General features: G+C 32.9%; 1 protein-coding gene and 1 long non-coding RNA gene across 31 annotated transcripts; one reads left to right on the top strand and one right to left on the bottom strand.

Annotated features, from left to right (window-relative positions):
- Nucleotides 1-37,021: 37,021 nt before the first annotated feature.
- Nucleotides 37,022-39,480, bottom strand: LOC143235862 (uncharacterized). Its single transcript, XR_013019405.1, has 2 exons — nucleotides 39,385-39,480; nucleotides 37,022-37,174 (listed from the first exon to the last, which is right to left on the bottom strand). It is a non-coding gene; the product is annotated as an uncharacterized LOC143235862 (long non-coding RNA).
- Nucleotides 39,481-46,176: 6,696 nt separating this feature from the next.
- On the top strand, nucleotides 46,177-61,775 carry LOC143234250 (exocyst complex component 6-like). 30 transcript variants are annotated; one of them, XR_013018546.1, is made up of 5 exons: nucleotides 46,207-46,699; nucleotides 51,826-51,899; nucleotides 52,398-52,433; nucleotides 60,005-60,163; nucleotides 60,948-61,775. XR_013018546.1 is itself a non-coding variant. In XM_076471474.1 (4 exons), exons 2-4 carry the CDS (start codon nucleotides 51,876-51,878, stop codon nucleotides 61,065-61,067), a joined length of 180 nt encoding a protein of 59 aa, XP_076327589.1. In that variant the 5' UTR covers nucleotides 46,207-46,699; nucleotides 51,826-51,875; the 3' UTR covers nucleotides 61,068-61,775. The 30 variants fall into 30 exon arrangements, 7 of the variants coding, with proteins under 7 accessions (XP_076327589.1, XP_076327585.1, XP_076327591.1 ...); XR_013018559.1 differs by lacking the exon at nucleotides 60,005-60,163 and adding an exon at nucleotides 59,582-59,731 and having other exon boundaries at nucleotides 52,369-52,433; XR_013018545.1 differs by lacking the exon at nucleotides 60,948-61,775 and adding an exon at nucleotides 59,582-59,731 and having other exon boundaries at nucleotides 60,005-60,763.
- Nucleotides 61,776-72,089: the final 10,314 nt, after the last annotated feature.

Here is a 72,089-nt window from a genome sequence, read left to right as displayed (position 1 = left end):
ACTCTAAGTGAGAAATGACTTCAAGAAAGAACCCTAGACACAAAATGAACCTGGAAGGATCTGTCCTAAACTCCGAGTGAGAAATGCCTGGAATAAAGGCCCTACACACTGGATCAGAAGAAACTGGAACTGTCCTACACTCTGGGTGAGAAACGCCTAGAATAAAGAGCCCGACACAATGGAAGAGAATAAACTGCAAGGAAGTAACCTACACACTGAGTGAGAAATGATTACAAAAAAGAACCCTACATACTGCATGAGAAGAAACTGGAAAGAACTTTACTAATCTCCGAGTGAGAAATGCTTAGAATAAAAAGCCCTATACACTGGATGAGAAGAAACTTGAAGGAATTGTCCTACACTCTGAGTGAGAAATGCCTAGAATAAAGAGCCCTACACTCCGGATGAGAAGAAACTTGAAGGAAGTGCCCTACACTCTGAGTGAGTAATTACTACAAGTGAGAACCCTACACACTGGATGAGAAGAAACTGGAAGGATGTATTACGCTCGGAGTGAGAAATGACTACAAGAAGGAATCATACACATTGGATGAGAAGAAACTGGAAGCACGTTTTTTACACTCTGAGTGAGAAACGCCTAGAATAAAGAGCCCTACACTCTGGATCAGAAGAAACTGGAAGGGAGTGCTCTACACTCTGAGAGAGAAATGACTACAAGAAAGAGGACTACACACTGAATGGGAAGGAAGTGCTCTACACTCCGAGTGAGAAAAGACTACAAGAAAGAACTTTAAACACTGGGTGAGAAGATACTGGAAGGAGGTGTCCTACACTTCGAGTGAGAAATGACTACAAGAAAGAACACTACATATCGGATGAGAAGAAACAAGAAGGAAGTGTCCTATAGTCTGTGTGAGAAATGACTACAGGATAGAACCCTACACACTGGATAAGAAGAAACTGCAAGAAACTGTCCTAAACTCTGAGTGACAAATGCCTAGAATAAAGAGCCTTATACACTGAATGAGAAGAAACTGGATGGAACTGTCCTACACTCCGAGTGAGAAATGCCTAGAATAAAGAGCACTACACACTGGAGGAGAAGAAACATGAAGGAACTGTCCTACACTCCGAGTGAGAAATGCGTAGAATAAAAGAGGCCTACACACGGAGGAGAAGAAACATGAAGGAACTGTCCTACATACACTCTTGGTGAGAAATGCCTAGAATAAAGAGCCCTACACACTGGATGAGAAGAAACTGGAACTGTCCTACACTCCGAGTGAGAAATGCCGAGAATAAAGAGCCCTACACACTGGAGGAGACTAAACTGTAAAGAAATGTCCTACACTCCGAGTGAGAAATACCTAGAATAAAGAGCCCTACACACTGGATGAGAAGAAACATGAAGGAACTGTCCTACATACACTCTGAGTGAGAAATGACTAGAAGAAAGAACCCTACACACTGGATGAGAAGAAATTGATAGGAAGTGCCCTACACTCTGAGTGAGAAATGACAACAAGAAAGAACCCTACATACTGGATGATTAAGAAACTGGAAGGAAGAGTTGTACACTCTGAGTGATAAATGACTGCAGGAAAGAACTCTACACACTGGATGAGAAGAAATTGGAAGTGTCCTACACTGTGAGAGCGAAATTTCTACAAGAAAGAACCCTACACACTGGATGAGAAGAAACTGGAAAGAAGTGTTCTAAACTCCGAGTGAGAAATGCCTAGAATAAAGAGCCCTACACAATGGATGAGAAGAAACTGGAAGGAAGTGCCCTACATTCTGAGTGAGAAATAACTACAAGGAAGAACCCTTCACACTGGATGAGAAGAAACTGAAAGAAGTGTCCTAAACACCGAGTAAGAGATGACTACAAGAAAGAACCCTACACACTAGATGAGAAGAAACTGGAAGGAAGAGCCCTACACTCTGGATAATATCTAACTGGAAGGAATAGTCCTATTTTGAAATTCAAAATGGATGCCTTGAACATTAATGTAAAAGCTGGCAATACGGCGCTCTGCGCAAAGACGATCGGAGATTCCAGCTTTATTTACAATGGGTTTAACTTAGGGTATTGAAAGTAAAATAAACATAGAAAATTTATAAACCACAGTGTACATCCTTCTGACTTGCATACGAGAAACACGTAAATACCTAAACACCTTAGTGATCCACGATAGGTTAGTTACAAAATATATACAATTATCGAGATTGTTTTGTATTGCACAAACACATATCAGTCAATTAATAGCGACATCTATAATGTTATCCTTATCAGATTATACGAGTTTTCAAACGTTATTTATTTACATTTAATATTTACCACTAATATATTTCTGTGATGTGGAAAGTTTTATTTCATCGATTACTTGATAGTTCAACGAAAAATACAAATACCAAGCACTAGAAAGTCGTTTTGTTGAATCTGTCAGCACAGATTTCTGTTTGTATATGAATAAAAATTACATTTTACTCTTTTGTTGGCGTTTTTACAAACACCCGTAACTTAAGATGTGATGTTGATCACCAGCTGTTTGAAGAACAAAATACGGCCACTCAAAATGTAATGTTGACCTACATGTATTAGTAGAACAAATCAGAATCACTTGAGATATTACGTTTACTTTGACCTATAAAAATATATTTTTCATCTAGTACTGTCAGTGTTGACTGTACCTTGAAATTCTGGTCCAATAAACCAATTAAAGTTTTTGGAATGTTGCTCGTTCTCATAGTTTTATTAAACATCAAATATTGAATTTTACAATCAGGTTGTTGAAAGTGGATTAATTTGTATATTTATACAATTTACATTGAAACTGCATATATTTTACTTATGTATGTAGTGAGCTAGTCCTTAAGTGATTTTATAATATACATTGCTACTTTATGTTTATGATCATTCTGATTTCTGAAACACCTACCTACCACTTCTGTCACAGTAAAATTTAATATTATCAACACATTAAAATTATGTAGATATGAAAAATCATACATAAAATTTCAGAACAACGTATTACACAATGAATTTCTAAGTCAATTATCATAAACTCTTGCATTTCAAAGTTTCCAACATCAATTTAGTGTTTAATAAACAATACCATAATAAACGGAAAAGTGTTTAAACAAAGAATTACTGGTAACGAACAAGTTAAATAACAAATTACTTGAGTAATTTGTTTCCGACCGCTTAACGTTAAATATTAGTAATTTGAATTACATATATTTGAAACAACCCATTGAAACTCAAAATTAGAAGCACGTTTAGTGAGAACCAATCTGAAGTAATACATAACCTTTCTGATCATGGTTTAACCAACACTAAAAAAACGTCATTTCTCGCGTGATTTAAATTTCGCAATCTATCACTCCTGAGAGGCCTGACATGACCAGGTGGTTAAGGCGTTCGTCTCGTAATTTGAGGGTTGCGGGTTCGAATCCCCGTCCCACCGAACATGTTCGCCCTTTCAACTATGGGACGTTATAACGTGACGGTCAATCTCATTATTCGTTCATAAAAGAGTAGCCCAAGAGTTAGCGGTGGTTAGTGATGACTAACCGCCTTCCCTCTAGTCTTACACTGCTAAATTAGGGACGGCTAGCGCAGATAGCCCTCAAGTAGCGTTGTGCGAAATTCAGAACAAACACTTGAGAAAATAAAACATACTGATTTCTTTGCAACGTTTTAAAAAATTGCAAACTGGTGTTAAATAGTTACCAAGTTGGTCTGAAAAAAGGTACACCCTTGATAACGCAGTCATAGAAATATCACAAATAGCGTTATCTAGATTTCTTGTCTATGAATTTAAAAACCTAGTAGTAACCTCTCCAACGATGAACCTACTGCCTTGACTAATCTGAAACGTTCAAATGATGTAGTACTATCAAATACGCGAAAAAAATGTTGTTGACTTTGCCAACTAACAAGACCACCTTGACAAAGTCTATGATATCTTAAATGACTCCAGCAAGTTTAAAGTTTCATATAATTAAAGATCCCACCCAACAGACAGAAAAAAAAAAACTTTAAAGACTCCTATTAAAACTTAACACAGAGAACACATTTGTGATCAAGTATATAACCAGATTAAGCCCGTTGAATCACATAGTAGCATTGTGTATGGTCTGTCTAAACTACATCAAGTACGTGTACCAACCAGTCCCATTGAATCCAACATAGAAACACACACTTATAAACCAGCTTTTTTCAAAACAAATTGTTATTTATATTTAATGCTAATAACTTTACTGTTAAAAATCATTTTATTTAACTGACTTCGTCAAGTTCATGGCATTTGACTCATCTCTATACATGAAATACTGCTTAACAAATAAAGGTGATTGTATAGAACTTATCTGGGTCTAGTTTAACAGTTTTTTATACGAGTTGCGTACTTTCGACTAGCTTACCAAGACTAACGAGTCTGACACTACACCCAGTTGGTTACAAGATATCTAAATTTTATATGCCTTAAATGTGAGACGCTATTCCTTGTCTGTAATTTCCATAACTGTTTCCCTTTCAACAAGACTTGTGAAGCGGTCATTGTTGGAAGGATAGACTAGGGGTTCGTCATAGAGATTCCAAATTACTAACGTTTTAACTTGTACCAACAGCTAATCTAAGTCCTCAGTCAAAACCGTATACACAACCGTTTCCTATACACAAAAAACGTTCAGAAACTCGTCGTGTTTATATACAAATGTCAGTAAAACTACTTCAGCTTTCAGTCACGTCATCTCTAAAGGTGTCAGTGTAACTGAAGAGAAGCTGTTATTGGTGTTAGTTTCGTATTATTACATTATTTTGTAGTAAAGACTCACTTCAACGAAATTATATCGAAATGAAAATAAAGTAAACCATTTTCATGATAAAGCACACCAGTGATACAGTGTTAATTTGTTTGGTATAGTTTGAACTTAGCTCAAAGGTACGCGAGGGCTATCTGCGCTAGCGGTCCTAATTCAGCAGTAAAAAATTAAAGAAAAGACAGTTAATCGTTAATACCCACCGCCAACACTTGATCTACTCTTTTACTACCAGATAGTGGGATTGACTGTCACTTTATAATGACTCCATTGTTGAAAGATCCAGCATTTTTAGTGGTACGAGAATTCGAACCAACCACCTTCAGGTTGGTAGTCAAGCGCCCTACTCATCTGTTAATGACCAGCGATATAATGTTAGCGAAAGTTGTTGAAATTGTCAAATAACACATAGATATAACTGAAAGTAATGTCTATCATGTAAAACATTAAGTGATAATTATTAACTGCATATCAGTGTAAAAGTTGATAAAGAAACAAGTTTATTAGTGGTTCTGATGTATGTTGCTTTATTTCTTAATTCAACTAAGTATAAGGACTATCTTCGTCTTGAAAAGTCCTTCGTCTGAACAGATCTTCATAATCCATGTACGTGATTAGTTTTCATGACCCTCACATACTTTTCCATCGAGGGGAATCGAACGCCTGATTTTAGCATTGCAAATCCGTAGACTTACCGCTGTACCAATGATAACGTTTTGGTAGCATCAAACTACTATCGAAATACCAAATAATGTTGACATGTTGGTTATTTAAAGTTACTTTAATATAAAGTTCTGCACGCTGTTTATAATACTGAAAAATATATAATGTGATCGTATTAAATCATCACACATGAACAATTTCAATATTTCAGAAAATATAGGGATGTTTTCTTAATCAGTTTCTGTTAAATAATATAGTATTGAATGAATCAGGTAGAATCGAACATATTATAAAGATTTTAAAGCTTGTTTGTCAGAATCTTTTAAACAAGCCTATCCAACAAAAGCACAACTATACAAAGATATGATCAAATGTAAATTAGTTAGTACTTTATACTTTTAGTACATGGTTGTATTTAAATTAACAAATGTAAAATTATTCCTCATTTTGTTTTTAGATTGGTCAAGAACCAGTGTATGCCAACTGTTTATGTAATTCCACCTTTAGTTGTTGTTGTTTACAATGTTTCCATGCAGCATACTTAAAGTTTTGGTAAAATCTTATGGAAAATAACATAAAATTTCTATTTTGTTAAACCCACTTGTCAATTATCGTAATATTTTGGTACAACATGAGACACATTTATTCATCTTTACTGTTCCATCGTCTAAACTAAACTTAAAATAATAATAAATAAGTTTATAAAGACAACAGCAACTTAAGGCCAGCCCTTATCATTTGTATACTTGTCAAGCGTTTTGTTGAACTCATTTAAATTTACTACTTCCACATTGTCCAATGGCAACCCATTGAAAAGGCTAAACACCCTGTTAAGAAAATAAAACTGTCTTAGCTGAATATGACTCCTGCTCTACAAAATTTTGTTCTTGTGTTCCCTATTCTATTATTCTCTTTGAAATCTATTACATTGTTTTCTCTTTTTTATATACTAAACAGATTTCAGCCTCTCCTCATCTGACAATCTCTCCATTCTGGCACTATTCTAGTACCCTCCTGTGAACCCTATCCAACATTTCAATATCCTTTCTAAGGTAAGGAGCCCAAAACTGAACACAATACTCCAAATGTTGTTTAACCAGTGACCTGTACAAAGAAATAATATATTTAGACTTGTATTTAGTGTATTTATAGATACATCCTAAAATCCAATTTGCCTTACCACAAGCAACAGACACTGCATGGATGGCATTAGAAACTAATTGCTATAACACTAAAATTCCTTTCCTCCATAACACTCTTTAAAATTATTTTCACCCAAATTATACTTATAATTCAAATTATGATTACTCACATGCATTATCTTGCATTTATTACAATTAAAATCCGTTTGCCATATATTTGCCCAAATCACAAAATTACCTAAATATTTTTATAAATCAGCAGTATCCTTTTTACATCAAGCAACACCTGAGATCTTAATATCATTTACAAATTTAAATAATTTGTTGATTTAACTTTTATCCATGCCATTGATGTAAATCGAAATGACAAAAGGTCCAACGACTGAGCCCTAAGGTACCCAATTGTGACATTAATACTGAACTCCATTTGTAACAATCCTCTTCATTCTTCCATCCACTCTAATATCTAATTTGCTATCTTATCTGTCACATCTACACAGATACTTATACAAGCTTTTTACATAACAGCTTATCAAATGCTTTCTGAAAATTCAGATACACCAAATCTTACACCCTTACCCACATCTATATGAGCAGAAACATTTTCAAAGGATGTCACAAGATATGTAAAGCATGATTTTCCCTTAACAAAACCATCTTGATGATCCAGTAAATTTCTAAACTTTGTTAAATGACTTGCAAAGCATCTTTTAACCATTTCCAAGTCTGTTCCCACAACTGATTTATGACTAATGCAGTTATAATTATTGAGACAATTTTTGTCACCTCCTTTGAAAAGAGGAGTTATACAACTAACTAACAGTCTTGTAACTTTCCATTATTCAAGAATTGATAAAAAGTAGTGGTAAAAAGCTCAATCTTTCCAGTGTTTGATTTATTTCAAACCCTTTGGAAATATTTATCTGACCAAGTAGCTTTATAGTTCTTTAAACTTCCCAATTATTTTTATTAACTAGCTCAGAATCAATGCAGTCAACTTGTTATATCTCATTTACATTTATCAACTGTTCAAGTTGTGAAATAATGTTTAAATCTTCATAAGTCACAATTAAAGAAAAGTAAAATGTAATAACCAGTCATCTCATAATTATCAGATACCAGCCTTCTTTTATCATTCTTTGAGGGCCCTAACCTCATCCTAATATTTTGTTTACCCTAAATGTGTTTTGAGAATTCCTTACTGTTAATTTTTACATTTTCTGCCAACGTCTTTCTCATTCTCATGCATCCTTTTTGATGTCATAATTTTGTGTTTCACAATACCAGCCAATTTTAAATTTCTTAAATTCATATTACTTCTATCTAACTTTTATCCATTATACTCTTTGTGAGCCAATCTGGCATCTTTATTTAGAACTACCTCATAAAGAATATGCTTATCTTGAATATTTAAAATCTTATCATTAAAAATTTTCCACATCTGCTCAGTATCTCCAAATAACTCAGCTGCCCAATTCACAATAGATAATTCTTGTCACTCCCCTTCAAAATTACTTTTTGAAATTTGTCAGCAAAATATCATTGGTCATCATCTCCATATCTAGTAAAACATTCAACCTCATTGAACAACGATCACTTATACCCAGAGATTTCCCAATTTCCACCCTCTGAAACATTTTAACATATGATATTAACAATAAATATAATGTAGCATTTTTTATATAAGGTACCTTGAGACTAATTTGTGAAGAAAGCCATCTTGAACAGTTTTAAAAACCTATTTCCTTATTATATCAATACCAAATTTTTTACTCTAATTTATTATGCTTAGTTACAAAATTAATTTTATATGTTACCAATTTCTTTGTCAACCATTCAACTCTATCATGGAAAGAACGATTTTTTTTATTTTTTTTTGCAAGTATTTTGTAGAGGCTGAGAAAAACACTGGTAGCATTCTAAGCTTTCGATTGGTTAAAACTACGTTGATAAGTGAAGTTTGTGTCCATTAGTAAGTATTTTCGAGAATTGAATAGTTGAGCGGGGCAAATTTGGTTATTAAACCTTGCAAATAAAATATTTGTGTTTTGTCAACGGTCTTAGTCTTAATTATTGAAGAAGTGTATTTTTATGCTTTTTTTTTCTAAAATAATATTTAAATAATTAAATCTTTTCAAGAAATACATGTTTGTAATATAAAAAAAATTCTGTGGTGTTAAGCTAATATGTTTATAGTGCGCAAAATAAATTCTGACAACTATTTTTTTAATTACATGCCATCTAGTGATGGTAAATATGATGTGTGATTGAACACGATATGAAGTGAAAAATTTGTTCTTTTTGACTGCGAATTTTTGTGCTTATGTTCTTTAAATTATGAAAGCTATAACATACAAGTAAGAAGAAAACGAATAACCTATTTTGTGTTTTTGTTGAAAAAAACAACACATTTTGGAAAATTTCAAAAACCTGAACATTTTTAATGGAAAAAGGTTTAATGCCATTTATTGTCTGCAAACTATGGGCAAAAAAAAAACTGGTTTCTCGCAGTATGAGGCCTCACACAAAAACTAGTTTATTTTATATTTTCAGGCTTTGCTGAAGAAGAAAAGTGAATTTCGAGTCTTGCCAATTAAATGTTTATGTTTTGTGAACCATCTTCATCCTTATATGTTTTTTCTAAAATAATATTTCTTTAAATTATATTACATGAAATTATACATGTAGCATGCAACACAAGTGGTGTTAAATTTAGTAACTATTGTGTCTGAAATGTTTCTGAGAAGAGAAAATAAATTTTACTTTTGTAATTACCCATCATCTAGTGACTGTAACAGTGGGATATTTTTGATAAGGTGGTATAGAGTATGAATTTGTAATTTTCTGTTTTATCTTCATTAAATTTGTAAAAATGTAACATGCAAATATGCCCAAAACAAAGATCAATTTGGAGAACATGTTCAAAAAACTCGAGTATTAATTATTGATTTGAAACTTTTATTTCCAGAAGTAAGGTGTATGTATTGGTCTTATTACATAATGTATACTGAAACTACAATTTATGATCACTTAAAAAATAAGAAATCCTTAAGACACAAGTTTAGGTCATAGTAGTAACAAATACTTTATTTTTCTTTTCTTGATGTAACATGTAATTTGTAAGTTTAATAATGTTGGTAGTACTACTACTGGTAGTAAGTACAGCAAAGTAAAAAGTGAAAACCATTTTATTTATTATTATAATGTATAAATTATATGTGACATTCTTTACAGAACACAATGGTTCCCATAATTGTGGATCTCACTTAATGCTATATATATACATATACACACACACACAAATTTGACCAGTCTGTCACATGTTGGGTGTATGTTAAGTAACCCTGTAGAATGTATGTATGTACAAAATAGCCATTTGATAATAACAGTATTTCTTGTAGATGTTTTAAGTTTGACTGTCATATGTATTTTAAAAATTATTTTTTATCATAACATATAAAATGTAATTTAAAATTAAAAAAATTTGTGGCAACATTACTGTGATTTATTTTACTTTCTCGAACAAACAATAACAAATGTTTAATATGGGAAAGTGGGTGTTGTACAGACTAAATGTTTAGTCAAGCAGAGAGATAAAAGTTTCTGGTTTTTCAAACAAACATTACTATGAGATGCTGTATTTGAATTTTTACTTTTACCTGTCTGTGAATTTTTTAATATTGACACTTTTTGAAAGCAGAACACCAGATTAATACAAGAAAAATATCAGCTTGCAAAACATTTTATTCAACATGATTTTTACAAGTTACATACAGCAGAATACCTTTCCATATCATGCTTATCTTCTCTGTCAAAACCAAAAGTTGCTTCTGTATGTTGTCAATTATGAATTTATGAGCTATTTAATTTGAAATTATTAAAGACCTAATCCAAAACTATCCACTTTTGTTTTGAGAAGAGAAAATTGAAAAGAATAATTATACTGTTAACTTCAACAGGACATTTAGTAACATGATAATTCCAGAAAACATTATGACACAGTAATGTAGCTGAATGAAACTGTGTCATACTACATGAAAATTATTTAAATGGTTTACCAGTTCAAAAAATAGTTATTGCCAGCTTTTCTATTAATGTTCAGGGCATCCATTTTGAATTTCAAAATAGATGCCATTTTCAGCTGTTTCAGACAATTTGCAAGGTACAGTAAAACCTATAAGAAACTGCATAGGGTGGAAATGACTTTTTAGCCAGAAATATCAAATTTTACAGCATTATCTTAAGATTTCTCTTATAAAAGGCCCTCTTTTTGGCAGATACTGCATAACGCAGAAGGAAAACTATCTCACCTACCTCTTCTGTCAACAAGTAGGATTAGAACCTGAGTAAGGTGGAAAAAAGTTTTTGATTAAATATTAATTTTTTATTAAACTAATAATTTGTTTAAATATTAATAAATTCTCAGACATTTTGTTACATTCTGACTTTTAAGTGCAAAATTCCACTCTTTAACTAATTCTCACACAAAAAATTAAATTCCTATCTTCCCTAATTTAAAATTTACATAATACTCTCAACTTTAAAAAACATACTAAATATCCTCACTTTTTTAAAAGTTGTTTGTTATGACTATTCTTGTGAAATCTAAACTCTGATTGGAAAGATTGATGCAAATGATTCTGTGAACGCAGAAAGTTTTGTGAACGTTGACAAGAATGTTTTAACAGAAACTGATCAAACTGATTTAAAATCTATAATAGAATCTCAAGATGGTAACAATGTGAGAGATTCAGAAGATGAACAAAATGGAAAAGATAGTGAGGAAATAGAAATTCCTACTTCATCGGAAGTGTTAAGTTATATTAATACTATTAAATTGTATGCAAAAATGAAGTGGAAAATGAACTTCATGAAAAGGCCGTAGAATTGGCGTTCTCTTTTAACCGCATGAGAAAATCCATTAGAAAACTAAACAGTTGAAATTGGACATTTTCTTCAAATAAATTTGATTAAGATTTTGCGGACTTGTATATATATTTTAAACGTCTATTTTTGTTCTTATTTTTATAAATATAACATAAACAGTAGAATAACTTTATTCACCAACGTCTTACTTCCCTTGAGTCAAGCAAATATAACGTTCCGCTCAAAAATTATATATAATTAAGGAAATACACCATCACCGTCTAAGCCGATAGTCTAGTTGCTTTGCGTCATAAAACGCAAAACCAACCAACCAACCACCAATTTCTTAACTAAGTTCAAAAGAGTAATTTTACTTTTTATAACTTTTAACATCTTCTGAATTTTCCCACTGTTAGCCTTCACTTATCAGTTTTGGCCAGGTGGGTTAAGGCGTTCGACTCGTAATCTGAGGGTCGCGGGTTCGATTTCCGGTCGCACCAAACATGCTCGCCCTTTAAGCCGTGGCGTGGGGGCGTTATAATGTTACAGTCAATTCCACTATTCGTTGGTAAAAAGAGTAGCCCAAGAGTTGGCGGTGGGTGGTGATGACTAGCTGCCTTCCCTCTAGTCTTACACTGCAAAATGAGGGACGGTTAGTGCAGATAGCCCTCGAGTAGCTTTGTGCGAAATTCAAAACAAACAAACAAACACTTATCAGTTTTATATTTCTGTCATTCTCCTTCTATTTTGCTTACGTCATTTCATTACAACAATTGATTCACCAGTATTGTTACGATTACAACTACTTAAAACTGTAAAAAACAATAATAAAATGGAACTACAATATTATTGAAATTTTTACGTATAGTAACTAAGGGAACAAGATATTAAAATAAAAACCGAACTGTACGAAGGAAAAACAAAATTTTATGGAAGAAAGTTTCTCGTCTTGCATTTCATGGGTACTTTGTCCAGCACAATTTGTAGGTATAAGGTTTTCTATAAATATTTTAATTGTATATTCCCATGGAAACATTTTATACATCTGAATCGAATTCTTGAAATGAGAAACAAAAGTCAGACAATTAGTAAGTAACATTCATGTTACTCTAAAACCTGTGAGAAGCCAAGTAATTAGTGTTAACAAATACTAGTCTGTTTTCTATAACGTCGTATTGAAAAACTTAGAAAAATTGAACATTTTTGAAGATTATTTTTATGGCAAGTACTGCATGGGAAAGGTGTTCGGATTGTTCTAATATACACTGTATTTTTTTATCTATTAAATGTGGTACCGTTTAATGAAAAAATATTTTTTTAACTCCATTTCTTAAAACTGTATCTATAAATTATATCAATAAAAAAGATATAATCAAATCTTCAGGTTTAGTCCTAGTGAAAGTCGGGCTCTTGTTATAGGAAGAGTTCTTAATATTTATTGCTAGGGAAAACAAACGCTTGTTGTTCGTATCGTAGTTACTTTTAAAATTATCCGAATTTAGAATTCTAAAGTGGGAATTTTTATAGATTTTTATTTATAGTGACATTTGATAAATAGTGACACACTGTATTTATGATTTCGGTCAAATAGACACAGATATGCACGCCATGTCTTTTATGTAATAGTGATATTAGAAAATATAACTTAATAAATTGTTTATATTGAATTTACCTAAAATATATATCCTGAATATTATATAATGCTGCAATTGTTAATACGTAGCATAAAATATCTTACATATTCCATTCTCACTATTTAAAGCAAAACAAAAATAATACATTATTTCTAACTAAATAACTAAAATACATTGCTGAAATAACAATTATTTGATCAAAACTAAAATACTTAGAAAGTAAATTACTGACAATAAAAGAATTCTGTACATATTTTAAATGGTACAATTTTAATGAAGGTTACATGATATTCCGTGTAGGTTAAAGTTGTTTCATGTGGATGGTTTCTTCAAGTACTAATTTCAGATCAGTGTTATCCGTACAAAGAATATTTATATTTTATAGGTCGTGTCCTGTTTCTTCACTATGTTCGCGTATAAACGAAAACCATGAGTCAGTGAACATTTCTGTGTATTTTGATGAACAATCCCATATTTCATTTCCTCTTATTACTAGATGGCGTTCGGCTTTGTCAGTATATCAGGCCACGCAGTTTTCTTGGGTGAAAATATGGACAAGCCATAAACAAAGATAAATTCGGATGTCTTTAGTCAAAAGAAATCCCATTGTATGATATGGGGTGGGGGGCATCCTAGCCATCACAATAAATCTAACCTGGTCCACTTCCTTTCCAGACCAGATCTTCAAAGAACCAGCCTACAGGAGATGGTATGAAAGGAGTTCCTCAGCCGACTGGTATGTTCTTTGCTTGTTACAGCTCCCTCTGAAACAAGATAAACCTTTTAACACAGTTAAGATATCTTCTCTGTTCGTTTGCCTTAGAGATTTGCTCTTTAGGCAATTGCCATCTTAACTCATGGGATTTCTCATAATTCAGCATATGTCTTCCAACAATCTTAGAAACACCAACTTCCTATTTTCTAGTTCTCTCTATAGTTTTGCGCTCGTGAAACTTAAAAAATTGTTTTGTAAATTTACTAGTTTTTAATAATAAAGATTTGCTTTGTTTTTCGAGTCACATTTTTTTCATTTAGTAACTTAGAAGTCCATATTACTATTTCTCTATCCTTTGTGAGAAAAGAATTTCTTCACGTAAGTGAAATTTCAACAGTGGCAAGGAAAGGAAAGGAAAGTTACGTGTTGATGACGTGACAGCCACTTTTCATATATTATTGAACATCATTATGTAGTCTGCAACTTCATTCACATCTATTTGACTCTCTTTCATCCTTTCGATTTCAATAGGAGGTCAGCTTGTTTGTTTACGTTCATCTACTTCTAAGGCTTTGTGAACTTCCCATTGAGGACAGTATTCGACCATCCTCTCATTATGTGGGCTTAATTTCTCATGTATATTCCATTCCAAGTCTTTTTCCCTCTTTCACAATTCCGTTTGTATAACTCTAATCCGGATGCATTACTTGTTTTTCATCATTTACTTACATACATACTGATTTCTTTTCAGACCAGCTACATTTCCAGGACCATATGTCTGATCCTCGTAGTCTTACTGTTCCTACATTAAGAATTATAGTTATTTTTACATGCTCTATCTAGATTCACATATTGTGGAATAAATTTTGAATTTTTGGAAAGCTGACCCATTTAGTTCAGTTCACCTATCCAGTACACAATAACCCTGTCTTTTTCTGAACCTTCTTTGTTTGCCTTTTCGAACTTTACGTCTTCATTTCATGTCAGAAGTACATCATAGAGATGCTGGTTCCTTTGGAATGATTCTTATTTCATCACATTTTCTGCTGTTCTATACAATTTTTACTCCTCTGGTCCCACATGTCAAATAACGGATGGATTACAATCATTCTTACACATGGGATTTCACTCCAGTTCTTTTCTCCCTTACTATCAGTTTTCAACCTGTTCAGTTTCATCCTCTTTAGAATCTATTCTGTTCTCTTTAGGTGTGAAGAAATTTACCAACCCTCTTACAAGGTTTTACTTGGTGTCCCTAAAAAGACACTGATGGGGTTTAGCTATTAAACTGTCCAACGTTATTATTTGAAAAAGTTCACTTCATTGGACCATTACTCCATATTGAGATCTGTATTACAAATGCCTTTCTTCCTATTCCCATTACAGAGTTCTCTAGATGCTTGCTTTTCTTCATCCATTGTTACTATATTTTATTGTTTCAAGCACTACATTGTCTCCTATAATTTCAGTCACGGGGTCAAAGCGTTTGCTCTACATCTTCGTTGACTTGGTCTATGGCTTCCTTATTACATGCAAGATAGCCTTCTGTTTTCATACTCATGGAAAGAGTCCTCCAGTCATATCTTCATTCTTTTGATGGTGAAAACACGTTTTGGATAAATTGACAAAATGTTCAAATCCTTACTCACGCCTACCCAATATTTTATCCTCTTCATCAAACCATCTTCCCAGTTTCATGTTGAGGCTAGATAATCCATTACCACTGTTTCTGTAACGTTTATTGCATACAGGAAAACTTTGTGTTTATAGTTTTGACGGATGATTTACATAAGGTAAAATGTTAGTCATTTGGAATGTCTACAACGAACTCCTATTCCAATCTTGCAACAATAACCACAGACTTAGCTGCCGATACATTAGTTTTGTTCACTTGTTCACAGAGACACAGTTATGGACATTCCAGACACAGAAAACCTAGATAGTTTCAGTTACCTAGGGTTCAGTGCTTCATATTGAAGGTATATAAAGTTTATATGTCTTGTAATAGGCTGGGTGCACAGTGTCAGACTCGTTCGTTTTGGTAATGTAGTCGAAAGTAAAGAACTAGTACAAAAATTGTTAAACTGGACCCAGATGTGTTCTATATAATCACCTGTACTTACTTAGCAGTATTTTATGTGTGCGGATGGGTGATATCTTTCTTTGCCTAAAGGGAGTCAACTTGTTTGTTAGGTTGTTCGACAACGTTTACCACATCTATTAGTGTTATATCTATATTGTTTGTTTTTGAAATTTATCGCAAAGCTACACAAAGACTATCTGAGCTAGCCGTCCCTAATTGAGTAGTTTAAGAAACGAGGAAGGCAGCTGGTCATCATCACCCACCGCCAACTCTTGGGCTACTATTTCATCAACGAGTACTTGGATTGACTCATTTTATAACCCCCCCCCGACTGAAAACGCGAGCATGCTTGTTGTGACAGGGATTCGACCCCATATCTTCAGATTTCAAGTAGAGTACCTTAAACATGTTTGAAGATGGGTTTCGATCCAGTGATTTTTAGATTACGAAACAAGCACCTTAATCACTAGGTCATGTCAGGTGTCGCTCACAACTAAACATTTCCAGTAAAAAACATGGAGTTTCGAATACAAGAAATCTGTTCAGCTGAGCATTTTATGTCTTAAAATGTGATTGATAAATAAAGGGAGACAAACAGATACTTGGATAAATACATTAGATATTACACTTTATTACAATCAAACCATACAATTTGACTGATTAGTTAGAGAAACAAGTACAATGTAATGTATTTTGATTAATTTATCACTGTGTTCAAATGTTTAGAAACTTATTATTTATTAGCCAGATCTAGAACTTCTCAAAAGAAATATGGTAAACAATCACATCAACTGGTATATAAAACAATCTGGTATATAATACTACCGGTTATATGTTCCTCGTGTACTTTACTTATTTCACTCTATGATGTGTTTATAACCAATTGAAAGCTCAGAATTTCTCTACTTGTTTACATTTACTTATTTCACTGTGTGATGTGTTTATAACCAATTGAAAGCTCAGAATTTCTCTACTTGTTTACATTTACTTATTTCACTGTGTGATGCGTTTATAACCAATTGAAAGCTCAGAATTTCTCCTACATGATTTTTTGGTTTTTGAAAAGTGTCTTCATGAGTAAACCCATTTTTTGTTTTAAACATTAAGAGAAAGGTAAGATGAATGGTGTTTGAAAAATATTTTATAAAGATACAAATATAGTTTAATAAGAACAGTTAATTACAGTGGTACTGATATAGTAACTTATAATATTCTTTACTTCAAGATGTGTATATAAAATATTAAATAATTTTGTTTACATACTCCACTTGTAAGACTTGGCAAGGCTTAGGGAATTGTGGCAAGTGAGCACATATTTTGAAAGTAGGAGAGATCATTGTTTTCTGTATTTCTTTACTGTTCAGTGTTCTAAGAGAAGTAGCTGAAATTTTAAGATATATTTGTAAATAATAATAATATATACCTGTGTAATGTATTACAACTGAAATGTGATTCTTTCTACAAAATACTGGTCCTCAAGAACAAAGGAAAAACAGTTTCACTTATTAAAGGCCAGTTTTATAATATTTTATATCAGCTGTGGTTGCATGTGACTCACTGATTTGTGTATTAAAATTGTTGTAATTGTGTTATTATACTTTGGATGTTTAACTTAGTTGGAAATTGGCAGTAATAATAAGTTAAACTAGATTATGAGGTTTGTCAATGACTTATGTTGATTTAAATATTATTCACTAAAACAGTAGTTAAAAAAGGAAATCTCAAACATTAAGATGTTGAAATTACATCTTCAGATACCACATATCTACTGAGTGACCTAAATATCATGATACTCATTTCAATTTCTGTGACTCAGTAATAGAGGCTAGATTAGAAAAGTTTACTAATTACACAATAATTTATTCAGGCTAGTTTGATTGTTTGTGTCTCCAATACCTGTAATACAAGACATACTCAAGATTAGGGGTTATTATGAGTTGATAATTTGTGTTTAATATGTATAATGGAACTTGTTGGTTTAAGTAATTAGGAAGCTTTCATTGTGACTTAACACTGTGATGTGTGTTGTACTTTTGTTCATTTTCACCTTGCATACAAATAGTTTTTTCCAGCAATCAGAACATGGAAACAAAACTGACAATGAACAGTAGAGCCATGGTAACATATGTAAACCTCTGTAATGAGTGTTTTGAATTACATGTACACTGCTGGCCAAAATCTTAAGGCCAATCAACATAAAGAAAAAATATGCATTTTGTGTTGTTAGGCTCCAACCACTTATTTAAGTAGAGCTTCGAAAGATGAAAATAAGAAAAGGGAAAATAAAAATAAAAAACTTTTTTGGCATTTAATAGGGAAAATGTGAATACTATGAAATTAGCCTAAATACTAGCTGGTCAAAAGTTTAAAACCATACTGAAAAAAGTCCTAAACAGGGTAGGAAATGCCCAACAAGAGGTCTTATTAGTGAGTTGCACGGCCATCATTGCGAATAACTTCAAACATTCGCTTTGGCATGGTCGATATAAACGTTTGCAGAAGGCTGGCTGGAATTTTATTCCAAGTGGTGAAGATGACTTCACGAAGATCATACACTGTTTGGAATTGACATCCATTACTATAGACTTCCCTTGCCATTCACCCCCAAACATTTTCAATGGGGTTCAACTCGGGCAAACACGCTGGATGGCCCAAAAGAATCACGTTATTAGCCATGTAAAAGTCCTTTGTCCTGCAGGCATTGTGGATTGCAATGTTGTCCTGCTGAAAGATCCAGTCATTTCCACACAAGCGTGGGCCTTCAGTCAATAAGGATGCTCTCTCCAACAAGCCAATGTAGCCAGCTGCTGTTTGATGCCCCTGTATAACCTGAAGTTCCGTTGTTACATGGAAGGAGAAACCACCCCAGATCATGATGGAACCTCCTCCCCTGTATCATATAGAAAATGTCTCTGGTGGGATATCCTTATTGTGCCAGTAACGTTGGAAGCCATCTGGACCATCCAGGTTAAATTTTTTCTCATCAGAGAACAAAACCTTCGTCCACTTCTCTATGTCCCATGTTTGGTGCTTTTCAGCAAAGTTTAACCAAGCTGTTTCATGGTGTGGAAGAAGGCATGGCCTTTGAAGACGTTCACGGTTTTTAAATCCTTTCTCTCGTAGATGCCGTCTTATTGATTTTGAGCTGCATTCTGCGTCCGTAAGGGCCTTATTCTGGTTCGACGATCGGCTGGTTTCTTGCTGGACAACTCATCGAAACCTTCTGCTCAACGCCGGCGAAAATTTCTTGGGCCAATCACTTGAAATTCTTGTTCTGTATCCCTCAGGGCCTTTTAAGAAATTTACAACAGCAGTTTTACTACGCCCAATCTCACCAGTGATGGTACATTGAGAGAGATCTTGCTTTTGCAACTTGACCATTCTGCCAGTTCAAACTCAGTCAACGTTTTAGCCTTTAACATGTTTTTACCCAATTTAGCACAGGAGATGTTAGTGGGAGATGTTGACAACGCTAATGCTTGAACACAAATGACTAAATTTCGTTACCTGTTTACTGAATAACACTTCGTTTCAGTATGGTCTTAAAATTTTGACCAGGTAGTATTTAGGCTAATTTCATAGTGTTCACATTTTCCGTATTTTTCTTTAGCACTAGATGAGTCAACAGATGTTAGCGACACTGCACAGTTGATATTTGGTTTCGATATGTAACTTCAGATCTTCAAGTGAGGGAAGAAATACTTGGCCTTTGTGGATTACGTGATCTAACATGTGGAAAAACATCCTTGAAAAATTTCTTGAAATGTCAAAAAAATTCAATCTGGATTTAAAAAAACTGGTTTCTGTCACAACAGACGGTGCTCCCGTCATGACTGGAGCTAAATTACAATTTATTTCTCTTTTTAAACAGTATTTAATTGAAAATAATGTGAAGTCCACGCTGCCATCTTTCCATTGCATTTTGCATCAAAGATTTATGTGCTCAGATGTCTAAAAATGATTAATTGAGAAATCTGATGTACATTGTTATAAAAAACATGAATTATATTAGAAGTGGAAGCTCTTTCATCCATCGACAGTTTGTTGAGTCTCTGAAGAAAAGCAGTGACTGTAATTTTTAACATCTTGTTTGTTTGTTTTTGAATTTCGCACAAAGCTACTCGAGGGCTATCTGTGCTAGCCGTTCCTAATTTAGCAGTGTAAGACTAGAGGGAAGGCAGCTAGTCATCACCACCCACCGCCAACTCTTGGACTACTCTTTTCCAACGAATAGTGGGATTGACCGTCACTTTTATGACGCCCCCACGACTGAAAAGACTAGCATGTTTGGTGCGACTAGGATTCGAACCCGGGAACCTCGGATTACGAGTCGCACGCCTTAACACGCTTGGTCATGCTGGACCTTTTTATCATCTTACTAAATTTGCAAATGTAAGATGGTTACGTAGAGGAAAAGTTGAACGATTTACTTCCTCATTTCCTCACACAAAAGAGTGTCTTGTTGAAAAAGGTAAGATTGAAAATTTCTCTGAAATTGAAACTTTGTCATGCCAGTGTGATTTGTACTTTCTGTGCGACATGATGGCTCACTTGAATGATTTGAATACGAAGCTTCAGGGAAGAGGTAAAATAATAAGCGAGCAATCACAATCTATTCATGAATTTCAATTAAAGCTAAACATCCTTGCGGAACAATTACAAAAAAATGATTTGACACATTTTGCAAATTTGAATAGTTTTCTAGAAGATAGTAAGGGCTATGATTTTCTGATGCTAAAGATGGTCTCTATATTCTCAAGTCTAGATACAGATCTCGGCTTACTGACATAAATTTAGAGGCAGAGCCAAAATGCTCATTGAGCATAGATATTAAATCAAATTTCACGAAACTTGTTGATGAAACCCCATCTATTTTCACATTGAAGGTTAGTTGAAATACAGTTATTTTGATTAAACTAACATCTTTATATTTTTTAATAGTGTGGCAAACGTTGGTTTCATTAGCCGCAGTTGTTGTAGACACTATCAAAAATAAGTTGCCCATCCCTGCTCTAGAGTACCACACAATCTTACAATTTGTTTTTATTAGGGATAGTAAATTGTGTGTCCTTTCAACTTTAAAATATACAAATAGATACTGCTAAAAATAATCTAATCATAATCGATGATGTCAAGAAAACCAACTTGTAGAGATAAATATATATGTAAAAATGGCTCGTTTGGGTTGAGAATTTTTTTTACGTAGAGGAGCGAACAACGTTTCGAAAAATGGAAACCAGATTCAAAGAACATCAGTCACCTTCACACTACGGCTTGCACCCGGTTAAAAATAACCGATTAATAATCGGTTAAGACTTGTTACTGCTTAACCGTTAATCGATCTCGATAATCGCAAATAATCGGCTAAGCTAGTTGTATGAGCGATAATGGCAGATCGAGTCACTCGACGTTAAAAAAAAATTGATTGCCCTGCGTTACGTACATAATTATATATTTCTTTTTCGAAGTATTTTCAGGCATTTTATGTGGCATTTTAGTTTACATTGGGAGCATTTGGTGTGCAATATACCAATTATATCATAAAATATTATTGATAGGGGAAAACTTCGAAAACTACGCTGTTGCTACGTCGTGATTAATTATTCTATTATTTACGTCATAATTACTTCTTTCATAATTATTTCTTTTATAATATTATGGCATTATATTATTAAATATACTCAAGGAATGTTCCAAATTGATAAAAATGGTTGTCACTTTCTGAAAGCATTGTAAAAATGACTTTGAAGTGGGGTTCCAAAGGGGATTATTTTCACTAAAAGTCGTAAAAATGTGTGAATCAGATGACGTAGATATATTCCCGCGCAAGTAATTCGGCTCGGGTTTAATCGATAGCTTCTATGATATTGCGCATTGTCACCAAATTTTGAACAGACGGAACTAAATAAATGGCGTTTACCACTGAACTATATTTTTTTACCACAAAAATGGGGAAAGGTTCTAAAAAAAGGAAATCTAATGTTTGGGAACACTTCGATAAAATTACTGCTGGTGCTAAATGTAAAATATGTACTAAAGAGTTGAAATGTATTGGTGGGTCAACTTCTTTGTTTTACCATCTATGTGTGATGCATGGTATTGACCCTAACACTGAGGGCACTGTTCAACGACCATTGGATGCTTTCATCAAGAAACCTGACATTGATGAAGAGATTGCGAGGTTAGCTAGTCTGGATGGGAAAAATACAGTGAAACTGAACACCAACGTAGAGTAAAAGTGAAGACAAATACTGTTGAAAAAGACAGTCAAATTAAAGACCAACGCCTTTAAACAGACAGTGAAACTGAAAAACAACGCCATTAAACAATCATTGAAATTGAACACCAGTAGTGTTAAACTACAGTGAAAATGGAGATCAACACTGTTGAAACAGACCGTAAATGTAGAATACACTGTTGAAACAGAGAATGAAATTGAAAACACTTAGTATTGAAACTGGGGACCAGTAGTGTTGAAGGAGAAGACCAACAGTGTGAAAAGAGATAATGATACTAAAGACCGTTAGTGTCGAAACAGTTAGTGAAAGTGAAGATCAACAGTGTGAAAACAGTCAGTTAAAGTAAACACTAAAAGTGGTGATGGAGACGGAGAAATTGAAGACCAACACTGTTGAAACAGTCATTGAAACTGCAGACCAATAATTTTAAAACTGTCAGTGAAATTGAATACCAGTAGTGTTGAAACACCGTGTGAAACAGATGACCAATTGAGTTGAAACAGAAAGTGAATTTGAAGACCAACAATACTGACACACTCAGGGAAAGTGTAGATCAACAATGTGAAAACAGTTAGTGGAAGTGAACAGGAATAGTGTGAAAACAGAATTAATATGAATACCATCAGTGTTGAAACAGACAGTAACACTGAACAACAATAGGGTTGAAACAGATAGTGAAATGGAAGAAAAAAGCGTTAAAACACAGTTAAATTGAAGGCCAACAGTGTTACAACTGTCAAAGGAAGTCAAGACCAGCAGTGTTGAATTGAAAGTAAAAGAGAAGAGACCAACGGTGTGAAAACAGTGAAACTGAAACAAAGTTGTGTTGAAACACAAGTGGAAGTGAGAACTAACAGTGTGAAAACAGACAGTGAAACTGAAGACAAATAGTATTCAAAGACAGAGTGAAATTGAAGACCAACAGTGTTGGAACAGTCAGTGACAGTGAAGACCATTACTGTAGATACAATTAGTGTAATTGAAGACCAATAATGTTGAAACAGACATGAAAGTGAAGACCAACAGTGTGAAAACAGTCAGTGAAACTGAACACCAATTGTCTTGAAACAGTAGTGAAAGTGAAGACCAAGAGTGTGCAGACTGACAGTAAAACTAAAAACCAGTAGTATTAAAAACTTAAATTAAACACCAACAGTGCTGGAAGAGTCCGTGAAAGTGAAGACCAATATTGTTGAAACAGACAGTAAAAGTGTAGTCGTACAGTGTGAAAACAGTCAGTAAAACTGAACACCAATAGTACTGAAACATACAGTGAAATTCAAGAGCAACGGTGTTGAACAGTTAGTGAAAGTGAAGACCAACAGCGTGAAAACAGTGAAACTGAAACAAAGTTGTGTTGAAACACAAGTGGAAGTGAGAACTAACAGTGTGAAAACAGACAGTGAAACTGAAGCAACTAAGTGTTAGAGAAGACAGTGAAAGTGAAGACCAACAGTGTGAAAATAGACAGTGAAATTGAACACCGAATGTTAAAACAGACATTGAAATTGAAGACCAACAGTGTTGAAACAGAGAGTGAAAGTGAAGACCAACAGTGTTTATACAGTCAGTGAAACTGAACACCAATGATGTTGAAAGAGTGGTGAAAGGTAAGACCAAGAGAGTACAGGCAGACTGTAAAACTCAAAACCAGTATTACGAAACACACAGTGAAATTGAACACCAGCAGTGTTGGAAGAGTCCGTGAAAGTGAAAACCAATATTGTGCGAAACAGACCCAAAAAGTGAAGACGTATAGTGTGAAAACAGCCAGTGAAACTGAACACCAATAGTAATGCAACAGATAGTTTAATTAAAAACCAACAGTGTTGAAAGAGCCATTGAAACTGCAGACCTGTAGTGTTGAAACAGTGAAGTTGAAGACGAACCGTGTTGAAACAGTCAGTGAAAGTGAAGACCAATACTGTGAAAACACTCAGTGGAAGTTAACAGCACGTGTGTTTTTCTTATTGCAAAGCCACAAATGGCTATCTGCTCAGCCCACCGAGGGGAATCGAACCCCTGATTTTAGCGTTGTAAATCCGGAGACATATCGCTGTACTAGCGAGGGGCCAAGTTAACAGCAATAGTCTTGAAATGTAAGTTAAAGTAAAAACAGACAGTGAAACTGCAGACTAATAGTGTTCAAAAGTCAGTCAAATTAAAGACCAGTAGTGTGAAAATAGAAAATGAAAGTGAAGACCAGCACTGTTGAAACGGAGGGTGAAATTTAAGTCCATTAGTGTTAAAACGTCAGCGAAATTGAATACCAACATGGTTTAAACAGACAGTGGAATTGAAGGCCATTGGTGTTAAAACAGTGAAGTTGAAAGTGTTGAAAGAGAAGTTAAATGAAGACCACAAGTGTTGAGACAGTCAGTGAAACTGAAGACCACAAGTGTTAAAATAGTGAAACTGAAGACCAACAGTGTTGAGACAGTCAGTGAAACTGAAGACCACAAGTGTTAAAATAGTGAAACTGAAGACCAACAGTTTTGAGACAGTCAGTGAAACTGAAGACCACAAGTGTTAAAATAGTGAAACTGAAGACCAACAGTTTTGAGACAGTCAGTGAAACTGAAGACCACAAGTGTTGAGACAGTCAGTGAAACTGAAGACCACAAGTGTTAAAAGTCAGTGAAATTGAAGACCAACAGTGTTGAGACAGTCAGTGAAACTGAAGACCACAAGTGTTAAAAGTCAGTGAAATTGAAGACCAACAGTGTTGAGACAGTCAGTGAAACTGAAGACCAACAGTGTTGAGACAGTCAGTGAAACTGAAGACCACAAGTGTTAAAAGTCAGTGAAATTGAAGACCAACAGTGTTGAAACAGAAGTGATAGTGAAGACCAACAGCGTACAAACAGACAGTCAAACTGACAGTGAAATATAATACCAACAGTGTTGAAACAGCCAGTGAAACTGCAGACAAAGTGTTAAAACAGTGAAGTTGAAGACCAACAGTGTTCAAACAGTCAGTGAAGGTGAAAACCAACAGTGTTAAAACAGACATTAAACTTGATGAACAACAGGGTTGAAACAGCCTATGAAAGTGAAGACCAACAGTGTGAAAACAGTAAGTGGAAGTTAACACCAATAGTATTGAAACAGACAGTGAAATTGAAAACCAACAGTGTTGCAACAGTTAGGGAAACTGATAAACAACAGTGTGAGAAATGACAGTGAAACTGAAGAGCAGCAGTGTTTAAGCAGACAGTGAAATTGAAAACCAAAATTGAGAAAAGTAATGTGATTGGTAACCCATGAAAGACATGCTGGCACACTCAACCAATTGGGAAGTAAAATGCTTTACTAAAAATATCATGTATCCAGAGAAGAATGGAAGAGTAAATGATAAGGATGACAGGGATAATAAGAAATCGAGGAAACATATTAAACAACACAAACCTGAGAAATTATGTCTTAATATGTCATTAACGGCTAGCTGATTCCATAGATGGGTCATAAGAATGTACGGCAAAATTGAGCGTTAGAAAAATGCAATTAAAATCTTCGTTAAACCGAATAGTTTCTTGGGGAAGCGAGGTATAGTTCAGGAGAAGGTGGAGGTAGTTGGCCCATACAGTACCTATCTCTTGGCAAATAATCGTAGATAAATCCAACGACGGGTGACGCCACCTGTTACGAATGAAAAAGTGTTTTGATACTCAAATTGGTAACATTAACCTCGACATTCGTGGTAAATAGTGAATCGAACAAATTGTTTTATAGATGAATACAAACGTGCGAAAAACAAACAGGAAAACTATAAAAATTGGACAGTGGATTAACAATAATAAAAGCGATTAATAAAAATTACCATTTCAACAGTATAACTGTTTACGTTATAATTAGAAAGCACACCAAAGAAAAAATCAATCGTCTAAACAAGAACTCTGCCAAAAATAAAATGATAGTCTAATGCAGTTGAATGGAGGTACTCGTATGTGTGACAAGAAAATGTGGCACAATAATTGGTAAAGGGTTTTCGTCTGGTAATTTGCATCAAAGACTCATTGCAATGAATTATTTCCAATGGAGGGGCGGTAGGACACTTGTGGTATGCGTAAAATCCTTTTTGCTTATGGAGGGTAGCACTGAATGAGTACAGCTATTTAAGGGGCCCGGCATGGCCAAGTGTGATAAGGCGTTCGATTCGTAATCCGAGGGTCGCGGGATCGAATCCCGGTCGCACCGAACGTGCTCGCCCTTTCAGCCGTGGGGGCGTTATAAGTTGCAGTCAGTCACACTATTCGTTGGTAAAAGAGTAACCCAAGAGATGGCGGTGGGTGGTGATGACTAGCTGCCTTCCCTCTAGTCTTACACTGCAAAATTAGGGATGGCTAGTGCAGATAGCCCTCGAGTAGCTTTGCGCGAAGTTCAAACACACAAAAAAAAAAGCTATTTAAGTGAAAGGAGGTAATATTTGGAAAAAATTCATTGCAATGAATAAAATGTGTATACATTTGCAATATGTACTAATGATGCATCATGCTAATAAAATAAATATGCTGGTAGTTTTCAGTTCGAGCTAGTAAATTTCTCATTTCTACTAACATGTTTACAACTCTGCTATTTTTCTTCTACCCAAGGAGGAAGTGAAATACTGTCAAGGTTGGAATTATTATGCAGAAAGTGTAAAGACATCTTGGTCCACATTTCAGTAGCCACTGTATGAGAGTCACTTAACTTGTTTGAAAATACAGCAGGTTAATAATCCAGAACTTAGGTTTCCTCTGTATGAAATTATTTGAAAGCGAAGGAAAGAAATTGGGATGTAAAATTGATCAGTTTAATGTCATATACTTAGTATATCACTCAAAGTGATCAGTTTAATATCATATACTGACTTAGTATATCACTCAAAGTGATCAGTTTAATATCATATACTTACTTAGTATATCACTCAAAGTGATCAGTTTAATGTCATATACTTATTAAGTTGAAAAGTTTTTAAAAACTAATGAACATAAAACAAAATACCAGCATACAAAAAAACAGTTAACTGGTTATTAAAGTAATATGCTTAAAGTAATACCTGCTTATTAATTAGTGTTTTGTTCCAGAAATGATATTTTTATCTATAATATTTTACTACTTAGTACAAATTTATATTTAAAATCATTCTTTTGCAACTTTTCACAAAACCTTTCTTTGGATTCAGTCTTCTGAACAACTCACATACAGAATCTCAAACCAAAGAGTGTCTACCATATAGAATTTAACACACTTTTCTTTAAGTTTTAAATGTAGAAAAATCTCCTGGTGTACATATTACATTTAAACTCACCCTTGGCCAATCTGTTTTATCATAGTATATTTTTATAGGAATCGCCCATTGAAACAATACTTTTTAACTTTTTCATAATTTTTTCATCTGTTATTTTCATTTTCTTTGACAAAATATCATAATATAACAATTAGCATGCCATGAAAATATGGTCAACAAATATTACTTGTAATGATTGCTGTAAAACACATTCGACATTGCACTATCAAATTTATGACCAAAGTTGAATCTACTTAAACAAAAGATCAGTGTTATGTTTCACAGGCAGAAAGATTCATTATGAAAAAACGCTCATTAATCAGGACCGAATACACATTTACAATTATTTATCGTGTTTTACAAGTGTAAGAATTTGTTGTAATTTTCTACCATTTATAACATGTTGCATAAGTAATTATTATTTAGCATTTTCAATCCCTTATGTAACTTTTCGCAGCAGACTTTTAGTAAAAATTAGGTATGTTTTCCATATAAATTGTCATAAATAAATACTTTTTGTTGTTTTAACAGGAGTTGCCACGACTTACTATGGATATAACTTGTGTGTTTGTGTGTTTTTCTTTTAGCAAAGCCACAAAGGCTATCTGCTCAGCCCACCGAGGGGAATCGAACCCCTGATTTTAGCGTTGTAAATCCGGAGCCATACCGCTGTACTAGCGGGGGGCGGATATAACTTACATTACTGAACGTAACTAAGATGAGATGATGATGTCAACAAGTTTAATTTTCAACTTTGTTATAACTGCTGTATATATTTTAAATTATTGCTGATATTTTGAATTAGTTTGTTTTAGAGTTATTTTGTTCTAATTCTTCCTCATTACTACAAGTCTTCCTCTACATAAGGTGCTAAATGTTGGTCAAGTACCATCTTTACTACGATTATTTTAAAATTATGTTCATGTTTAACTAACAGATGTTTGTATAATAACAAGCAGGTGCTCCTTGAAACAATTCAACTGTTGCGCAGTTGGCAAAAATGTTTTGGTTTTTTAAGCAATGGGTGCATGCAGCACAATATAGAGCGCCCAAGTTCGCTAAGTAGTTGTGTAGATTTTCCAGCTGGATTCCACTGTTTCTTGTCATTTTACTGAGCGCAAGAAGAGACCTCTACCGAGGTGAGCATTTTTTGACAGTTGTCGTTTCTACACGAAGTTTCAAAGGGATTTTATTCAATGTAATTTATTCGACATGATACAATAAAATAATGCATGAATAGAATACCAACATGAAAAAAATTACATCTTTAAACAGTTACTTATATTTGGTCGACAAAGTAAGTCCTCTTTTTCTGTTGTTATTTCTTTTTTTCTTTCATAAAATTTCCTCATAAAACGAAACATTTTTAATAAGATATATTTTTCTCGGATTGACTGCCTCCCAGTGAAACAGGATAAGTCTTCACATTGATAATGCTAAAAATCAGTGAACACAGCATATAGCGTGTTGTGGGTATGCTATAAGATCTTTGATTGCTTAGATTTGTTTTGCGTTTGAAACTGATTCTGTGGCAGATCCTAAACGCGGTAGGAGAATTCTGTTACAAAATAAGAAATTTTCTTCATCAAGTACGTAGTTCTTTCATAATCTGAAATATTTAAAACATTTAATTATAAAAGGCCGCGCAACCGTAACAACGCAACATAGGCCAAAGATTGATTGATTTCAACGGTGCACATCTCTAACAGCTCTAGCGGCACGAGTTAACAAACATAACGATCTTGCGCGGCTTTTGCAACACTTCGTGACCTTCCAGTAGTCCTCACATAATTAACCTCATTTAGTCACAATAACAATATTGTTTTCCAGCACTGCATCAGCAGGTCTGGTTACTTATGGAAAGCAGTTGTACACAGTGAACCCAAAGATTCTTGCTTTAATTATATTCTCTATTTCTGTCAAGCAACTATTGTTAGTTTATTCATACACCCTCAAGTCCTTCCTGCATATCCTAAAAATAATTGTTGAACATTTACTTGTCTGATTTAATGGCTCCTCTTCAGCCTAGGTAATGACATGTGTTTGGATTTTGTCTCTAAAGCTATTGTCACTTTAAGATTTCTTTATGAAGTGTCTTTTACTTTGGTTGTACGTAAGAATTCTTATATTACAGATAATATTTATATAGCAAGGATAGCCCACTTGTTACTTTGCGCGAATTTCACAACAAACCAAAGAGTTTTACATTTCAGCTTTAACAATATTATGTTTTTCCATTTTCAGTAAAAATCTTCTGTGTACCAGTTCTACACTACAATTCCAACATTATTATCCCTTTACGGCCTCAGTAGCAATATTTTCTCTCAGTTCTATATCACAGTTCTAACAATATTATATTTTTTTCGAGCCTCGGTAGGAATTTTATTTTTCAGTTTTACATCAAAACCAATTTACAGAACAAACATTATTATCTTCTTCCAATCTAAATGTCCCCCAGTGGCTCAGCGGTATGTCTGCAGACTTACAACGCTAAAAACCGGGTTTCGATACCCGTTTTGGGCAGAGTACAGATAGTCCATGGTGTAGCTTTGTGCTTAATTCAAAACAACAACCAGTCTAAATATACTATTACTAAGTTTTCAATTTATAAACATATTCCTGGCCTATAACTTGGATTCACAGAAAGCGGACTGTCTAACTATTTGATTGATGGTTAATTGTAGATTTAGACCATTAATAGGATAGAGTTCTTTGATCCAATGCTAACTTAGCGTGTTTGTCACCACAAAATATCTAAAATCAGCATCAAACGGGCCATCATTACAAGTGGTGTTCGAATCATATTGTCCCCTCCTCTATCTAACAAGAAGTTACCAGACCAACAATACTAAAAATTGAATTTCAATATCGATTGTGCAGTTGCACGCTAAACAATCGACTGATCAGCCAATTGAATCATTTTGTAAATGCAAAGTTACCGTTGTGACTTTTTTTTGTCTTTCTGTGACTAGATTGTCGTGTGTTATTTGCTGCATTTTTACAATTCGATTCCGAACAAACAGTAGACCAGTGTGAGCCCCATATCGTAAAGAATTTTGCATTTTTACATAACATATAGGATTTTCTAATACACACAAAGTTAAAATGAAGTTAGTTAGCCATTCTTTGTAAATTTGAGGAAAGAGTACCGGAAAGTAAACATTCCATATTATTATGAACAATACTGGTATATGACGGAGGCTAAGAAGAGTTATGTGAGTTAATTATAAAGTAAATACATAAAGCGCCATACAGTTTAGTAGTGGTTAACTGCATAATAGCTTACGCATGCGTACTAATAATGGTTTACTCATGCTTAAATTACCAGCCTTAAATAATTACTTTTAAAGTAGTTAAATGAACTCAAATGTTACACAGGTAAATTGATAGCGATATAAAATTATATAATCAGGACTCTATCTTACATATGGCTTTATAATTTTACGAAGTTTCAATGAATAGCCGTGTTTTTTCAAGGGTTTTCTAAATGTCATTGTGTTTGAATGTTTTTCAGGGGGTGTGTGATCAGTTGAAAGGTGCTTGCTCCCTAACCTCTTCACTTCGTTATCCAAACTTTTTAATTTGTCTTGTAAGTGGGGTAACGAAAACTGCGTCAACTCTTTTAGATTTTCACATAGTTTTCGATGACTAAGGTACACCTTTCAACCCTAGTAGCCAACGTCGATTTAGCAGATTTTCGTATTTTAAAAGCTTTACAGCTCTTGAATTTGCCCCCCGCTAGTACAGCGGTATGTCTCCGGATTTACAACGCTAAAATCAGGGGTTCGATTCCTCTGGGCTGAGCAGATAGCCCGATGTGGCTTTGCTATAAGAAAAACACAAACACACGCTCTTGAATTTTGCCGGTTACAAGTAGCGACATCTGTAGAGAGTTTAGGAAAGATGTTTTGCGACATTGATCAAATTCGACCCTCATAAAATAAGAAAATACCTTTGTATGTCCGTGGTTATCAACAGACTTAAACCAGTGTGGCAAAACAATGAGGAATAATACTACACATGTATAAAGTTATACAGCTATAAAGCAAAGAAGTATAAAAAATCTATCCCCATGTTAACGGATATGGCTGTAATCTTGACCCAAAGTATATCAAATTTCGGTCATATCCATTCAGCTGTTTATGATAAATCGTGCTGAGAAACACCCACAGATAAACACACTGGGATGAAAACATAACCTTCATCATCTTCAATGGCAGATACAATGATTGGTTTAAACCCCAGGAAGTTACTTTCTATTTTTGGAGCAAATGGAATTCTGTAACGGTTCTTGTGTGCAGGAAAACATTTTGTTCACTGCCTTGACTGAGGATTTAAATGAACTGTCAGTACAGGATAAATGTCAGCTCTGTCCACAGATTTAGCTGCTGTTTCGTCAGTCTTTTTTACATAAAAACAGTTATGGATATACCCGACACATAATACCCAGATATTTTCAGTTACCTAATTTTCAGTGTTTCATATTGAAAGCACACAAAGTTTAGATGCCTTGTAACAGGCTGAGTGCACGTAGTCAGATGCATTAGTTTTCATAATCCAGTCGAAGTTAAAGAACTGGTACAAAAACTGTTAAACACACGAGTTCTATATAACCACGTTTACTTGGTTAGAAATATTTAATGTGGGAAGATATTGTTCTATACTCAAAGAAAAACTACTTATTTGTTAATTTTTTGTAACGTTTATCAGATATATTAGTGTTATTGTTTGTTTGGGGAAATTTCGTCCAAAGCTACACGAGAGCTATCCACGCTAGCCGTCTCTAATTTAATAGTTTAAGACAAGAGAGAAGACAGCTGGGTTTTACCACCCATCGCCAACTCTTAGGCTAGTCTTTACGAAAGAATATTGGGATTAATCGTCACATTATAACGCCACCACGGCTCAAAGAACGATCATGTTTGATGTGACGGGGATTCGAATCCATTCCTCTCATATTACGAATTGAACGCTCTAACTATGATGTTATGTCGGGCCATTAGGCCTAGAATCTAGATCTAATTGTTTAACGGGGCAACGCTTGAATTGTAGCCTTACGATACATTTACATTTATATTTTATAGATCATATACCAGTAAATATATTTTAATGCATGATTCTGTCCAAATAATCACACTTTTCATGAAACAAGCAGGCTACTATAGGCTACAGGCTGCTATATATAATTACAGTTTCGGAAATATGTGTTGATGATAAATATGTAATTAATGTGTTAAAATGAGGCAACATTCACAGTTTACAACAAAAGTTTATTTTCGTGTCAGTTAACTACTGATCCAGATTTACAGTAAAATTGTAAAATATAAGGACAAACACGGTTATTAAATTTCAAGTTGTTCACAAATTAACAAAAGTTTATATATTAATGCTATATTTCAGTACCAGCCTAAATATATATAATAATAACTGTGGGCTATTGTTTTAGGTAGGATTGTTTGATCTGTATCAAAAATTATTCCTGTTCTCGAATCTCTTGTCGTTCTAGTATTAATATTCATGATGTCCTGCGATGACACAGCAGTATATCTTTAGGTTTAAATTTCTAAAATCAGGGGATAAATTCCCCTCAGTAGAGACAGCAGATAACCAAATATTCATGACAATTTCATTCTTCGAAAGAAAATACTTGTATTACATTCGTGTATGTTTGTATTGACGTCAGTCACAATGACTTACCATTGTATGGGTTTTCGGTTATCTAGAAGGCCAGGACTTGACTGCACATTGCACGTATGTACACTCTTGTGCAAATTAATTGAAACAAGACGGAAAATTACGATTTTTCAATTTTTTTGCGTTTTATTTCTGAGAATCCAAATATTACAAATTAATACATGATTTGACCGCCTTTATGTTTCAGCAGATCATTAATCCGCTTTGGTATCGAGTCCACAAGTTGACTACAATCTTTGCTAATTTTTGGATCGCGGTACTACACCTCAGTTATGGTCTCAATTAGCTTATCTTGCGTAGTACAGTCTTTTGCCCGAAGTCTTTCGTTACAAATCGCCCAAAGATCTTCAATAAGATTTAAGTCCGTAGAGTTTCCAGGCCAGTCCAGCACCTTTATTCGCGTTGTAGTCATAAAATTCTTCACAAGTTTCGATGTGTGGTACGGAGCCAGATCTTGCTGAAAAATGCCAAATCAATCAGGAAATCTCTTTCAATTCTGGAACGACTATTTTCTGCAAAACTTCGACGTACTGTGGTTCTCGCATTATACCTTCTACGATATGTAGAAGGGATGTTTTACGAACTGATTGATGTGAGATTCTCGAAGTTTCTCATCTGGAGATCTGCGAACATGCAGACTTCTTTGACCCTGTACGAAGAAATGAGTCTCGTCACTGAATAACACCTTCCTCCACGTTTCTTGCGTGCAGTTCTTGTATTTCAGACCCCATTGATACCGTTGTTTTGTCATTGAGTTGATAAGAAGTTGTTTTTTGACTGGTGCCCTTCGACCGACATCAAGAAGCCTACGACGAACCGTTGAAGAGCTGATTTTTATTCCTTTGACCTCAAAATCTCTTTTTATGGCGTCACTTATTTTCCCTTAATCTTTCACACACCCTTACCACGTACGCGTCGTCTCTTGGCGTTGTTTTCCTTTTCAGCCACATCTTTCTTTACGTTTCGGACTGATAGATCCGGTACTCACCTTGGCCTGGATTACAGCGCTGACTGTCGATAGGCTAACACCAACAACGTCCGCGATTTCCTTGTAAGTCATGCCGGTGTACTAGTGCAGTGTCACAATCTTTGTACGCTTTCTAGGAGTCACGTCCATTGTGTATGACGGTTAAAAGACGACTGATTAGCAGTAAAACAAATAGCCTCATTTTTGAAGAAAGTCTAACGCAATTTCGAATGGCGTAATATTCCTCAAAATTTCGTCATATATCCCAAAAATAGATCGACCGTACTGCAAAACATAGCTAATTACGCCGTCTGTGTGAAAAAATGAGTATTAAAGGAAATCAGCGGGTCCATCGAGCCAACACCGGCCGCCATGCTGAAAATATTGTAAAATGACCATTTCTTTCAATTAATTTGCACAAGGGTGTAACAGGAATATGATTGTGTTACGTGCAGCAGCCACATTATTCTTAAAGGTCATTCTTGTACCTTGTTCAACCAAGTGCAACAAAACCAGTTGGCATTATTACATGATTCAGTTCTAAGCATTTACTACTTTTAGAACCTCACGTGAGAGACTGGTTTCCACAAGACCAGATAATTACTCACTTCATCACCGAGTGTGAGCAATTTAAACCTTTCACCAAGTGTCATTAATGTGTTGCTATTGGTGCAAATAATACGAAGACCTTGACTAGCAAAAACAAATATTTCATTTTTGTGTGTTTTTATAACTAGTATAAAATATTCACTCTCACCGTGGAACTCTAAGATTCTGTCATGATTCACAAAGACCTTAACGCACCAATCAAATGTCTCCTTTATCTTGATTACTTCTATAGCTACCTTGCTGCTTCAATGCGTCGATTCATTAATTGATTTGATTGTTGCAAGATCCCAAACTTAATACAGTTTAACTCGTTTAATTAATGTAACGAATGGTTCAAGGAATCAACGGTCTGATTTGAAAAGAACTGTAGTTCTATTGTATCATCAACATTGAAACTATAATAATTGTATACATTTAGCATCGAAAAGTAATCATATACTTTAAACATCAACAAATATGGGGAAAAGTGATTAATAGTTTCACTGTGTGCATATAAAGAAAGTTACATGTTTTTCGACACATTCCCTAGCAGCACAGTGGTATGTCTGCATTACAACGCTAAAAATCAGGTTTCGATACATGTAATGGTCAGAACACGTTGTGTAGTTTTGTGCTTAACTACAAAGTTTCTCGACAATGGTCAATTACTAACTCAAAGTATTTATGAATAAAAATATATTTAATGTATCATTATTTTATGCCAATTACAACTACGACGTTCATTTAAGTTTTATTTGACTTTGTTTTGTTTGACTTTTGAAACCTGGATTCCATCGTTTTAATTCAGCAGACATGACACTGGGTCACTAGGGGATTTGACTTTGTCCACTTAAATTATTGTTCTATTATTAGAAATAGGTTTGAAGATAGCGTTATGGTTTTGTTTACCTTTAATCTTTCTGTCGTTTGGTTCTCATTTTCTAGGTAGAAAACGTTATTGTTAATTGAAACAACGGAAAGGGTTGGAAGGGTCAAGTGATTTTTTTTTGTAAGTATATACAACAGTAAGTGGTTAGAATGGTCAAGTTATGTTGTACAAGTAAAGAATGGACCAACAATTGACGTTACTACATTGTTCTCCACAATTCTGTTAAAAGGTTCAATTTCCATTATAAATTCATTAATTGAACAATTGTGTTATTCTTTCACAGTATCGGAAGAAAGAAACTTTAACTCCAAAATCATAAAAGATATATTAAGTTTCGGTATTTATAATAATTATATGTTTTTCAATAACAATTTAAACAATAATAGGAGTTTCAATGGACGTTAACTATTCTACTTGTATTGCAAATTTATATAGTTATTTTTATGAGAAAATATTTTTTAAACATTACCTAAATCCAAGCATCTATGGCATGGCCAAGCGTATTAAGGCGTACGACTCGTAATCTGAGAGTCGCGGGTTCGAATCCCGGTCGCACCAAACATGCTCGCCCTTTCAGCCGTGGGTGCGTTATAATATTACGTTTAATACCACTATTCGTTGGTAAAAAGAATAGCCCAAGAGTTGGCGGTGGATGGTGATGACTAGCTGCCTTCCCTCTCGTCTTACACTGCTAAATTATGGACGGCTAACACAAAGCTACTCGAGGGCTATCAAAAAATCGTAGCAAGAGTGTTGAAAGTGATTATTTAAGTTTGTTTGTATAATGTGGAATGTTTGTTTGTTTGCCACGTTATACAACCAAACTTAAATAATCACTTTTTTAAATCATTAAATATTAATTCACCAAATAAATTGAATAATAACTCTTAAACTAAACAGTTTTGTATATCCAAAAAATATTAATTACTAATTTCAAATCATTCTTTCCCCAACTTGTGTGTCTACAGTGAAGTTATAAATTATAAAGCTTCTGTAATAAATAATCATTTTCTTTGAAACAAACATGGATTTTTAACGCGATAAAACAGGCAATTTTTAAATACTCTATAACTTTTATTTTCTATTTACATAGATTTTATTTTAATTTTTTATCGATGTGAAGTTTGTGAAAATTCGGGACAAGAAAACATAAATCGAGTTCCACTGTCTCTTATTAGTGAAGAAAATCGTCCGATCATAGATGTTCTTCTGTTGTTGTCTTGCATCTGGCTTTCTAATTCGGTTAAACACTTGTCAAAAAATTCTTGTGGATCTAAATATGTTTCAGAGGCTTACTTTTCTCAATTTTTCTTTCTACTCTAGTCGTCGGAACACTCTGACTCTGATGATTTCCTTTCGTGAAACAAATCTTGCAGTTCTTTGAAGTAAAGAGGTCTCTTTGATTTATATTTCTTGAATTTTTTGTTACGTCTACAATGTGAAGGTACCTCCTTCCTTTTAGTTAACAGAGTTTCTGATATATATGAGATTATTGGTTGATATTTATGAGGCTGTATTGGTATAAAATATTTTGTATGTGATCCTTCAAGACTCGTGATAATGTTTGTTATTTCATTTGAGACATTACTATTTTGGATGTCCTTCCTGTTGGTAAAAACATTCGCCTTTCTTTCTCTCTAAAAATAACAAGAATCAGGATAGGTTGATGTTAGTTATCATTATATAGAAATTACCTCTTGGAAGTTAATACAATGAAACTACCGATAACTGGGCTATATCAATTTAGTGGATATCAATTAAAATACGTTTTCGAACAACACTTTTATTGAAATATCCAAATTTTGAGCAAACTAATTGACTCTATAAATTGATTTCTAATAAGTAAAAAAGGGAAGGAAATGTTTATCTTATGCATATCGAAATATTTACAACTTTACTTTGGGGAAACACTCTGTAGAAAGTATCATATTTTTCTAGCACTAAACAGAATAAAATGTAAACAATTACTAAGAAGCGTTATTAGAAATTTGAGAATTTCAAAAATAATCAAAATGAAAAAGAAATTGAAATAAAAAACGTTGGTACTAACAACTATACTTTTGAGAATGATAAATTGCGTGATGTATATTTTAATTTAGTTGCTGCAATTATCGAGAATTTCACTCTACGTTGTTCTTGTTGGGTTTTTTTTATCAGAAAACTTCAAAACGGACTATCTGTGTCTGCTCGCCAAGAGCATTAATACCAGACTATTAGAGTTATAAGTATTCGGTCTTATTACTGGGCTGCACCAGATGTCCTTAATCTATAGGTGCCTCTGTATTTAAAATTCGAATATTTAATATTTGTTTGGAAGCAGTTTAACATCGAGATGGCGCTGCGAAATTCATCAATATCGATTTGAACTAAAACGCAAGAAGAATACAAACACGATAATCGAGTAACTTGGCGTCAATAATTGACTCACACTATGTATGACTCTTACAACGTTGGGCCCGGCATGGCCAAGCCTGTTAAGGCGTTCGACTCGTAATCTGAGGATCATGGGTTCGCATCCCCGTCGCGCCAAACATGCTCGCCATTTCAGCCGTGGGGGGGCGTTATAATGTGCGGTGAATCCCACTTTTCGTTGGTAATAGAGTAGCCCAAGAGTTGGCGGTGGGTGGTGATGACTAGCTGCCTTCCCTCTACTCTTACACTGTTAAATTAGAGACGGCTAGCACAGATAGCCCTCGTGTAGCTTTGTGCGAAATTCAAAAAACAAACAAAACAATACTAAATTAGCAATTGTAGTATATGAAGGATGGAAGTCCTCACATTATACATCATACGTATATATGTCTCTCTACTATTAAATGGAATAAGTACAGCCCAACTTTACGAGGTAATGACTCATAAACAGAGTCATACAGTACAAATCTATAGAATAAACATTTATTAAAGGTTTGGAGACGGCTTGAATGGTGATGAAGAAAATGTTATTTTATACAAGTACTAGTCCCCTGGACAGAATTTACGTAACTTCATAATTAATGAAAAGTCATCTAACGACATGAAGAATTGTCTCCCTTATATGTGACCAGATCAATGAAAACCATGAGATAAAATACTGATAAAACTCCTTCCTTTCCCCGTAGCGGGCTTAGAACTATAATTTGAAATAGCTTCTATCCAAGTGGAACCGTTTTAAAATGGCCATATTAGAAGCATCTTTCATATATCTTCCCAAATGTTAATACAGTAAAAATAATGTAATTTTTACAATTTTGTTGTTCATACATTTCACTTTATACTTTGAGTACATAGATTAACAAGAATCTCAGGTTATACTTTTGTTGCTAAGCGACATGGCATAAAGTTGTTGTATTCCTATACCAAGTTAAGATTCATCCGTAACTGTGTCAATAGCGCAATAACTGTGAAAACACATGACTCATAAACAGATTCAATAGAGTACAACAATTTCGAAAATGTTTTCAGATGGCTGCAATGATAAAGAAGAAACCTGTGTTATATGTATATATCTACACACAACGTCTCGAGAAGTTGTTATCAAGTATCCATTTAAACCGACTACAATTTCCTTCTAAAAATCGATACCGCACCATTAAATTGAAACGTTTCTTATGAGGTGGAAGATTAGAGTGTAAAGTTTATAGCCTTAATATATTATATTTAAAACGGTGTCTAAACTTCACGCAGAACACCAACATAAAAATGTATAGAAAGTAAGTAAACATATGTGACTGAAGGTACATTACATTCTTGTTATGTTCGTCTATTTGTGCTCTACCCACCACAGCTATCGATAGCCGGTTTCTAGCATTGTAAGTCCCAGACACTCGGTATGAAATGTGATGACATTTCCCGTTATCACAATACTTACTTCAGGAAGATGAAAATTCGGAACTTTTTTGGCCCTCTTCTCTTTTACACTTTTATATTTTCTCTTCTCGTTTCTAATAACAGACTGATCTTCATCTTTTGTGGTACAAGTGAATATTTAATTTTTGTTCTGTCATCTTTATTCGCATGGTCTTCTGTGCTCTCTGATTTTACTGCTTCACATCCACAACAATTACACTTCCAAATAATGACACTACAAAAAAAAAAGCGCGAATAAATAACATAGATGATTTAATTTGACTGTTATTTGTACATTAGTGTTATGTCAATTAAAAATGGAATATAATTATAATCTAGAAATAATAATATTTAACAACGACAGCCACAGATACGTTCTCTCCCAGTGGAACGTCAGTAAGTATATGAACATATAACACTAAAATAGGCGGGTTCAGTTCCCCACGGTGGAGATGACAAGTAGTCCCCTGCTGCATCTCTTTAAAATAAAGTTAACAAATGTAAACAGGAATAAAATGTTATGGCTTAAGAGGGATAATTTAATAATTATTATACTTGCTGATAAATTTCAATTTTAAGACCATATTGAAATAAACTGGAAATCATTAATTAGTTAAAGAACTATTTTGAATGAAAATGCCTTTTATATTTATCTCAAGTACTCGAATTGTAATAGTTTAGGTTACCCATATTTTCACGTTTCAATTTCAAGTATTTCTACTGACACGCACAATACCTTGAGGTATTTACATATAAAAAACAGGTTGAACAATAACATACTTACAAGGAATGTTTTTCATCAGAAGAACTTGTAATATTGTAAAAAGTGATCCACAATTTAAGCTTTAAGTGAATCTCCACACTTAAAATACACTTTATTGTAAACTAATGATGCTAATTTCTCCTTACATATTTCTTATTAATGCAAGCGTTTGTAACCCTTTGATTATTTATCATTCTAATTAAAATAAAGTAACTAACATTTTTTTTATTTCTCAGCCCCTATAAATTCATTATTAAGTATATACACACATGGTTCAACTATTAATAACATAGAAATTATATTAAGATCTATTCAACAAAACATAAAAAAATACTGTTTTGTTCTTGCCTTAAAGAAATGAACAATAGTGGTACTCCTACTGCAACAGTTACCAATGGAATCGGATATTCTAACATGGATGGTGCTGAAATGGAAAAATACAAGTTAAAAAGAAAGTTAGTTTTGTGCAATTTGTTTTTTGTTATATGATAGTATTGGAGGAGGCTACGTTTCATTTGGTATACTTACAGTGAAAATAACAAGATAACCACAGCGTTCTAAGTTACTGGAATCGAAGAAGTTCCACTCTTTATTCAAACACGTATAAGTTTAATGCACATGGATAAAACATTACGGGTAAAGAAGTGTGAAGTATCACTTTAGATTTACTTTCTTCCTTGATAATCCAAGTAAAGATATTAACTTATCATATCTTATGAGAACCAAATACACTGACTGTGTTTTCATATCAAATCAGGATAATCATTTGATGCGTCACATGACTGACCACCATTACAGCATATATATATATTCGTAACAATGCAAAAGTGACGAGTTCTCAGACTTCCAAGGATGTATGATTGTTGACACTGACTTACTAGCAATTTGTAAACTGAATATTGTTTATATGTTTCTCTATTCAAAGAAATCTGTAATTAGTGTGTAAATGAACTACAAACGAAAGAGAATATATTGGAAACTATCGGTAACAATTCGAAGCGAAAGTGCATGGACGGTTGTTTTGTTGTAAACAAATCTAAAACTCTGCTCTAGACAACAAGTTTTTCTAAAATAGTCAAGGTTTAAATAATACAACAATACTAGGAGGAGGAAAATACTTATGACATGCAATTACTGGTCCAAAAAAACTTACTTCAGACAACAGAAAAGCTCAAACTGTGAACAGTGAATTAGTGGGAATGATAGACTTGGTTTGGTGAATCATGTTTTACCTAAGTTGCTATGAGTGGTGAAATGGTAAGAGATTTATTATTTAGAATAGAAAATAATGTCCACAATGTACTGGAATATTATAAGAAATCGGGTCTTCACACATTACTACATTTTTTACCTTCATGAATAAGGGATTGAAGAAATTTAATGGGAAGAAAGAACAACACGCGTCAATACAAACATCGTCACAGTAATATTTTTACATCACGACATTTTGTCACCATCCTTTCCACACATATTGTCTCACGTTAAAGGTACGTTTTACGTAATTTTATATGTAGCATAACTTACTTTTCTTTGGAGAAGGAACGTATGTTTCTTCCTCCGTTTCTGTTTGACTTGGATCTAAGAAAAAAGTTTGAAATATAAACAATGTTAACAATTAAAAATAAAATAATGGATGAAGTATATAATAACTAATTTACTGCTTACTTTGTTCAAAACATTTTTTCCTTTTTCGATTTATTTAAAAACTAGAATTCACAAATACTGATCACACATATAAACGCTTTAAAGGAAAGCACAACTTACAACACAGGTTATTTCTCAGTGTGAATCCTTCAGGACATTGGTGGTTTTCATTAGGTTGTACGCATGCTAAAATAAAGTATAATATTTTTTGTAGTTCAAGTATTGTTGACATAATAAATAATATTTTGCACTATTTGTTTGGAATTTAGCATAACACTACATCATGCGCTATCTATGCTCTGCCCATCACGGATATCGAAACCCGGTTTCTAGCATTGGAAGCACGCAGACATTTTGCTGGGCCACTAGGGGAATTTTTTGACCTGATATGACACTTTAGGCTCATAACAAATTATTAACTACTTTTCTTCGTGAAAGCTCATACACTGGAAATCCTGTAAGGTATAAACAAAATCTAACAAATATAGTTGATGGCTTATCTTGTTCTTTATCTACTGTATCGTAAGTCACAGGAAGTTTCAAATCAATGTATTTTCATAATTAATAATAAATAAGGATTTACAATGCTAAAGTTGAGGGTTCGATTTCCCCTCGGTAGGTACAGCGGATATCTCTTTGAAGCTTTGCTATATGAAAAACGCAAATTTTGGTAATTAAAGGCCCGGCATGGCCAGATGTGTAAAGGCATTCGACTCGTAATCTGAGGGTCGCATGTTCGAATCCTCATCACACCAAACGTGCTCGCCCTTTCAGCCGTGCTATAACGTGACGGTCAATCCTACTATTCGTTGCTAAAAGAGTAGCCCAAGAGTTGGCGGTGTGTGGTGATGACTAGCTGCCTTCCCTCTCGTCTTGCACTGCTAACTTAGGGACGGCTAGCGCAGATAGCCTTGTGAAGTTTTGCGCGGAATTCAAAAACAAACAATCGTAATTAAAAATATATACAACATGACTGACGGAACAATAAAGTGAAGCGTGAAAGAGAACATAAACTAAAAAAATTAAAATTATTTTCGAAATCATGCGTGTTTTCTGCTTTACGGAATAGCGAATAAACAACACGCAGTGCTGTATTTATTCTTGAATTTTTTTTTCATTAATATGTGACGTGTTTAATATTAACTTCCAACAAATGAAGATGTCTACCCAGATCAGAATTAAAGATATGCTCAGTAACAGATATAGTTAATCAAATAAGCTCTTCAAACTTTCTTATTTCAAATGATAAGAATGTATTGTTTCATCGCTTGGATGTGAAAAGTGGCTAAACAATGTCTCTGAATACCAGAACTTACTGTGTGTTTGTAACAAAAGAAACGTTTTTCTGCTATAACACTGTAGCACTTTATAATTTCAATATTTTCACAGACGATTAAAGAAATCATTCAACACTTTTATTTTTTAAATTATTTGTTCTATGACTTGTAAAGAAAACAACAAAACCTTTCTAATTTCTAACACAAGGTTATCTCGTTTTCTGACTTCACGGAATGTCTAATTTCATTAATTGTGTAATGCTATTGATTACATTTATTCATATATATATATATATGTATTTAGTTATTGTATATAATAATAATAAACCAAAAATTATTTCGTAATGATAAATTTATATCCAGACAAGTTTGATTTTCAACGTTTTAACACCTCAGGTTTAACGCGGAAACAATGGCGGTGAGCTGTATGTGGGTAGTTGGAAAGGTGATTTCATGGATTTTGGAAAATTAATGTACAATCATTAAATATATATCGAACTTATAACACTTTACATAAATTGTAGTAAAAATGGATGGAATCCGATTCATGATATAAAGTGTGTTTTTTTTAACTTCTAAACACAACCAAAATCGATTCTTATAGGCATTTACCTTCCAAGAAATGAGTGATGGAAATTGGTTTGTGTGCTTTTATCTCCCAGTTTGTTGAGTATTCAATAATGCACTTATAAGTACCGGCATCAGAAATATCAAATTTATCAATCATCAAATCACCCGTGTCTTTGTTTACGCGAATTTTCTCGTCATCTGCTTCTATTACACCGTATGGGCCAAACCAATAATACCTGAAAACATCAAAGGTATAACATTTGATCTTATAGTTGTCAGGGACACATTGAATAACCTGTGGGGCGCCAAGTATAATATTTTCGGGTTTAAGTTTTATGTGCCCAGGCACTGCTATTGTTACAGCATATAATGCCATAAAAAGCAATGTTTTGAAAAAGAACTTCACCATCTCAAAATCTTAAAGTTTCCTTGCAGTAGTATGTTAAACGTTTTACAAAATGTCTCCTAATTATCTGTGTTGCTAAGATACTGTTTCATTGTTATATTATAAATATTGTAATGACGTAAGAGCCACAAACAATATGTCATATAAGTTACGGAGTTACCGATTAACCACTAAAAGCTGATAAAAGTTACGGAGTTACGGAATAAACGCTAAAAGCTGACAAAGTACAGAAACTAAAAGTTGTAAAATTTATGATGAGGCTACAGAAACCACAATTCCATTTTTAAACAGCTTTGATATGAATTTAAAATATGCAAATTCAAAAATATGTGAAAAAAACATCTAATGTTTACGTTATTTTTATCACAAAATAAGATATTGTTGTTTCACAACATGCTTAGAGGCAACAAAGAAACACCACAAACAATATATCATAAAAGTTACGGAGTTACAGATTAAACACTAAAAGCTGATAAAAGTTACGAATTAAACGCTAAAAACTGACAAAGTAAAGAAACTAAAAGGTGTGAAATTTATGATGAGGCTACAGAAACCACAATTCCATTTTTAAACAGCTTTGATTTGAATATAAAATATACAAATTCAAAAATGTGTGAAAAAAACATCTAATGTTTACGTTATTTTTATTACAAAATAAGATATTGTTGTTTCCCAACATGCTTAGAGGCAACAAAGAAACACCACGAACAATATATCATAAAAGTTACGGAGTTGCGGATTAAACACTAAAACTGATAAAAGTTACGGATTAAACACCAAAAGCTGACAAAATACAGAAACTAAAAGGTGTGAAATTTATGATGAGGCTACAGAAACCACAATTCCATTTTTAAACAGCTTTGATTTGAATTTAAAATATACAAATTCAAAAATGTGTGAAAAAACCTAATGTTTACGTTATTTTTATTTCAAAATAAGGTATTGTTGTTTCACAATAATACTTGCTAAATAATCACAGTTATTGTTGTGAAAATAGTTCAAACAACTCGCCTGGCAGGTAAATTACATAACTTAAAAACAAGCCTCTGAAAGACTCAAACCACACTTTTATCTTGCAATTCACATGTGATGTTGCAGTCTGGAAGAGTGCCGAAAAACATATAACAGCAAGAAATGGCCACTACTAAACAGTATAGAATTTTAACTGCAGTAAGTGGAGAATTAAAATAAATGCGCACAAAATACAAGTCATATTATTTACAAAATCGTACAAAAAGAAAACAAATTAATATATTAATATTACAGTTATATCTAAACGTGACTCTCTTACAAGTAACAATACAAAAGGACCTGGCATGGCCTAGCGCGGTAAGGTGTGCGCTTCGTAATCTGAGGATCTCGGGTTCGCGCCCGAGTCGCGCCAGACATGCTCGCACTCCCAGCCGTGGTGGCGTTATAATGTGCGGTCAATCCCACTTTTCGTTGGTAAAAGAGTACCCCAAGAGTTGACGGTGGGTGGTGATGACTAGCTGCCTTCCCTCTAGTCTTTCACTGCTAGATTAGGGACGGCTATCAGAGATAGCTCTCGAGTAGCTTTGTGCGAAATTCCAAAACAAACAAACAATGTAAAAAAAAAATCATAGGGGTTACTTTGATTTAAAATTAAACTGGATACCACACTATATAACATAAAAACCAGAATTTGTAAAATAGCAAGTTACCTTAGGAATTTAGATGATTAAAACAAGAATATTCAACAATAAACATATGTAAACTTTACAGAACATACATGACCAGTCATAGAATATGTTTGTGTAACATGGATAAATGTATCAAAAACACTCATCAATAATCAAAGTCCTTCGTCTGATACAAGTGTATCATACAAGGTCCCATATACGACAGTCATTCAGTTCAACAGCAAAACATTGGGTTGAATTATAGTGAATAAAATCATTCAACGCGTACTTTCCGATTATTACTAAAGTGATATTGTTATGACAGTTATAAAACATCAAAATTATGAGATTTGATGATTTTTACCTCTCGAATATGGTTTATTTCCATGCATGTTTCAAGATCTCGGATTTTATAGGGAATTTAAAAAGTTTCTATTCTTCCCTTAAGTTTCTCCAATTTGAGTTAAATTATTAAAAATAAAAGCATCATAAACAAACTGTTTACATACTGGTTGGAACAGAATTACAAGACAAAGAAATTTATTTATTTTCTCCCATGAAGATACCTAGGGGGCTGAATAGAAAAATCGTAGAGTTAATAACATTACAGGCCTACTACCAATGTCTTCTCACAAGTATAATTAATTGTGATCACACTATATCAGTTTAGAAAACGTTTTCATCGTAAGGCAAAGTATAGTTGATATAATATTGTACATGTTTGTTTTTGAAAAATTCGTGAGTGCTTATGAAGCTCGTGAGGTAGACAGAGCACAGAGTGCTGGTTTTGTAACTTTGCCTGGAGTTGCAAGCAACCCTGTTAATGGAATTATCTGCAATTATTCAATGAGAGACTGATCGTTTTGTGAGTCAGCCACTTTCTCTTGAAGTTATTCACCTCATGAACAATCTGAACCTGTTCATTCCGAGAAAGATTTTACAGCCTTTTCCCACCACAGGATTTTCTCATGTTTCCCTATACACCTCCTGCAGAGTCACCTCGGTTTAATATTGCGTATTTAGGTATGATTCCTCAGGTATGTGATGTTTTATCCTTTTTTATGATTTCCTACAATCCTCATCCTTTTTTGTTGTATGATAGTTCTTAGATTTTCTTTACCTTATTCAGTTTCCCACTTTCTTTGGTTATTAGGGTTCATACAAAGCATTTTACTTCATAATTGGTTGAGAGTTCCAGCATGTCTTGCTTCCTATGTACTGTGGATAGTTTGTTTGACGAACCATCAAGTAGCCTATCCGTTTTAAGACTCACAGGTGTTGGAATCAATTTTACCAATTTGGGAGTACTCCATGATTTCCAGTGCTTTTAACCCATGCCTCTGTCTTATCCTTACTTTTGTGGTATTTATCTATCATACATTTACTTTCAGATACTGTGTACCAAAATCCTGAGGTTTTTGAGGAACAGCCTCTCCTTTGTTACTTCTAAGATGACTCATTTTTCATTCTCTACTCTCACCTTGCATACATAATTTTTCTGTTGTTGAAAGATACTGGGTCAAAATGCAGCCTTCTGTCAGACTTATTTGCTGCCCACTTAGGGAATCATGTGTAGCTCTGTTTCTTAGTATATTTTAAAACGTATTCCAGACACTTTGGAATTGCATGCTGGGAACACCTGCATCAACACTCTACCCTTTTGTTTTGGTAGCTCATTTGCCACAGTTGGAATCAAGAACAAGCCCCTATTCCTGTTTCCGTCCTAGTGCTTCCCAGCTTTTACCTGTTCCTCTTTCCAGGTGTTTTCTTCAGTGTAGATCATCATAATATCAACAGTACCAGTTGATAACTGGATGGGAGCTCAGTTGTGTGACTTTCTTCCCCTTTGGCAATGTTTCACCACAGATTGGTGGATTATTTGGACATGTCCTGTGCTTCCTTTACCTTCCTCTTTTTATCACAGATATCCATTTCTTTCCTTCTTCCTCAGGATCCCATTAACAGCCAGCTTCTGTCGGAGGTAGTTCAAGACCTTCTGTCCAACAGAACATTGAATCTAGAAATCATCTCTCTCACAGTTTCTGTTCCAGCTGTTTGTTGTTATTAAAACTGAAGACTGGCTATGTGTCATAGTCTTTCAATCAATTTCTAAGTCTCCTTTTTTTGTTTTATAATGAAATTGTTTCTCCCCTTGGTGGGTGTTTTTCTCCTATTAGCTTAGGGATGTTGGCAGTCTGATTTATTTGCTGTTAATGTTTCATATACTCTTTATCATTTAACATATTTTATTTATCCAGATTATTCTTTCCTCCATAAAATCTTGGCTGCTAGATATGGTTACTCCAATTTCCCTTCCTTCCATTTCCTGGCCTTCTGTGTCCTGTATGTGCTCTTCATTGTTGTATTGCAAAGCTTCCATTCATGATTTCCATTTCCACCTATTTATCCCTTAGAAACCATCTTCTGTTTGTGATTTTTCACCTTCCACCATATGGGTTCAACTTTTGATTTGGTTGGTTTATTCCTATGTTTCTTTATCCTCCCATAGATTGCTCCAGGTGTCTTCTCATCAAATTAGGCATCTTACCTTTTCTCTGGCATCGCATCTTCATTGTCTGTCAGAGGAAATTCTTAGGCATATGGACTACATGTGATATGTTTCTCTCTCATTATTTGCATAGGCTTTCTACTTCCTCTTCAGGATGTTGTCTTCCACCTGTGACTATTCTTTAGACTTCCATGTGACAACAAGCCTGGATAAGTTATATTTCATCTTTTCTACATTTTCAGAGGTCTTATTTCCATTCTCATTGTAATTCTCTGTTTGGATCACACTCCATGGCAAGTGTTGCCTGATCAAGTATTCTTTAACCTTAAAATCCACACTTTTTTGCCATGTATATGCACCTAAATATATTCCATGGCCATTCAGTGCACACTGTTGAGATGGGGTATTCAACAAGGTTGCTTGAGGATTAACTTTGCAACAAAAGTGCTTCACAAATACACCCATTCCAGACTGTACCAATCATGGACTACAGGAGTAAAACAGAATGTGATAGCTGCCTATTCTGCCATGCTTTATATTGAATAAATCAGCTTGGTCTACTTTAAAAACAGTTTCATGGTCACCTATTTCACTATCTGAGGTGTTGACATATTTCCAGACTTTCCACTACGTATCACACTCCCTTTTTTTCTAGTGGAGCTGGGTGCCCTTATCAATTTTCAATTCCAAGTCACTGTGGGGCATTGTCCTGAATTGTTTAATGGCATAAAATATCTACAATTCAGTGCAGGGTAGGGAAGTGGTTTTCTGCTGGTGTAGATGACATCATATATATAGACCAAAGGAGTGAGACCTCAAATTGCAGTTAACTCGTTTGGTTGGGTTTCATCATCCTGGTCTCAGATGAAAATCTATTGGCTGGATTTTGGATATAGAGTAAAAGCAAAATACATAAGTTTTTGCACATTGTAGTATGGATGTTTGACTTCCTCCTTCAGTTATACTTTATCTGTATTGTGGAGGCAGGGCTGAATTATTTATTAGGCACAGTGCCTAGGGCCTGTGAAAACTGTAGGTCCATGAAAATTTTCCTTTAAAGTTAATTTTTGGATTAACTTATATGGCTGGTAGGGCCTACAAACAGTAGGTGCCTTCGTCCTACAATCGTCTTGATACAGCATGGTGGAGGAACTTGGGATTGTTCTGGTTCTTTCCCTTCAACTGTCTTTTGTGTAGCTTATTCTGAGGATGTTATTTGTCTTAGGTTGGTTCTGGTCAATTTCTCTTTCATATACATTTTTCAGTCCAGGACATCAGGTTTTCAAAGTTGATATACCATTTTCTGTTCTTAACATACGCTCTCTTCAGGAGTCAGATGTTTGATGTCCCTCTGGTCTCATTAATTTTAAGTGAAGATGGTATGATCCTCATTCTACACCCACCCTCTCTATCTGTGTCAGTTTCCAGCAGCATAGATTTTGGATGTAGTTGACTTGTCAAGTGCAGTTTATCATGCCCTAGCCACTTTGTGTCTGCAGACACTTCCATTTTTCTCCTATATTAATTGGATTTACTTCTCAGTTTTTGTCTACCAGAATGTATAACATATTTCCCAGATTGGTGAAGAGTATGGCTAGTTTAGAAATAGTGTAGTCTCCCACATAATGTCATCATATCTAATTCTTTAGACTCAAGGTGTGTCCTTTGTACTCTTCCAAAGGGTGCTTCTTTTCTTCCCTTGCACCAATTCAGTGTGTGATTCTATCTGATTATATAAGCACAGCTGATGTACCATTTTAGAAGTTAGTTTTTCTATACATAAAATGTACTTCCTCTCCACTCAAAATGAGTGCTTCAATTCTCCACTAAAACTCAAAACAGTAATTTGATAGAACTGAATAGAGGAAGTTGCAAGTATAATGAGTGTATAGCACTTTCCTTTGAGGAGGATTATCTATGATAATTTGCATGAGAGACATTAAAATGAGTGATTTCCAAAGGATCGGAGGAAAAAGGCTTGTGGCATGTTTTTCTTCCTTTTTTGTCACATAGAGGGCAGCACTAAATGAGACTAGTTATATGAAATACATTTCAGTATAGGAAACATAACTTTCACTGTTGCCATGGTTAATATCTTATTTTGTTGAAAATCACCTATATTTTCATGAAAATTGGGATCATCTAGAAATTTTTCCCTCTCTTCAGTATATTTTCTTGGCCTCCAAATTAACAAGGCTCCTTATATCCAATTTTATATTGTAAGCCTCGATATGGATATATCATGCAGTTGTAAAAGAGACCCAAGGCATCTCTCAGTCCTAACTTGTTAATTTGGAGGCCACAAAAATATCCTGGATGGAGGGAGAAATTTCTAGAAGATCCCAAAATATTAAAGAGTCAGTGAGTTTAATACAAAGGTAGATAAAAAAGATTGAAGTAGGTGATGCAACTTTGAACATTTTACAGTTTTAAGTCATCTTTATCATACTAATAAGATATTGTGTATAATGTAAGCCAGTGGTGAAAAGGAAAGGATGGTTTTCTGTGGACAAATATTTAGTCCCATCTCTTAAAGTAAGGTGTACTTTTTCTGAATTCAGCTTGATAGTGAGGATGAATCACATATATTAACCTGGTTTTGCTTGTGTTATTCAGTTGTTATACTGGTGAGGTACAATGGATGTATAATGTAAGTACTGTGGTTCCTGGGACACAAACAGCATAGCATAAAGATAGACTTTAATACAATAACAGTTTCCTTACTTGACTATTTTCCGTATATTACAACAAAGGAATTTCTGTTGAATTAGACAATGACTGAAGATGGAATTTGGTCATTTAGCAAACACATCATGCTATGATCTTTTTTATGGATGATTTATGGACAAAATTGAAAGTGCTTTTGTTGTTATTTTTTAAAGCTTTTAACATGTGGGAAAATAAGGTTAACACAGTATATGCAAATCAAGAAATTTTAAGAGTTTGGAAAATTTGTACCTTATGGACCATCACACTTTAATGTTATTACCTTAAAATTGAAACTGTTTATTTAAACCACATCTGAAACATAAAACCATTTTTATCAAAATCTAATTTCAAAGATACCCAAGAATAATTAACTTCTTAAAGTTTTAGGTCAATTAGGAATTGTATTTTTTTAATGAAATTTAGTTTTCTGTGAAGAGATTTATTTTTGTTGTTGATTAATTAATGAAATTCTTATTGTAGTTTTGTTCTTATTTATTTTTCAGTTATGTAAATAATCAGAATACTTAATAGTCTTACACAGTATTATTTGTTTAAGGGTTAATTTATCTTTTAAGAACAATTTTCACGCTTCCTGCTGCCCTTGGAACTATTTCATTGTAAATCATGTTCAGTTTTGATGGCCATAATCATGCATTATTATGAAAATACTTCTTTCATTGTAGTAAGTTTCTACAAAATGAGGTCAATCTTATTCCACACATTTTGATAAACTTTTCACACAATCTCCACTGCATTTGGAGGTTGGCTTTCTAGACTATGTTTAAGCAGATCAAAGACAAAACCGAAACAGCATTTTATACTTCAATAAAACTGAATTGTGTTGGCAATCCAAATATTTTATGTTAAGGCCTTCAAAACAAATACAGATAATAATTATTTACTAATGGATATAAACTAAACTGAGTTCTTTTTTGTCTTCAATAGTGTTTGCTAATTCAGAACCTGTTAGAGGGTTTGAAGAAGGTGCACTCCAGATGTGCTTTGCTGATCTTAGGCAGGTTAGTAAACCTTTACAAAAGTCTACTATTTAAGTTCATATTAAAAGATATTACAAGTAATGTAAACATTGCTTTTGGACTAAATACATTTTATGTGGTTGCTGTAGAATAGTCATTAATATTGTATACGTATGTAACATAGGCATACATTATGTATATAGATATGTAATTAACAGTTACATTATGGAAGACATTAAACCTTGTAGAATGATATATGCTCATAGGAAGAAAAGTATGCAACTCTCATGAAATGCCTTTCAAAAATGAAACTAGTTAATGAAATTATTTCCTTAAAACGTGATAACAAACTTTCATTAAAGTAAGTAGTTTCAGCAAAAGTTTTATTTTGTAAATATTTTTTGGATTTTTCTAATAAAAATTCATTATTTAATGTAGTTATTTACACTTGGACTCTGAGTAGTTCACATGCAAAGTAATTTTTATGTAAAGAATACTTTTTACCTTACAGTTTTTATATTTCATTTGCATAACCTCTAGAACCTCATAAATGAACATCAGTTGCTGTTTTTTAAGGTAAATATTTGAACTTTATTTTCTCTTTTATGCACTGTATTACTAACTCTATTTATCATCATCAACAGAGAGTGCAGGGAGATGTTTTTCAAATTAACAAAAATGTGTACATACCTTTTACATCTTTATAGAAATTTATTAGTATAGTCATCTTTTTCACATATTTGTAATTTAACGTCTTTATCTTTTCATTTATAGTTTATTTTTAACTCTCCTTTAAAATTCTTTGTCACTATTTATTCTGATATGTTAACTGATACCAATAGGCCTTTTATGAAGATGTTATTTTGACAAATTCCCCACATAGGTGTGTTGCAAAAACAGGATGGCTGTTATGGATACCATCTTGTTTATAAAGCTTTCACAATCCATGTAACAAGTTAAGCTTATGAAAACCATTAAATCACTCAAATATGATTTTTCAAACATAAATTATACATAGTCAACTAAAATATGAAAATTAGATTTAAGTATAGTTCAACTGTCTCTAACTATAGCATTTTGAGGTAACAAACCACTGTAAGTGCTGTAGACAATAGTACTGCAGGCTGTTACTTCTACTTTAGAACAAAAAACTGTTCACCAATTTCATAATAACTGTTGGTGGAGTGAAGTGTAAACTGAGCTCTTTATAACAGTTTTGTACACTTGTATTAACTAATTACTTGTACATCATAAATTTGTTTCCAATGTATAGAAGATTGGCATAGCATCCATAAAAGGCTGTAAAATCTATTTCTGTTTTGCAGTGGATTCAGTTCTAAGACTGCATATATCTTTGTCTCAAAAGGATATGTGAAAACACATTGGCATCTTGACAGTTGTATGCATTGCGAGCTTATGTGTTTAGTCAGTTTCTGTTAAATTGGAGATTTTTTTTTATATAACTTGGATCATGTGACAAGCAAACTATGTGAGCAAACTATTTATTTTAAATGTTTCTGTTGTAACAAAGAATTAAAACTTGGATAACATAAACATTAAATTATATACTATAATGTTAATTTCATTCACATGCATGGATTGTAAAGATGTTAAATTAAATTTTGCACATAATTCAGTAATTTGCATATACATTAATTTTAAAATGTTATCTGTTCTGATCAGATAAACAGATATGGTTTTCAGTGTTATTTTGTTCATCAACACTACTCATCATTGAGTTTCTGATGTGAGTACTTAAGACTATGTCATTTAAATGCTTCTGTGTGCATTTTAATGTAGAATTTTTTGCTTGTTGGCTTCAGTCAAGAACACTTTTTATATATCTGGGAACCAAATATATACACGAGATTCACATTCATTGTCAGTGACAGCCCTCAATGTATTTATGGCATTTGTACTTGTGATTATAAATGTCGCATACATGTTTGTAATTGATACATTTTTTGTTGACTTCGCTCTCTTGAACTTGAGGAATCCAGTTATATGTCTTATCACAGCTGTAAGTGAGAGTGACTTATTTTGTCACGTAATTCTTGGAATTGTGATTTCTTCATGAAGTTATTTGCTTTTATTCTCTTTTTTTATATTTTTTCTGTTGACAAATTAACTGGACCTTTCTACAGGCTTTAAAAGAATTTCAAAGTAATTGTGAATCAGATTGGTTACTTCTGTTATAATTATTTTGGTGAACTTTGTGTTTGGTCATTCTAATTTGCTTGAGAAACATCTATAGAATACTTTAGAATCCTCTTTTCTTAGTCTTTATTGAGCTTAGAGTAAACTATTGCAAGTACATTTTAATCTTAATTATAAAACAAATAATACCCTAGGCTCACTTATTGCACCACGATAAGTTAAATAGAATTTTATTTATATTTTTTTCAGTTGTTTATTAACATTGAGGTATAGACAAAAGTAAGATAAAAGTTACCAAGGGTTTCAATGGAGTAGTGTTTCAACTAAGCCTTTGTTACAATAATGTTTTACACCCAATGCTTATATTTAGGCCATTAAATACTCCTTCTGTTACTAATGTTAAGATCAGATGATAGCTAGTTGTGTCTAAGTGTGAATGTGTAGTATTTAAAGTACGTAATTCCCTCTAGTCTTACACTGTTAAATTAGGGATAGCTAGCTGACTTCCGTCTTGTTTTAGACTTCTAAATTAGGGATGGCTAGTGCAGATAGCCCTCGTGTAGCATTGCATGAAATTCAAAAACAAACAAACATAATTAAAGATGTATTAACTGTGGAAACTCTACTATGTAAAATAGTTATATATATTTTTCGACATCACATCTTCCAGTTATTTTAGTTTAGTCAAAGAGTCCATCAGTCTCCTTTCACTAAAACTGATTTCTTATTATTACTTTCTGACTTATGGTGTACAATTCCTTTTTCTTGTAAATTTTGTTAGTTAATATAATTATAGCAGATTATTTTATTTTGGTGCACTGGAATTTATCTTGCAGAATTTTTGTAGTTATATTTTCTAATAGCTTCTAGATCTTTTCATGACATGGGACTGGTCAACCTACTTTTATGACTATGGACAAGAAAATAGCAAGTATTTAAAGTAAACCCACAAGTTGCTGTAGTTCTGCTTGAAAATTAAGTGGAACATAAAAGTAATCAAAGTTAATTTTAAATGTCACTATATACTGCTTTATTATAAATTGTTAGTCTTTCCAATAATTATTATGTATCTTTTGATTTTTAAAAAAGGAAAAGAAAACGTATAGTCACCTGAAAAGTTGTATGTTTAGTTACCTAGTCATATGTTGCCCTTAAGATACCTGATACTATTGATGAAAGTTGTATGTTTAGTTACCTATTCATATGTTGCCCTTAAGATATCTGATACTATTGATGAAAGTTGTATGTTTAGTTTCCTAGTTATGTGTTGTCCTTAAGAAACCTGATACTATTGATGAAAGTTGTATGTTTAGTTACCTAGTCATATGTTGCCCTTAAGAAACCTGATACTATTGATGAAAGTTGTATGTTTAGTTACCTAGTTATATGTTGTCCTTAAGATACCTGATGCTATTGATGAAAGTTGTATGTTTAGTTACCTAGTCATATGTCATATGATCAGAAGTTGGAAACAGTTGTAGATTTTATTACCAAAAAGTTTCTCTCCGTAGATGTTTTTTATCACAGTAATATATTAGACATAACTTGAGAATTCTCTGTATTAATACCATAATTATTAATGAATCAGTTTTAACTGTCAAGAGTTTAATAATAGTTGAATGTCTGTTGTGTAGTCAGTTAATCATACATGCATACAATTTGCACATATTCACAAGATGATAGGTTCCAATGCTTCAAATTAAATAAACATTCTTAGATTTTCATCTCCACGTGTAATGTGAGAGTAATAAAACATTGAATACAAAGTAGATAAATATTATCAATATATTATTTTTCTAAGGTAAATAGAAATAAAATCTTAAATTTATGGTATAATGTTTATAACTAAAATTCTATTTTACATTTTGAAGTTAATAATCATGAATGTGTTTATTTATTAATTTAGCCATAATTAGTTTCATTTAATAGAAAACCACTTAAATTCAGAAAGTTTGTTTATTCATATATTTAACAGTGCTTACCACAAATTTACACAATTAATTGATACTTTCTTGCATATAAATACGATAGTTTTCCTTAACATTTTTTTCATGATAACTAGGTGTCTAGGCTTTTTATAATGAAAGAACACCTCTATCTGTTAAAGCATGTCTTGTTAGTTGGCATAACTAAGAATATAGGTACTTGTAGGAATATCATGAAGTATATATTTTGTATAGGTTAATCTGTAAGTAATTTTGAAAATTTTATATTTAAGGTTGTTCTATGTGTGAGCTTCTTTATAATAGAAGTTATATATGGTTTTAACTATCAGCTTTGAGTTGTACTTATGAGATAAAATTAATGTTTTTTGTTTATGTGTTGAAATATCCTTAAGTCATTCAATCAAGGTAATTTGTAGAAATATGTAAATCATATAAGTGTTTGAGTAATTTTGCACAGTAATTATATGTTTAGAAGTTACTGTGCACAAAAGAAGCTTCTCTACCACAATAAAAATACAACTGTTCATGAGTAGTTTGTTGATCCTGATTCTAAAAATTGTTGAATATTACTGATCACCTCTAGTTTTTGAGTTATCTTATGTTTATTCTAAATATTCTTATATATTGTGAAAATAGCACTCTCTGATAACTTTATTTATTTATTGAAAATTGCATTTAAGAATGTTCAAAAACAACATGTAATTATATATTGAAAATACACTTAAGCTATGTTTAAAACTTTCATCATGGTATTATTTTTTATTTCTTTTACAAAATACCTGACTGACTTGTTGCATCTTTTATGTATGTTGTTAGTTTCATGCTTTTAGAATCAACAGTAATCTTCTGTCATCACAGGATTCCACTGTCTTTCTTGATGTTACTGTTCTATTATAGACATATCTTAAGGGAAGTGCTCACCAAGATTATTACTCACTGCACCTAGATCACTTGATAAGAAGCTTAATTAAAAGTGTGAGAAGTGTAACTTTAGTGACATCTTGGACCCAGTTCTCCTCTAGTTCTCAGGGATATCATAAATCGTCACAACATAGTTTTCATCTCTGTAAATTCCTAAGAAAATTTTAACAACCAGTTTGAGTGATTTCCTCACAGTAAGTTCTTTCTGACTGAGTAGTGTTTCAAAATCACCATTCATCAGCACTTCCCAAATGTGTGGCCCAACAAAGATGCCACCTTTTAGTTTTTACTTAAACTAAACTAAACTACGTGGCAGGAGTTCAGTTTAGAGAGAGAGAAATCAGAAGAGTTCTCTCTCCAACCGGGGTGTTCAGGAACGTTGTGGTTTCTCTTCGTCCCCTTTCGTGGATTTTTATTAAGATTAGGTGGTAGTGTTTTTTATTTTATTTTTTATTATTATTTTATTTAATAAATTAATTATTGTTATTATTCTTGACTTTTTGGGTGGAGGATGTCTCTCTAAATGTTGTTTTGGGTGGAGGCAAAGGCAGCAGTGGAAAGAAAGGCGGGACCTGTCCCGAAAGGAAGAAGTTGGGCAGATGTGAGCATGAATATAATTCATTCAAATCCAGATCAAATCAAACGGCACAATTCAGGGTCTGGCAAAAGAGTTGCCTGGGCTTGGTTCTAGAAATCCAATGCCTAAAGATTTTGATGTGGGGGTAAACGGGAGTGCCCCGAGAAAACCCACTTTCACACGACAGGTGCCAAAAGTTTTGCCTGTCGTGTGCCCTGTACCTGAAAAAAAGGAATTCATGTTAATAACATGGATTTTATTTATTTAGATTCTTTGTTGAGTGGATTGTGATTCTTGAAATATGTTGTAAGGTGATATATATTTTGTTGGTGCACTTGATAATTTGTGTAGTGATGCCGTTAGTTTGTTTCTATTTTCTCCTTTTAGATAATATTTGAGAGAAAGTTCTGTTATTCTATCTCTTATAGTTGGTAAATTACTAATTTGGTGTAGATAATTTGTTGGCGTAAATGATGGTAGGCTGAATGCGGATTTTAATATTGTGTTTTGTTGCACTTGGATTTTCTGGAGTGTGTTGTTTGACATATTGTATGTTACTTGACATCCGTACTCTATTAGTGGACGGATGTAAGCCTTGTATATTTGTATAATGGTGTTCGGTGCGCATTTCGATTGTTTACCAGTTATAGTCTTTAGATATGAAATCCTTTTCTGATTGATGAGTGTATATTGTTTATGTGTTTTTTCCATGTTAGTTTTGTGTCGAAAGTGACGCCAAGGAATGTGATGTTTTTGCTCATTTAATGATTGTTTTTCCAAGTGATAGTTTTATTTTTTCTAGATTTTTTCTTTGCTTCTTTAGTTTTCTGTAGAAGGTGATTGCTTGTGTTTTTGTTGGATTTAACACGACCCTCCACTTGTTGCTCCATGTTGAGACGTTGTTTAGTGATTCTTGTACGCGAGACATGGCCATTACTGGGTTTCTGGAGGTGCTCCAGATTGCGATGTCGTCATGTATTGTGAATTGTGTGTGTATGTTAGATTTGGGAAAGGTATGTCACTGACGAAAATTATGTATAGAAGCGGAGAGAAGACTGATCCTTGGGGCACTCCTGCCGTTATATTAAATAATTTGGATATGGTTTTATTGACTTTTACTTGTGCTGTTCTATTGGTTAAGAAATTTGAAATACATTTGACTATCGTGGGATTTATTTGTAGGTGATTTAGTTTGTATATGATGGCATTGTGCCAAACACTGTCGAATGCTTTTTTGACATCTAGGAATAGCCGATGGTTACTTGATTGTTGTTGTAAGCTTTGTTGATTAAATCGGTGAGTCGTGTGAGGTGATCTGTTGTTTGTCTATTTTTTCTGGAGGCATTTTGAGATTCTGGTAAGATGTTGTTTGATTCGCAAAAATGGAGGAGACGGTTGGAGATAATTCTCTCCATCAGTTTGCCAAGGCAGCTTAACAGACTGATGGGGCGGAAATTATCTGGATTTGTTCTATTCGTTTTTACTTCACTAACTTTTTGAAACTTATAAGATAGATGGAATGAGGGAAGAAACATAACTTGATGATTCACTGAAAGTTGGAACTCAACTTTCTGTTTTCCTACAATATAATTCTCTCTCACTGGCCATTCCTTCTTTTTGAAATGAATTTTATGATATTGGCTATCCCAGACAGACAAAAAGCTACAGTGTTTGGTTTACTCACTTTATAGACTTAGCAGTAGTGGATATTTGATTGCTTCAGGTATAAGCCTCATGTTCTATTATGTTCACAGCATTAATAACAGGAACCAATGGCTTAGTGTTCCCATTATGTAAAAGCACAGTTTTCACACTAACTTTAGATGAATTGGTAAAATGTTTTCTTTCTTGAGAGTATATTCAGTACTTGATTCTTCAATTAGTGCATCAACATTTGTACAGAAACACAAAGTATCTTGCATGCTGTAGTGAGAAGCAAGACTTTATGATAAATTCCATTGCCGTAAATGAAAGTTCCCCATGCTGTTTCAGTATAAAACAAGTCACAAATCTGATCATTTAGCTCATCTTGTGTGATCAGATGAGACAGTTTATGCTGAGATGCCACAGGGGTAAAATTACTAAATGAAGGAAGTAAAGATGATTCATTGTCTTTTTTGCAGTATAACTTCTATTTCCCACTTTGCTGCTGGATGTGACACAAGAAAATCATCCCAATGAGATACTGGTGTCATCACAGATGCAATCTCTGAACATTTAGTGTATTGTTTAGATTTGTCTGAATATCCAGAAATATTAATGCCAAAATAAGAGTAAGTTAGATGATCTTTGAGCTCACACTGTATCATTGAAATTGTCAATGACACAATTGCTCTTCTTTTATTTAGCCACTGTGTGAAGCCAGATTTGGAAACTGTACAACACAAATGTAGCATAAACTGTTTAGGTGGTTTTTGGACTTTACGTGAAGTGAAAGCCGTCAGTACATAAAATAATTTTCTAAAAAGTATAAAAGAATTATGTTTACAGAACTAGTTTAAAATATTTTAAAAACAAAATTTTGATTTTATTTGATTATATCACAGGTATGATGTGAGGAAGATGGACTTTGTTTTGAGTGTGGGCAGAGCCAGACAAAGTAACCAACTGAGTGAGTGAGTGAAAAGCAGTTGAGAGAGATGTGTATCACTCTGCCCATTTTAAGCTCAGTTGAGGGACTCCTCAAATGTTCCTGGGCAGAAAAGGTGAACATGGGAATGAAGCAGAATTGGTGCAAGTCATTATAATTTTATCAAGAACAAGTAGCACATATAAACAATATATATGGAGTTTTACACCAATACAATACAGTTACTGTTTGAAGTTATCAAAATTTATTCCTTTTGTTCATTAAACTTTCTATGTAAACTTAATTCCACAGAATAAACCTATTGAACTGAACTGATTGTATGGTATTACACATATTGTTTCTAAAGTAGTGAGATACTATAGTATCTTAAAATCTATAGGTGATGGACAAATTCTGATTACATATCTGAAACCAAAACTATTTAATTACTAAGAATCACTTGAGTTTTCTCTAGTAGCAAATGATTTGTTATGTAGTGTTACCTAAAACATTGTTTAGGGCAAATTTGTGTGTATGCAGTCTTATAAAAGAATTGATTGATTGATGAATTTGTGTTATAAAGACAAAAAGTTTTTTTTTTTTTTACTTTACAATGGTGTGTTTACACTTTATATTTTATAATGCATGCTTTTGAACCAATTGCAATGTTTATTTATTTATGAAAAGTGTATAACTACCTTTCAAGTTGTTTTAGAAATAAAATTATTGCTAAAAATACAAGTTTCAAATAATGCAAAATTTTTTTAACGGGTCTTTTTTTTTTTCGGTGGGTCTTGTTCAGGCTTGTGAATGAAAAGGATTTGTACAATTTTAATAATATAATTTACTAATTTTTAAAATATTATTAATTTGACCTATCCATACTTTTAGTGTGAATTAATGTTCTTTACTCCCTTAAGGGTGAGAGAAGCAGACAAGAAGAAAAATATATTTTCAGCATTAAAAAAGAATCAACGAGACAAGAAAAAGTTGGTAGAAACCATCCTGAAACTGCTCAGACAGTTAACATCAAACAGTGATTAGTATAATTGTACTTTATTCTTCTCTTTGTTACATATTTTGGTTTCCTATAATTACTGGCTTGATGGAAAGTATCCATACAGTTTTTTGTGTGTTTAATGAATTAGTAAAATGTGACTGTTCAATGTCAAGAACATTGATATCAATTATTCTGAGAAGTGACTGAACCAGGCTTTCAGTTAACATTAATAAAATATAAAGATTCTTATCATTCTTTACCATAGTTTTGTTAAAAATGGATTGTTCTAGCAGCAGAGCTTACCATATTAATGTCTGCCATAAAGCGAAATTTGGCCAAGAAGTGCACTTTCTACTTATTTCTAACAAAATGTATCGACCAGTTTTTAATTGTTTGGCTATATAGTTTTAAAATTTCGTGAGAGACAAAAACGTTTATAACACTAAATTATTAAAATTATTTGACCCATATGTTGCTTTATTTCTCAGTTTTAAATTACTTTTTGTTTGGCCCATTTATTGTGTTATAGAATAGGGAAAGAGTGTGATTCTGAGGGAAGTTTGATATTATAATTAAATTGTGATCATAACACAAATAATAAAAAAAGACATCAAACATGGGTCAGTGTAAAAGTTCTCTTCTAATTTTCCATTTGATTTAATAGCTAGCTCATAACTGTTTGGTCTCAAGGTAATATATAGATAGTAGAAAATGAACTTGAATCATCTAATAAACTGTTGTTGTGACACATCTGAATTCCTTGTGTTTTCTGAATATAACTTAACAACTAATTGTAAAGTTACAGATATTAGAATATAAACAAACCTTGTGGTCTAATAAATAGCAGCTATGACAGATCTAAATTGTCTTCTTTATGATTCAACACACTGATATAGTTGTGTTAAGAGAGTCATCTGTATAAACAATATCTGTAAAGATGTGTTTTCAAAACAAACACCAAGGGCCTTTATGAGATTTTTAGAATGGTACTTAATACAGTTTTTCAAGTGTGGTCCCAGTTATTACTGGAAGAAACATCATCATGTGGATGCAAAGTAAAATTGCCAACCTGGTATGTGGTGAAGTTAAAAGTGTAAGCAGACAATACAGGAGAGAACAGTTAGTATTATGTACAATAATATAGGTAGAGTTGACTGGTATGCTGTGACATAATAATACATTGTGTTATAATAATCCAAAAATGGCTAAATGATTGTTACTATACCACAACTGCTGCAACCTAATGGCAGACACTAGAAAAACACAGTACTATCACAAGGATAAACAAGTGTAATGTGATTGTTACCCTGCTAATATGGTATACTGTAATATTGTGGGAGATGCTAAAAACAAACAAACAGTACTACAACCATGAAAAAGTGACTAAATGATTGTCACTGTTGATGTTGCTATAAGGTGACTGTTTTGTGGTGCTAAATAATTTGACAAATTTGTTTACCAAACTAATGCAGAAGAGCATATGATGTTACTACTATAGAATAATTCAGTTTGTTTGTAACATATACAAAACAAATATGTCTGTAGTAATATTACAAAGTAGAATAATTTGTTTGTCATTGTATAAACATTCTTTTCATCCTCTACTTACATCACACAGTTATAGCTGGCAGCTCTGTAGTAATATTACAAAGTAGTATAATTTGTTTATCATTGTATAAACAGACTTTTCATCCTCTACTTACATCAGACAGTTATAGCTGGCAGCTAGTTGTTACTTAATATTAAACCCATTTACGTGCTGAGTTTCTGAAAGTCAGTGTTCAGTTTATTTTGAAATAAATCTCGCACATCTCATGCTTGTAAGAAATGTTTGGTAGGATAGTCTACAAATGGGAAAAGAACTTTTAAAGATTTTTAAAAATGGGAATAATGTTTGACATGTTTCTCTAATAATTTGACACTGAAAGAAGTTAGTTGTGCTTAGCTTTTATGAAACATTTAAAATTGTGCCTTTTACTTGTTATATAAGTATGCTACTGGTTGAATTGTAATTGACTAATTAGATAAAATAATTATTAGCTATGTTGTACTGTACATTTTAGGCTCATAATGAATGACACATCATCAGGTTATTATGGGGTATAATTTTCAACAGTTTTTGTACTTTACATTAAATAAACCCCACTATCTGGTAGATGGTGTAGTTAAATACTTTTCCTTTGCAAAGAGGTTTTAGTGGAATAGTCCATTGCAGTTAATAATAACATAATATCATTTACTTTGTTTGTGTGAATAATACATACTTCATGAAAAATATATTAAGATCCAATTTTTTTCATAATTACAGTCATTAAGTGTTGCTTTTTTTTATATCATTCATGCTTTTTCATTTATAAATTTGACTGCTCATGGGAGAGATGTAATTAAACATTAAGGGGTTCTTTTTTTTCTCTCTAACACTACTGTTTCTGCTTCTGTTTCTTTAATTTGTTTGTTACATGAAATAGAAATACCAATTTTGAAGGTCCCAAACTTGTACATGTTTAAAGCACTAGAACTACCAGTAAACATTTGTTAATGAAGAAATTTTGTAACATTACTCCTGTTACTGATTGTAAAGAGAAGGCTTAGTACTCGTGATGTTATTTTATGTCAGTACAAATACAGTACTACATCATGTTGTTGTTGTTTTTTAATTCATGGAATACCTATTGTGTATCATATTAGATACTCAAGAGATTCAGACAAATGAAAAAGGTACAGAGCAATATACAAATTCTAGCAAAAGATAGCCATGTTTAGATTATTAGTAAAAAACTTTCATGTTTTGTGAAAAAAAAGTCAGAATGGCCTTTTAACTGATATAAAACAATTTGTTAATGATAATGCAAGTTCCCTTGCACAGGCCTTCAACAGTTACAAAGATTAGTGATAAGGGTTAAAATTTTCTGTGACCATCAGTTGTCTTAAGGGTTCAAAATCTTTGTAAGCTAATAACCATCATGAAGGGTGGAAACTTCTGTAAGGTATCAGCCTCTGTGTTTCTTAAATGTTTTCACAAAAACTCGTAGTTGTTTACAATCCATTTTGTCAGGTTAAACTTCAGTGGTCGCTTCATGATTCAAACTGCTTACTCTTGAATGTTCAACATTTAGTTGTTTCTTGTCCCATTTGTCAGGTTGGACTTCAATGGTCACATCATGATTCAAACTGCTTACTCTTGAATGTTCAACATTTAGTTGTTTCTTGTCCCAGCCTTTTGTATTACTTTGTTTTGACCATAGGCAATTTTTTTTTCAGAATTGTATGTTACTGTGGACATGAATAATTAGTGTAAATATGTGTATATTGCTTTGATGTTTTAAACTATGAAGTGCTTCTTTATGTTTAGTTTTACACTTCTGGAAACAGCTAAAACCATTTAACTGAATTGGGATTTTAACACAAGTTAAAAGGTTATAAAATTTGATAATATTGTCATGTTTTTGCTTTTGTGTAAATAATAAAAATTTATCAGAGAAACTAACTTTGAAACATAATATTTATAAGTAGATTTGAAATTAAACAAGTCAGAACTGTTTTTTTTGTGTGTGTGTTTGGAAAATATTTTATTAATCATTATAAACTTATAATTGCTGCAAAAAAACTGTATAACATACTTATTTTTCTGGTTGTGTTAGATGTTGATATTTTTTAGTTTGAAGAAATCAAGTATTGTGGAATGTTTTTTTGTTGAGTAACTAAGAAAGATATTTATCTGCATTGTACATTTTGTTTGTTTGTGGGGTACTTTTTTTTTCCGACAAAATAGTTTATTGTAACTATCTGTCTATACCTTTGTTGCTGAGTTTTTGGGAGATAGTTTTCAAGTACCTTTTGTGTGCAAACCAAACAATTTTCATAAAATCAGTTTGTAAATTTTTGGTAAATTGATCCTATTTAATAATACCATTTTTTTGCTTGAGTTGTATATAGAGCTATATTTATATGTTTATGTACACAGTATATTTATTATTTGTTTTAGTTTCTGAAAATATTGATGGATGAATGGATAGAATACATTAAAAGTTAATTGTATACTTAGTGTTGTTTTGTTAGCTGGTGTTTATTTTTAATGTTTTAAACAGTAATTTGTTTGTATTAACCAGTACTATATTATATGAAACTATATTGTTTTATCCAATAACAAACAAGCATACTTCAATAAGATGTTGGTTGTTTTTTTTAAGTTAAGAAATAATAATACAGTTGTTAACAGAATGACTAGTACATAGTTTCCAAAAAATGTTTTTTGTAGATTGTTTTTATTATAGGCTGTGTGTGACTTACAGATATTGCTGTATAGTCACAGTTCTTTGTAGTAACATGTTTTGTAGATTGTTTTTATTATAGGCTGTGTGTGACTTACAGATATTGCTGTATAGTCACAGTTCTTTGTAGTAACATGTTTTGTAGATTGTTTTTGTTATAGGCTGTGTGTGACTTACAGATATTGCTGTATAGTCACAGTTCTTTGTAGTAACATTTACTATGTGTGACTTACAGATATTGCTGTATAGTCACAGTTCTTTGTAGTAACATTTACTATGTGTGACTTACAGATATTGCTGTATAGTCACAGTTCTTTGTAGTAACATTTACTATGTGTGACTTACAGATATTGCTGTATAGTCACAGTTCTTTGTAGTAACATTTACTATGTGTGACTTACAGATATTGCTGTATAGTCACAGTTCTTTAATAGTAACATTTACTATGTGTGACTTACAGATATTGCTGTATAGTCACAGTTCTTTGTAGTAACATTTACTATGTGTGACTTACAGATATTGCTGTATAGTCACAGTTCTTTATAGTAACATTTACTATGTGTGACTTACAGATATTGCTGTATAGTCACAGTTCTTTGTAGTAACATTTACTATGTGTGACTTACAGATATTGCTGTATAGTCACAGTTCTTTGTAGTAACATTTACTATGTGTGACTTACAGATATTGCTGTATAGTCACAGTTCTTTGTAGTAACATTTACTATGCAACTCTAGATACGTATACTTCTCCCTCAAGTACTTTTGTCAGACATCATTTCATTTGTAGGTCATAAAAGCGTGATGAATATAATCTACAGCCTTTGTCACTGTTTGTTTTTAACAACTAAAATATGAAGACAATTTTTATGACACACTATCAAGATGTTCCTCTCATTTAATACTTCTGCTTATAATGATATAAAATTATTTTTATGGAAGTAAACATCACAACTTTATTCAACATACATTATTATTGTGGCATTATATTTTATTTTATAACATTCAGTTTGAGAAGTTTTAAGGATAGTTTGGTACAGCTGTATCAATGTATCCTTGTCTGATAAATTGTTTAGTGTTCCTCTTTCTTTTGTTCATACAATCATATGTCCTAATGTGATATTAAGTACAGTGATTGTGAAGGAAAAAGACAATTTATTGAATGTTTAACATGATACAGGATATTTGAATATTTTGAGTTATTTGCGTGAATCATTTCATAATGTTCATTATGAAGAATGAGGATTTAACAATCTGGATTAAACAAGTTTATTTATACATTGCTATTTATCTTTAGGTAAGAAATTTTTACATTTTTCTGTTTGAGATTCCATCTTTTGATTTCCCATCCTATGTTATAATCCTTGTACAAATTTTACAATCCTAGTCATTCCCTTCCTTGGTGGTCACGTTTGTATGTATATCTTCCCCCCTTAAATAGCTGATTGGCAAATAGCAAGATTTTACCCCAGTTGTTATTATCTTTGAAGAAAGTTCACTGAATAAAGTAAATTAACATTTTTCCAGGGATATTTTTAGTATGATACAGCCATGTTCTCAAAGCTCTCTTTGCCTTCAGTTGTAAATTCAAGAAGGTTTACTGTTAGTAATAGGGATAACACAAGATGAGTCTGTAAAAATATTTTATATATCATTTTTTTACTTCCAATAAAAAACTTGCTTACAAGAAAACGATGACAGTTTCACACTATTAACTCATCACCTCTTTTGTATGCCTTTTTTCAAGGAGCTTCCACCAATAAAAAAATAACTTCTCATCCTAGACCTGTAGTACTGTTATCTAGTATCATTCTATTTATTTTTCTATTATTTTCAATTAGTTTTCTCTTTATTAGAAATTGCTACTTTACTATATTTAACATACATATTGTTTGCAAATTTTCTGTAAATTTTAATAATTTTAAAAGTAGAATAGCTTATTTATATTATTTACACGTGAAAAACAACGAACGTTAACTCATAAACAATTAAAGACTTATAAACTTGCAAGGCGTGTAAAGAAAGCTGAACAATAGAGTGTGTGTGTGTATACATAAAGTGCTTAAATTAAGTGTTGGTGGGAAGGAAGCACTTGAATTTGAAAAAAACAAAAAAAAAACTTAAACTATTTGTGTATAATTTTAGATTACATGTGACTGAAATAGCCATTCTGAATTTTTATAGTTTATTAACTAAATGTGTAATAATCTCACATTTTCTTATTGTAGTAGCAGAACAAAAAAGTGTATTATACATATAGCTGTGATTGTTTCACAATTTTGGTTTGGAATGTTTAATTAGTGGTGTTCAATTAGGAGGTTTTGTAGGTTACACAAAGGAAATTTGACAATTTTTATATTATAAAATTCATTTTTAATTTTAATACTTTCATCATTTTTGGAGTAATGATCAAGTTCACACAGTAGATCATTTTTTTGTAAATTTTTTAAAAGTAATTTAGAGAACTATGCAAGAGTCTGTTGGCTGTGTTTTGTATATTTGTACATAAATTTTCACAATGTACTACGAGAGACTTTGTATGCTGCAGTAATTATTAAGAGTTGTATTGATTGTATTTTATTTATGTGTTTCAGTCCTATGTTTAACCATACTGGAAATGCATATTCGATAGTAGGTCGTATATATGTTTTGTAGATTTTTAATATGTTGTCAGGTGAGGTTCCTTGGGTTTTGCCGGTTAGACTATTTGCATAATTTGTGCATTTCCAATTTTTTATAAATACATTATTTGCATGTTTCACCCATGTTAGTTTCGTATTGAAGGTTAAATCTAACAGGTTTGTTGTGGTCTGGAGAAGTGTTTCCCTCGTGTATAATTTGGAAGGATCTCTTTTATGTTTTGTTTGTGAATGTAACTAATTGATTTTTGGTAAGTTTGGTTTAACACAATATTTCTCACAGTATTCTTCTATATTATCCAACAACAGTTGTAGATTTGTCGCTGTTACGGATGGGGTGGGAGCACATTTCCAGACTACAACATCGTCCATGAATTGTGATGTATACTCCAAGTTTGGGTGTTTTAAGGGCATACTGATTAAGAGAATAGGGCTAATCTGTAACTACTATTTGTGCCATTATAAGTTGCATCACTCAATATGCACATAGCTCTCATTATGTTATTGAATTACACTTCCATGAACTACTACCTAGTTGCTTGCATTCTAGTCTTGTAAAACATTTTATTACATTATTATTATTATTCATTTCACCTAATCTAATCTTAACTAACCTTACAGAATCTCTATTTTTACATTTTAATTGCCTTTAGAGTATTGAATAAAGAATAAACAGGAAAAACAAGAAATAAAGTACTTATCAATTTCTTTTTTTTTTCTTGGTGTCAAATGTTGAGAACACTTAAGCATATTTTTGTAGTAATGATAACAATGTATGAAATATTTTGTTAATTAACTAATACACCAAATAACATAGACTAATAACATGCAAAAGGAAGAAACGCTTCTCAAACAATTACAATATTTCTGGCTTTTTCTAACTATGCAACAAAAGATGTTACAAATTCATCCAAGTTACCTGTTGTGATTCCCATGGTAACAAATGTTGTATTATAAGAGAAACTGACACTTGTCTATTCAGATGTAACTTAATAGATCAAACCTTGATTTTCTATTAGTTACAGGTAAAATATACTTAAATGTAAAAGACAACTATTAACAAAAAAGAGGATGTGGCAGGTGGGTACAGCAAGAGGGGTCTGATATTCTATGACAGCTTTGCAACCATACAAAATTGAAAATTATGTTTTGTCTGAGCAATCAAAATTTTACAGTGAGTAACTTTAAATTTGTACTTTATGAATGTGTGATGGATAAAACAGATGAGAAAAGATGCCTAGAAAAAGTGTCACACTCGGAGAAATGCAGTATTTTTTAAATATTACCCTGCAGAATTAATACCTTTAAACTTAAAGAATTAAAATATGGATTATTAGTTGAAACTTTACACTGTTAATTCATTTAATGTAGTCATAAAAGCACATTAATAAATTTTGAACATAAGACACTAAAACTTTGTTTCATGCACAGTAAAGGATACCCAGGGCAAAAGGGTTAAATCTCAAATTCATATATTAACAAATTAGAAAACAGAAGTTTATTGAAAACAAACAAGTAGAAACAACAGAAATCAAACACAAGTTAAAAGTGATATTAATTTGTGATCAGTCATGGTCCAAAGTTTGTTACATGAAGAATGATTTAAAAACATGTCTATACAATAGAATACCAACTGAGAAAGTTAGCATAGTGCTAGAGTGGCAGAAGTAGTTAGCAGTACTAGTAATAAATGACACAATATGATTGATGGAGGGTGGTCACATGATCAGCACATGTTCTGAAATGGTGAGAAAATAAAGGAGTAGAAAAGACTGGTGCACTGATAGCAAACATTTTTATAGCAATGCTTGAAGCGCAAACCAGGACTGAGATACCTCTGGGTGAGAGGAAGTAATGTTGTTTTGGAAAAAGACATCAGTAGAAAAAGATGTTGCAATGGTCTAGAGTAATTTTCCACTACAACCAGAATAGAACAAAAAAAATAATAATACTTTGACAATCACAGAAATCAAGGGTGACTTTTTAAATTATTGAAATACAAAGTTGATAACTTACCACACAGTAAATGAATGTGTGTGAGGCTAGGGCTTGAAATTAATGTTATGAACAATACAATATATAAATTCAGAATAATAAATATTTCAATTAATAAATGAATCAGGAGTAAAAAGCAACAACAAAATCACTAACAACAATTAATAATAATCTTCATCAATATCTTGTGAAATAACTTGTGAAAACTCAATGTAAGATTTTCATTCACTTGTTGATCACAAGATTACAAACCATGTAACTGTAATTTTCATAATGTACAACATTTATGATATCTGTACATCACCACCAGGGAAAACTGATGCCAGGTTCACACCACATGCATATGTACTCAAATTAAACATGATCATTTAGAAGGTAAGCTGTTATTTTAATGCAATTAAAAAATTCAGAGATAAGCTGGACAATAGAAGGAATAATGAATGAATGCTAACAAAACAGTAACCAAATATAAAAACATAATTTATTATCTCACAGTGTTGATGTAGCCTCTTTCTTGTAACTTTATTATACAAATTACATGGTTTTAATTTTGTCCGCGTGACAAAGTATGTATATCTTACATTAGATGTAAGACAATTATGGTAAGGTACTCATGATGACTTAATCTTATACTTATTTTATTAATCCATATTCACAATGTTAAAATTTTAAGAAAACATAAATTTTTTATACCAAGCAATTATAGCCACATATATTCTCTGAGCACGTGTCTTGACTGTATAAAGGATCGAGAATGGTATCTGTAATAATTAATTTAAACTCAGATAAGCCAATACAAATTTAACAGGTGATTACACACTGTTCATTAACAAGTCCCAAAATTGTTTTATAGAAACAGCTGTATAATATGCATAAATTTTGTTCAATAATAACTGCTATTCAAGTTTGGTAACAGCTGATTAGCGTACGTCATTTATGTTCAACAGGAACTGTTGCTCAGAAGTGGTACCAATTGTAGTTGTAAAGTTTGTTAAACAAAAACTGATGTTTACATTTTGTACTAGCTGTTTAGTATGTCTCATATTTATTAAAAAAAACTGATGCTTAACTTGGTAGTGGCTGTTTATCTTCTTAAGATTGTGCAACATGAAAAAATATTTAAACTTGGTAAAACTGTTTAACACATCAATAGACATTAACCACCTGTTAACAGGATTAAACATAATGTATTTCTGTATCAGTTCCTGTTAAATTGTCAGAAACATGTTAGACTCAACATAGTTCAAGAGAAGCTAACATAAGAACACTAACTTGTCAATAAGTAGTTACACACACCATTATTTCTTTTACAATGATATATATATAGATTCTTTTTCAACTCTCCTTTCATTAAACACAAAAGGTATTAATATTACTTGTAAACCTGGGCCTGACATGGCCTAAGCGTTAAGGTGTGCTCTTAAGTAATGTGAGGGTCGCTGGGTCAGGCCATGGCAATTAATCTTTTAATCTCATTTAAGTGTTGCATGTTTATTCATTACACCTTTTAATTGTGGTTCCTTTTTTTACAGTTTTAATCTCTCATTCAATTTGACATTGGACAATGGCCAGAACATTAAATAACTCGACACCAGGAGTGGAAAGGCCAACTTCAGGTGACTAACGCTACTGTTTGAACTACTCGTTAGTTGTCCTGGCGAGTTGTTATTATACTTTTGCTGCATATCATTTCACACTTTTACTACTTTACTTTTAGTACTGGCCATATTGACTCATAACCGGAACCAGGACTGGAAGACCAACTCAGGTGACTGGCCGGTGGTTTTATACTTACCTGTTAGTCTTCCTGGCAGATTATGATCATTACCATTCTGCTACAGGTAGTCCTTTACAACTTTGTTGACTGGATGTCAACATTGGTTTTTACGCCATTTTCTGTTTTAATTGCTGTTTTTCTTTTTTACCTTCATTTACTTTTACAAATTTTACTCCATTTACTTGACTTTATCTTTTTACTGGACATTTGGCTCTTCATTGTTACAATTTTGCTGTGTATCTTTTAAAACTTCTATTCTTTTACATTTTGATACTGGTTGCTATGACACATAACCCAGAACCAGGACTGGAAAGGCCAACTTCAGGTGATTGATGGTGGTTCTTGAACTTACCTGTTAGTCTTCCTGGCGGGTTATGATCA

The sequence above is a fragment of the Tachypleus tridentatus genome, chromosome 12 (genome assembly GCF_004210375.1).
Source record: "Tachypleus tridentatus isolate NWPU-2018 chromosome 12, ASM421037v1, whole genome shotgun sequence".
Lineage (NCBI taxonomy): Eukaryota > Metazoa > Arthropoda > Merostomata > Xiphosura > Limulidae > Tachypleus > Tachypleus tridentatus.
Note: the sequence above shows the minus strand (reverse complement) of the source record. Positions and strands in the feature narration are given on the sequence as shown.

Bases quoted from the DNA above. Each gene is read 5' to 3' on its own strand.
- LOC143234250 (XM_076471470.1), top strand. From the start codon at position 46,631: ATGTTTCCCTATACACCTCCTGCAGAGTCACCTCGGTTTAATATTGCG. The intron at 46,700-51,825 runs GTATGTGATGTT...TGTCTTCAATAG, and splicing joins ATTTAGGTATGATTCCTCAG to TGTTTGCTAATTCAGAACCT. The intron at 51,900-60,947 runs GTTAGTAAACCT...TACTCCCTTAAG, and splicing joins GCTTTGCTGATCTTAGGCAG to GGTGAGAGAAGCAGACAAGA.